Source organism: Amaranthus tricolor, chromosome 11 (genome assembly GCF_026212465.1).
Source record: "Amaranthus tricolor cultivar Red isolate AtriRed21 chromosome 11, ASM2621246v1, whole genome shotgun sequence".
NCBI lineage: Eukaryota > Viridiplantae > Streptophyta > Magnoliopsida > Caryophyllales > Amaranthaceae > Amaranthus > Amaranthus tricolor.
The window spans coordinates 20,169,363-20,230,310 of record NC_080057.1 but is presented as its reverse complement, the minus strand read 5'-3'; the positions used below and the strand labels follow the sequence as shown (position 1 = coordinate 20,230,310).

General features: G+C 33.2%; 4 protein-coding genes and 1 long non-coding RNA gene across 6 annotated transcripts in view; 1 reads left to right on the top strand and 4 right to left on the bottom strand.

Annotated features, from left to right (window-relative positions):
• Window positions 1–3,172: 3,172 nt before the first annotated feature.
• Window positions 3,173–9,353, bottom strand: LOC130827176 (uncharacterized). Its single transcript, XM_057692828.1, has 5 exons — window positions 9,030–9,353; window positions 6,839–7,754; window positions 5,774–5,869; window positions 4,223–4,359; window positions 3,173–3,701 (listed from the first exon to the last, which is right to left on the bottom strand). The coding sequence occupies exons 1-5, from the start codon at window positions 9,224–9,226 to the stop codon at window positions 3,536–3,538; spliced, it is 1,512 nt and encodes a 503-aa protein (XP_057548811.1). The 5' UTR covers window positions 9,227–9,353; the 3' UTR covers window positions 3,173–3,535.
• A 3,281-nt stretch (window positions 9,354–12,634) lies between these two features.
• On the bottom strand, window positions 12,635–17,814 carry LOC130827157 (sm-like protein LSM1B). Its single transcript, XM_057692804.1, has 5 exons — window positions 17,661–17,814; window positions 14,587–14,655; window positions 14,381–14,496; window positions 14,205–14,267; window positions 12,635–13,074 (listed from the first exon to the last, which is right to left on the bottom strand). The coding sequence occupies exons 1-5, from the start codon at window positions 17,719–17,721 to the stop codon at window positions 12,997–12,999; spliced, it is 387 nt and encodes a 128-aa protein (XP_057548787.1). The 5' UTR covers window positions 17,722–17,814; the 3' UTR covers window positions 12,635–12,996.
• A 2,874-nt stretch (window positions 17,815–20,688) lies between these two features.
• Window positions 20,689–26,269, bottom strand: LOC130827206 (protein NEGATIVE GRAVITROPIC RESPONSE OF ROOTS). Its single transcript, XM_057692859.1, has 6 exons — window positions 25,923–26,269; window positions 25,738–25,810; window positions 22,494–23,044; window positions 21,986–22,154; window positions 21,820–21,878; window positions 20,689–21,004 (listed from the first exon to the last, which is right to left on the bottom strand). Exons 1-5 carry the CDS (start codon window positions 25,926–25,928, stop codon window positions 21,859–21,861), a joined length of 819 nt encoding a protein of 272 aa, XP_057548842.1. The 5' UTR covers window positions 25,929–26,269; the 3' UTR covers window positions 20,689–21,004; window positions 21,820–21,858.
• An 11,277-nt stretch (window positions 26,270–37,546) lies between these two features.
• On the bottom strand, window positions 37,547–47,983 carry LOC130827327 (uncharacterized). The gene is made up of 3 exons (XR_009047193.1): window positions 47,766–47,983; window positions 46,294–46,494; window positions 37,547–44,286 (listed from the first exon to the last, which is right to left on the bottom strand). It is a non-coding gene; the product is annotated as an uncharacterized LOC130827327 (long non-coding RNA).
• Window positions 47,984–54,923: 6,940 nt separating this feature from the next.
• LOC130826768 (uncharacterized) overlaps window positions 54,924–60,948 on the top strand; it is an 11,961-nt gene continuing 5,936 nt past the window's right edge. Inside the window, exons 1-4 of one of the 2 annotated variants that reach the window (XM_057692343.1) lie at window positions 54,924–55,205; window positions 55,516–55,846; window positions 58,396–58,593; window positions 58,827–59,099. In XM_057692343.1, coding sequence (XP_057548326.1) covers window positions 55,532–55,846; window positions 58,396–58,593; window positions 58,827–59,099 — 786 coding nt within the window. In that variant the 5' untranslated portion in view covers window positions 54,924–55,205; window positions 55,516–55,531. Of the gene's footprint in view, window positions 55,206–55,498; window positions 55,847–58,395; window positions 58,594–58,826; window positions 59,100–60,948 lie in introns of both variants that reach the window. The other variant, XM_057692342.1, reaches the window with a different exon arrangement.

The following is a 60,948-nucleotide window of genomic DNA, read 5'->3' as shown; positions in this document are numbered from 1 at the left end:
AAAAAACACATGTAATAAATGCAAACAAAAGCACAATGAAAACATGATCAAACAAATACACAATGCAAAACATGATCAAGTTTTAGAGCATACCAGTGAACTGAAAATTACAATTAAGCAGTTGATCTGAAACAAATGAAGACCACTGTGTTGTATCCATAATAAATACACATATCCCATTGTATAAACCTTGCCTATTGCTAAGGCAAGATGACCGCCTTAGAGAGGAGAATGAGTGATTGTATTTAATATAACTAACAAAATTAGAATCAAAATTCAGATTTTGGCTATGATTGATTTAGTGCATTATATAAGCATCCTACATGCAAAAACACAATACAAAAAAGCACCCTACAAGGAATCCACGACATGTGTAACCCAAAGTGAAGATGACTAAGCAAAAGCACTAACCTACATGCAAAAACACAACTTAAAAAAAGCAACCTACATGCAATCCACCACGTGTGTGTAGCACCAAAGATGAAGTGCAAAGCACCCTACATGCAATCCACGACATGTGCATCCCCAAATGAAGATGACTAAGCAAAAATGTGTAATCCGCCACATGTGTGTAGCACCAAAGATGATGTGGAAGATGATTAAGTAAAAACACTATTCATTTCCAAAATGTGAATAGTGAAGAAGCCTTACACTCTTTTTTTATTTATAATGGACATTCGGATTCTCTCCATTACTTTTATCTATTACTCATGTTAGGATTTTGACGCCTATTTTAGAATAAAAAATAAAATGTCAAAATCCCCCTATTAAAGCTCCATCAAGCAATTATAGCCATTAGATTGAGTAATGGACCCTCCATTATATTTTTGGCCCGTTTGGTAGGTAGTAATAAACGGTGGTAATGAGAATGAAAAATTAGTGTAATTTCTGTTGAAAAATCTCTTGGTTGCCTTGATGGCCACGCTTGTTCAACTCCAATCATCTCATTTTCTTCATAAGATCCATTCAAATGCATTACCATTGGGAGAGGTGGTATTAGTTGGTAATGAAAATTTATTATGATACCCCAAATTGAGATTTGAAAAGAATTGATAGACTACCCATATCAACAAGTATATCTTTTTTTCATAGGAACCCATTTGCTAAGAACCCCACAGTTAAGCATGCTTGGTGGGGAAAAATCTTAGGATGGGTGTCCTCTTGGGTAGTTTTCCCGTGTGCGCACGAGTGAAGTCAAAGTGCGCTGAAAAGACTTGTGTTAGTTTGTGGGGCTAGGCTACAGTCTCCATGAGTAGTCACCAGTGGTCCGTTGGGCCGGGATGTTACAAATGGTATCAGAGCAACCCAGCGACTGTGGCTGAGTGTGTGTTCAGTGCACCTAGCGGGGGAAAAGATCCTGAAACTACTAGGGGTGAAAGTTTGGTTTTTGGTTTGGATTTGATACAAATCCAAATCAAATTGAATAAAATTCGATTTTCATATTTCCAGTCCAAATCCAAATCATAATATTTAAAATCTAAATTGCACCGAACCGAATTTTAAAATACCAATCCAAGTTGAACCGAATAAACCGAATTGCACCGATTTGTATATTTTGCACCGAAAATCAAAGTTACTTGTATTGTTTCAAACTGATTCTTTCTAAAGCTCCTAAATAGATATTAATAATTTTAGGGTTTTTTATTTGAACAAGTAAAAACCTTTAAACAAAAAATCTAAAAATAAGGGTAAAAATTCAAACAAATCAAATGGAAGATATAACATGCCTTTAACATTTTGATTTTTTTGGTTTTTTGGTTTTGTTGGACCCTAGACCGAGTCCAAACCGAACACCGAATTATAATTAAAATTCAGTGCAAACCAAATCAAATTTAAAATATAGTCAAACCAAATTACTTATTCGATTTGGTTTGGTTTGGTTTTTCACCAAATTACTTACAGCCCTAGAAACTACGGTCCAACGAGGACGTTGTATTCCTAAGTGGGGGTGGGTGTGATAACCCAAATTGAGATTTGAAAAGAATTGATAAACTACCCATATCAACAAGGTGCATCGTCTTTTCATAGGAGTCCATTTGCTAACAACTCCACAGTTAAGCGTGTTTTGTGGGGAACAATCTTAGAATGGGTGACCTCCTGGGAAGTTTTCCCGTGTGCGCATGAATGAGGTCAAAGTGCGCTGGAGAGACTTGTGTTGATTTGTAGAGCTAGTCAACAGTCTCCATGAGTAGTCACTGGTGGTCCTTTGGGCCGGGGTGTTATATTTGTAAAAATACTTTTTTGTGATCAAAGTTCATTATCATGGGAATGATATGGAACTTTTGATGAAAGTTTACACTATAAATTATTTCCATTACCATCATTTAGTAGCACTAACCAAACGGGCCGTTTAAGTAATGAAGATGATCTATTTGGCAATTTGATCAGACAAATGAGTTAAGTGGTTGCTTGCATTAATTATGTGTGGAAAAAATTTCGTTACCAATCGCTCTCTACACTTTCTCTATCATCTACACCAGTTTTTTACGTGAAAATTTTTGACATTAAAAATTTATCCCGTCAATGAGAAAATAAAAAAAAAACCTCACCACTTCTTAAATACTACTCCCTCCAATTCACTACTAATGTCTCACTTGCTTTTTGAACACTATTCATTTTTTACTCATAATTTGTATTTTATTATTAATCTATAAATTAAAACATAGTCAAGTAGACTCTCATTTAAATCATCTCAATGCAAAGATTATTTATATCAACTTTGCATAATTTTTAATTATACACAATTAAAGATATTAAGAATTAAATAAGTGCATTGGATAAAGTGTATAAAGCAAATGGGACATTAATAGTGAATTGGAGGGAGTAATATATGTAGAATCAAAAAAAATAAAAAATTTAAATTATATTAAACTGTAGCAAAATAAGTATATAGAGCATAAATTTTGTGACCATTAATATTTATATATTTTTTTCTATATTTTATATATGTGTAAATAAAAAAACTTATAAACTTCTTATTTGTTAGGCGAACATAGTTGTTTCTAACAACATGAGCAAAAGTAACGAGTTAAATTGAACTGAACTATACCATTTTTTTTTTTGAATAGCACATTGAATTATAACTAAATTAAAAAAACTTGGAGAACAGTCTATAGAATGTTTTACCAAACTGAGTACTACTGAGTGCCGAGTAATAAACAATAGTAAACAATAGAGAAACAGGTAAAAGTAACTTAAATAGAGAGAGCAGTAATAATAGACAATTAGACATGAATGACCAACAATTTTATATGCACCAAAAATACCAAAAGTGCTATAACTATCACTACAGATCGCTAATTTAATGCTCAGGTTGACATTCTAGTCAATTTTAAAGTGGAACCAATAACTACAATTATAACAGGATCAACCCAACAAGAAGACGTTTTTCTCCCATGCTCTTCATGACTTCGATGGCCTCTCTTGTGTAAGGAGTTTGTTAAACGAGCAGAAAAACAGCGGTTGACAGTAACTTCAAAAGGGGGCGATGATGGATTGTAACTATTCATAGTGAAAGCGGTACAGAGTTCAACATTTAAGCAGTTTTCTCTTCCTCTTGGTCAACATTAGATAGCTCATTGTTGTCTTGCAATGGATGTAGGTCAGAGGAGCTCCTTAAATCTTTTGAAGGGATTGGAGAGGGTTTAATGAGGGTTAGAGTATCGTCTCTATCAAAATCTTCATCTCCTGAGAAAGCATACCTGTTTGAAAATTTAACTTGTCGATAAGTGATGAACAATGGTTTTGTTTTATTTTTGCTTGGGTCTTAGGTAAGAGCATGAACTTCACCGAGATCCGAAAAGATTCAAGATTAGAGAAAGAACACAGTTGTCACTACAACTTGATGAACTCACGATATTTAAAATCGACAATTTGCTGCTTAATTGTACTCTAAATTTCATCTCAAGTACCTGGGCCGGGACCTCGACACCCCGACAGGAGACAACACTATGACTCATGACTCATGAGCCATGAAACTTCATTATGAACCAAAATCATTTAAATTTTTACACGAAGTTGAACACAAGTACCCGACACCGAGTGACATAGGTCACTCTTAAATGATATGGAACTTGAGTTCTACCTAGAAGTGAATTTCAGGGCATCAACATTTGTCAAAACATACTTGCTTATATATCAAAGGGCAAGGAGTAAAGCAATGAAGAACTGAAGGAGCCAAAAGAGACGGGAAGAAAAGAAGCAAGCATATGTAGAGTCTTACCTTGTTGAGTTTTGAGAAGGCGCCCATAGAATGCAGATCACAGACAGTAAAGAGAAGGAAAGAACCTGCCAGAACGCTGGAATAATCCAAGCATTCTGCCAATGCTCATTGTACGCGTCATTTGCCTTGTAATATAACTACATACAAAAGATAAAAAGGATAACTTGAATGTAATGAGCCCAAAAAAAAGAATAAACAGAAAAATAACAAGCTTGTTTGTTAATTATTTCATCTGGGTACGATCAGTTAAAAATAGGCAAGGTATCATATATGTCCATTAAATTCATCTGTTTGCTTCCTTTGACATCAGTTTGCGCGTTTGGTACATGGGACAGAGTAGCAAAAAGTTAGCTTCCTAGTTCTGCCAAAACTTAAAACCTCTAGTAATGTTATGTTCAATTAATCATACCATATTAAGTAGAGTAGTTTGATAGTAGTTTATGATGGGGTTAGTAAAAAATATAACACTGCATATGTAATCAACTCACGGAACGCACAGGGAGCAATGTGTGAAACACAATATCAGGGGAAACTCTACCCTTATTATTTCTTTTTCATAGTCTCTAAACAAACATTGAGGTCACATAGGGAAACAATTAAGCATTCATATTTGGAGAGAAAAAGGAGACGGTGTAGTGGATCACTTAACTAGAACAAGGTTGCAGCGGATCTAGCAATTTTGGGAAGTTGGCTTTAAAAAAATTTATTTAAAAAGGTCCATGGGTTTATACATATCAATTCTGAAAAAGTTTGTAAAAATGACAGTGTACAGTAATGGACCACCAACATAAAAAAACAAGAAATACCTAATCTTTGAAATAAGCACAGCTGTGTGTATCATATATTTGGCAAACTCAAAACTGTTGTATCCGTAAAAAAGAAACATAAAACTTTACCTATCAATTGAAAATGGAGATATAAGAAGTGCTATGAGAATGTTCTGAAGCTCGATACACAAAAAAAAATCTTGATTTTCTAAGTTGTACATAGACCATAGTTTGACTATGTAATTGGTGTTTGGTCGTTGGCTCCTGGTTATGATCGGTTTTCTGTTACAGCTTGCTGTTGGATGATATACTTTACCCCTTCCAAACAAGGGGAGGGAAAGAGGTCATACCATAGTGCGAAAATGCGGTAATGGTCACTGTTCACAACAGACACAATGATGTTGTAACGGAGACGATGTGGTTGCCACTTGCTATACCGCTGATATCAGCCTAAACCATGAAATATCGCTTGGAACGGCCTAAAATGCGATTTTTGTACGCCTTTAAAATGCGGGTAGTACCGGTTCGGTAAATTTAAAAACCTTTACAATACGACAGATATGGAATGATGGGGCCTTATTTTCGCACTATGGGTCATACTAATGTCTCAAGGATTCCAAGACATGCAACAATGCAAAACAAAACAGTAACAAACAACCTTGCATTTCAGGGAAGGACGTTTATTGAAATGTATGAAAGAATTATACTTCATGACTATTAGAATAAGGAAGATAAAGAAAAATTTTTGGCTGGTGGATTCATGAAAGTTGCAAGTACTCTGTACCTCATAGCATATCCAGCCCACTGACACAATAACAGCCACTACCAACGCATTAGTGAACTTCCGGTAGATATCCAATTTCGCCATCATCCGACGAGCCTGAAAGAAACAGAAAAAATAGACGTATCTTTTAGAGTATCTTCCATAAAAAAACTGAATAAGGAAAACAAGGTTGACTCTTATAAAGTCATACAACAAACTCCAATATGGTTTATATAAGTTACTGCAAGTCTTCATTTGGCAGAATATTAAGAAGACAAAAAACATGGTCCATGATAAATAGATGCTTCACTGAGCAATGCTCTCAACTGTTCAGTTAAAAGTATCAATGGTAAACATATACTTTCAAAGTTTCATTTATTGTGCGTCTCAAACTAAACATCCAAAGCAGAAACGTTTATCACTGAAAGAAACTCGTTCAGCTCCAAAAATTAGAAAGCTGAATCAGCAAAATGCAAGACCTATATATTTATCTGTCTAATCTGACAGCCATTTTAGGAATTGGGAAAGATTTTATGATTCCACTTCCATCTATTTTCACCTTCAAATCAAAAAAGTTGAAGGGAAGGGGAAGCTGAGTCTTCAACGTGCCTAGCTGGAATTGGATAATGCAGAGCAAAGACATATGGAGGCAGATTTAAGAAAGCATTCAGTTCATGATACGTGAAGTTATAATTGATGACAATGTGATTGGCATGCCCTTCTGGATTACTGTTGCTCATTAAAGGAAAAGATTTTATTATTTTAATTAAACTAAAGTCATTCTAATTTAAGAGATCGATAAGGCTTCAGGTATAATGAACAATTGGTACCAGTATATATGCTGCATAAATAAGATTAAAACAATCAGGTTTTTTCTTCCTTTAGGCAACAATGTTATCGAGTGAAAATGACCTCGGCTCAGGTCATGGACTATGTATCACCCATTCTATCAAAAATTAACACTACAGGCTGCCCTGAACTTTATTAGGAACATGTACCTGAAGTTTAAGAATTAATTACAAACTTTATTAGGAACAAGTATATGAAGTTTAAGAATGAACTACATACTTTATTGGGAACAAGTACCTGAAGTTTATTTAAAGTGGCAGACAATGAATTAAATATCCATAAAATGAAGAAAGCATCCAACAACGCCACAGGAAGAACCAAAAACAGTCTAGCTTTTCCTGAAAGATCACTGATGGTACCAACATTTTCCACCAACTCAAGGACCTCAGATGCAAGAAAGAAGGTTGCTCCAAGCATGATGACCTTAGATGTGATACCACCAAGTGTAGGTCTAACAACACCATAGCCCATCGAAACCGTAAGGATGATTAAACGTGAAACAGTACGCTTGATTGTGCCAAAGGTTACTGCCCATGCAGTAATACCAATTGGCCTCACTCCAGTTTTGTTGAATTCGACATAGTCAATATACCAAAAGGCCATCTCAAACATTCCCAATGTTATAACTAAAGTAATGCAGTTCTGCAAAGGAATGACTTCTTTCCAGAATCTTGCATATTGACTAAACCAAAAGATCCCAAGAACCACAAATGCAAGGGACATATACCCATAAAATTTCATGAGCGGGGCCATTCTACCTGGTAGATAACCAGTCGGATTTTTCCATATGGTTTTCCCCTCTACAACTACATCATTAAGATTTGGATCACAATGAATAAAATACAAATTGTACATCCCAGTTTTTGTGATCGGAATAGATCTAGATGAGAATGTTGCTTCTAATTCATCAACCTCAAATGGAACACCAAAAACTTGCGGCCAGTCAGGATTTTTAGTAGACTGCCGGTGAATAATTTCTCCTTGCTTGCAGACGCCGAGTTTTGCAAGGTCAGTAGTGCAGCACACAGCTCTTTGGCCTCCATATGCTGAACCACCAATTGTCTCTCTGTCATCTACCTCAAAAAGTATGGCATGCACCCTTGAGCTAAAGTTAGAAGACAACTTGGGCCTCCGAAGGGTAATCTTCTCAAACCTGAATCCAGAAAACCATTTATAGTTAAAAACCTATCCAATATCCACTGAATAATGGATATAAGAAAAACTATGTTTTACTTGGACAATCAACAAAAAGTGCAACCCCTACCATCAACAAAGACGCAACGGAAACCTAAAATATATAACAAGCAGGAGTACATCAATAAAACCATTACAAATTTGTTCCAGAGACCGAAAAAGCATATATTAGGTCATTCAAATACTATGACAACATCACATGGGCCCAATGCCAAGTGGCTCACATCCAAGTGGGGTAGGCGAGGGCAATTCAAATACTTAGAAATCCTTCAAATTCTACTACTGTTTTAAGTTAATTAATTGAGAACAAAACATGAATAGGAGCAGACAGCAGACGATGGGGTTGTTTTCTTCAATTGAACTGAACTGAAATACTTATTAGTGTTGAATAGTACTGAAACGAAGTGAAAAATGTGAGAGAATAAGTACTTAAGCACACTGAAATCATATAAAAATTCAGAATTAAGTACTTAGTAATAAAATGAACAAAACTTTTTGATGCTGAACAACAGAGAATGAAGTGGCAATCTCAGAGAATATGTAATTAAACCTTACAAGTACTAAACTCAATTCAAGTACTTATACTCCAATAGAACATGCCCTACGCAATCTCTTCCTATAGGATAACATTTAACTAGCAGAAATCTTTAGAGTTTTTCTTGTTCGTTGTGATATTGTATGTTGTTACTCCTCAGCATTTTGCACCAAAATCATTTCTGGTTCACTCAAAAGACTTCCAACCAAATAAAACTCATATCTAATGAATAAGTCCTGAATTTGCCGCCACATATCACACAATGCTTAACATGAAACTTATTTTACAGTAAGAAAAACTTAAAACGTCAAACTTCAAACTTCAATCATGTAGTCTATCTTAGGGTTTATGATCAAAAGTTACATCTCAACAACCAATCCTACATCAAAATAAACAATCTCCTCTATTTCACATCAATCAAATAATTAATTAATCAATCAATAACGATTTGTCTACTAAATGCATCCAAACACGATACAAAAACAGAAACAAATTAAATCAGGAAAAAACTTCGGACTCCAAAATCCAACAAAATTTAAGATTTGAACTAAACATTTACCAATCCAGATCTCACTCTTTTCACAGGTAAATATGACATCAATTTAAAAAATTCAACCAAATTTACCCCAAAAGCCGATAAATTCAACATAAATTCGCGGACAAATTTAACCAAAAAGAAGCGAAGTTAAAAATAATCACCGAATGATTGAATCTCCTGGAAAATCAGCAGAAGGAGCGTAGATTCCTTCACTGCCGCCATGAACAACAAAGGAATTTCCTTTGGTGACGAATTTCTGGTTTTGGTAATGGTGCACCGACGCATCAATGGCGAAAATGGAGGAGAGAAATAGCAGCATTACAATTGATGAAGATGGAATGAAGCTAGCAGTCTCCATTTTCGAGGAAAAGAGAAGATGAAAGTAGAAAGTTCTAATGGATCTACTGATAAGCAGAACAACAATGGAGCCGACTCCTACACTACTATAGTACTAGTACTCGTGTTAAATGTTCACTGTCTAAGGCACTAAGCTTTTCAATCATATATATTTTTTTCTTTATTCTTGAGACCATCTTACCGTGAAAAGTTGAACTCTCATGTACATGAAATTGTAAATTTATAGTAAGATAATCTCAATAAAAAATTAATGTATTTTTTACAATAATATGAAGGAAGTATTAATTTTTAATTATATTAATTTATCCTTATTGTTAATGCTCTTTCGGTCCTCAAATGTTAGAATATTTTATTTTAAGGTTAGAGAAGTTTGACTACGATTTTTCCAATAATGTGAGATCTTGTTAGATTCCTATAAATGTATACTTTATTATTAATTATTTTTTATATTTTTTTATAATGCGTAATTAAAAATATTAAAGCTTAAAAAATAGTTTGAAAATTATATAAAAAGTAAACGAAATAAAAAACCAGATAAAGTACTCCAAACTACACTAATTATGAAGTAGTACTTACTAAATGTGCCTTTCATTTTGCCCATTTTACTATATTTAGTTTGTCTCATTGATTTTACGACAATCCTATTTGAGACTTTAATTTATAAGTTCTGTTATATGTAGATTACTTTACCATTTTAACCCATCATATCCAATCTTTTAAGCACTTACATTGGGGGGCATAATGAAACGAAAAGAGTAATATTATAATATGGCTAAAAATATGGTTTTAAGGAAACAATGGAGTAACAGTCATAATAAATAATGATTCAAGTCTCAAGAGGTCAATGAATGATTCTCTTTATTATTTTTTTCCCAAGTAATTAGGCAAAATGCATGTATAAAACTTATGATAGCTCAGTGGAGATTCTACTGCCCAATGCAAGTAAAGAAATTACTAGTGCCTCAAGTGAAAATCAATATTCTCTCAGCGTCACATTAGAATTAAATTAAAGAAAAAATTGAGAGTCTTTTCAGAAAAAAGTGGATATTGATTATAAATAAAGAAAGAAGAAATTGTTTGGATGAAATTAAAAGAAAGTTAAAATCTATGGATGAGATTAAAAAATGGTAAGTTAAAATTAAAAATGATGCAAAATAAGTAAAACGTACATAAATAGCAGTTGATGCAAATTGAGTGAGACAGAGAAAGTAAAAATAAAACAAAAAGTACTAAAAATCAAGTATTTGTATATTTTATGAAAATGTAAGACAAATGTATAAACGACATGAAAAGATATGTTTAATGTGTGGATGAGAATTAAAGAAATACATAGATTATGGCAAAAAAAAAAAGCCAAATTTAATGAGTCAAACTAAAAAGAAAATTTAGATTAATTCTTTTAAACAATGGGGTGAAATTGCATGTATTCTAGTATTATTTTGACATTATTTTTTCGGATGTGCGTTTAATTGGTAAATTAAATTGCAAGTATAAAGATAAATAAATAATTCAATTTTTAATTTAAGGATATTATTTTTGAAAAAATTTATTTTTTTGATTTCAATCTCTCCGCCAAAAATAACAAATAACAATAGGTCTTTTGAGAGACCGCTTCTTTTAGAGACGATTCCCAAAGCCCAACCCAATTCATTAAAACACCTATTACGCGCTTGTGTTTCATAAAACACCTACTATATTTTTTAGTAGGTATTTTGTATGCTGAAGTAGACATATAAAACAGCTACAACACATAAAATAAACTCTTACACCAAATGACCTAAAAACCTACAGCACATAACATAAATAAATACAATAAATAACCTAAACAACTACAATACATAACAAAAATATCTACAGCACATAACAAAAAATCTAAAGCAAATAACATAAACACCTACAACACATAACCTAAACCCTTACAGCAAATAACATAAACACTTACAGCACATAACACTTACTTGACAACTTCAATATGTTTAAAATACCTACTTGACATACTATGAACCCCTGCTTGATATATCCTAAATTCCTATTTATATTATGTTTGGATAACAAATTAAGAGAGAAAAGAAAAGGGAAGGGGAAGGAAAGAAAGGGGAGGGGAAGAGAGGGAAAAAACTATATTGTTTTTATAGGAAGAAAAGGAAGGGTAAAGAACGAAATTTTATTTTCCTTCTAAATTTTTCCTCTTATGAAAAGATGTGAATGATACCCTTGAAATTCATTTCCTTCAAATCTTCTTTTTGCTACCTTAATAAGGGGATTTTCTATCCCTCCAAATCCTTTTATTTTTTCCTTTTTATTTCCCTCTATTCAAACAAAGCCATAAAGTATCCTAAAATCCTATCGAGTAAGTGTACAATTATATCATATTTTTCGATTTTTTGCATTTTTGAAAATCTGATAGGACGGCCCAAAAAAAAAGATCTCTTACAATAATTCGGGCAAAAATAATTTAATTTTTCATCATTATCAAATTAATAAATTTTCAACTCACTATCCGATACGGAAGTTTAACATTAACAAATTGTGAGAGGTGTAAACCAAGTACTTAGATTGATTTTTTTATTTTTTATTATTTATTTATTTATTTTATTTTATTTTTATGATCTTGCTAAATCTTGACTTTCGCCTAACCGAAAAGATTAATTATTGTCATCCTGGAACTGGGTGCAGTCAGAATTTTGCATAATAAAATCATGAATTTATCACAATTACGGTGCACTTGTCTTGTTCCATTTTGGTGATGTCATTATGAATATATCCACCTTTCAAATGTTTATTTGATAATGCAGTAATTTTAAGAAAAAAAATAAATAAATCATATTAGAGAAGTGAGTAAGATGAATATAAAGAAAAATGTAGTAATTTAATGAAAATTATTTAAATAGTTGAAGTGAAATTTCATATGTAACTTTTAGTCTTTGATTTTTCCGCATGGTAGATAAACGTTTTTCTTTATTCACGTGGTAACCCTAAGTTTTGTAACTTTTTCAATTGATACGCAAAATGTCAGGATTTTTATAAAATTTAGATTATTATTAATAATCATGAAGAGTGACGACTTTTTTTTTTCTAAAAACAGACATCACAAATTCACAATCATCCTTATATACATATTTTTCAAAAATTTAAAAGCTTGAGGTCAAAATGCTGATTAAAAAAAAAGGTTTGTTTACCATGTAGAAAAGTCGAAAATTGGATTCCCATGTTGAATTTTCAATAATTAAATTACATAACACAAAAAATTAGATGAGACGGTCTCATTATGAGTCCGTCAATTTAGGCCGATCCAGCTATTTTGAGCAAATCGCGAAACCAAAAGGCGAGCTAACTAGTGAATTGTGTTACACAACTCCTTCCTTGATGTTGTTCATAGGCTGAATCCCATGCATTGAAACCATTAAAGAGAAGTAACAAATTTCAGGCACTCATTCATGATCATTATACATTTATATCAAAGAAATTGACAAAATAAAGAAAATCAAGGAGTTAAAATGCCCATCTTATCCGCATAGTCTTATACATAATCTTACATATATTATCTGCAATTTCGCATTTGCGTACTAACTAGCATCATTGAAAGTAAGCATTGAAAGCTTCAAGCCAAACACGAGGAAAAGGCTACAATACTATTTCTTAATAATGCTCGATAATACTCACATACATTGCAAAATCTTGGTCTTCGGAAAATCCACAATCGTTAGCAGATGATGCAGCGTGGTGTTGACAAGGAAAAAACTCTTCGAACACCAGCAGCGTGTAAATGATTTAGTCCATGTCGAGGAATTCCATCCTCTTTCGTATCAGTCCTTTAAGATCGGAGGCTTCCCTCTCGGCTTTCTGTGCCTGCATAAGAAAAGGTTATAAATATAGAACTATTGGGCAGATTCTTCGACATGAAGAATGTTAAGTTTGGCCTTTGTGATGAATTGAAATGCCGCAAGCATTAAAACTAATCCAAGCACATACGAATCTGATGAAAGGAACTGATTGAACTAGGGTCTAGTGCAAAAACAAGGGTCCATCACGGTATCGTGATCATATCGTAAAGGTTCTTGAGTTCATTGCGGCTGAAATATAGGTCGTATTGGCTGTGAAATCATCCGCATTGACCGCGGAATTCATTTTGCGCCTGTTACCAAAACGGTGACTGAATCCGTATATTTGGACTGTGGAAATTAAGACTAAAACGGCAATACTGAGAAAATGTAGAAATTTTCTGTAAAACCCTTGACATGTCTTAATCATACTTCCTAGTTAATTACAAAAGAGACACTTGTGTAAAATTTTTCTTGAGCCGAGGGACTCTTTGACCGCATTCTCCTTTATGGGTATGAGTTGTCGTTTTTCTTCCTCCCCAGACCCTGATCATAATTTTCCTATGAGCGAGATACATTGGATATGATGATGATAATGATGACACTCGTGTCAGATTCATTTGTTAGGGTCAAGAGTGTGACAGGTGCTATGCAAAAGAATTACTCCCATTGTCTCTTCCAAGTGATAACAAAGCTACTACCCAAGATTTGTATACTTCGGTTTTTCTTTTCGTAGAAGACCCAGATTTTGCAACCCATAAAATTATTTAGACCATGTAGAAATCAAATGCACCGAAGTGACAAGATGGTCTAAAAATTGAAATAGCAATGCCAATCAGCCAAAAACAGTTATTTCGAACATGTGGAAAAAAAAGTGATGGGTAACCAGACCGTATATGAGATACTATGAAACTATCACGAAAGTCCAGTGTCAAATGATTCGCTAATCGACCTTGCGAATCGTGAATCGAAAAAAGCGAATTATGGTCGGTTTAGGCTATTTTTGAACCATTTTGTGCGCGCGAATCCAAAAGGCGAACTAACTAGCGAATTATGTTTCGCTGCACGAAACAAATGCACATATTCTTGATAGCACATAAACAAGAGCTTCTTGGGAAAGAAGATAAAGCGTTAAGGTACTTCAACAACAGAACACACCTTTCTTATTTCAGAGACTGATACACGTGACATATGGGGGGGAAGATCCTCTTTTTCTGAATCCTATCCATTCACGAAACATAAATCATTATTCATTACTTGACAAAAAAAAAAAAAGCATCGGGAACAATTAAGAAAAATCAGAAGGCATAAGAATGTCTAAATGCACATCATACCAGTTCACCAATCAGGACCACGTTCTCCCCACGGATTACATATAAACCCAAGGGGATGTCACAATAAAGGTCGCCGACGATGACTCTTTCACATGATCCTTCTAGAACAGCATTTGCTGAAAACAAATTGTAATCCTTCTTCAGCTAAACATCATAAATGAACCTTAAAATTATTCGGCAAAAAGGGAAATCAGGCAAAAAGGTACCGAATTGATCAAATGAACAAAGTGTCCCCAAGAGTTTCCTTCCATCACGCAATAAAACAAGAATTTTTCCTATATAAAATGTAAGAGAAGTTATAATAATCAAAATACACATGAAGTTGCTTAGCCAACATCTTTAAAAGTCATATTATTAGCTAGAATTTACTGCTCGTTTAGTAATCGGTACTAAATGGTGGGAATGGGAATGACATGATACATATCATGAAAATTTGCAATATAAATCATTCCCATTACCACCAATTAGTACAGTAAACCAAACGGACCGTTAACACCTACCTTTTCCCTCCCTATGTTACCAAATCCATGCAAGGAAATAGAAAATAGACAATGTGTGTATATGAACCTTAATGCAGGGTACAAAGTGAAGCAGAATCAATTCAATTATAATAAAAAGAGCGTTGTGTCCAGAAAAAATTGAACTGAGGCTGGATAGAATCGAGTGTATTACTTTCTTGCGTTATTCCCTTTATAAAACTAGAATATTATAAAATCATTGATATGTATGAACTATGAACTACCACGCAAGTATTTTTACATATGCATACATGATTCATGAATGGTCTGTAAATCAACTGGCAGGCAAACTAGTATTCCAAATTTGATCCAGAATTGTATACATCTAAGTCCACTGAGACAAATTGATTTAATTTCTCCATTTTCCATCTAGACACAAGTCACAACTGGAGTAAAAGACCCTCATTCTCGGAAGCTATCAACTTGCAAAACCATACGAACATAACATGGGATAGCTATGGATTGAGGCTATCCTAGAAATGTCGTCTCACTAAATGTTTAACTTTCAATTTCATTTGCAACATATTTGTAACTCGTAAGATATTTTAGTCATCCAAACAAAACATAACAATGGTAATAAGAGCAGATTTATCAGTTAGAATCAACAATTACAATATCAGACGTATCTAACTGAGTTCCAGGAGTTCTGTAATTCAATTAATATTTTGGTTTAAATTTCACACCAAGGCGTTTGAGCATTTAATACAAGACCTTCGCGCTGATGAAGATTTCCATCAACGTAACGGGTACAGGTTGTCTGGACACAGAATTAGATAGGAAGAGAAGGGAAGGGGAGGTAAGTTAAGGGGAGGGTAAGGACTAGTAAATCTCTTATTTGGTTAAGATAATAGATGAGGTGAAAGAAAAAGAGGCAAATGTGCACATTTTCAAGCTATGGAGTATTTTACTTTAGCCCCCACTAGTAACTATATGCTGATGTGGATAAACTGTTGTGTTCTAAGAAAATCATCAAAAAAAGGCTAACAACTTCATCACCAAATTGGAACCATGTGATCTTTGATTTTAATTTCCTTCAAATCTCTCCCATCTTGGGAAGATTTATGTTTTAAAAGAAGAAAGAAATCTCCCCTTGCTTTCCCCTCCCCTTCCATGATTTACTATCCAGATAAGGAAAAATGCATTCATTCCTTTTTTACCCAACAAATCCCTTCATCCAAAAAAGGCGTGAGATCAAAAGGCCTAAAATTAGTGGAAAAGAATTATTTCACTGTTTCACAAAATCCACCCTTGTGTGGGATACTAGGTTGCTGACTCTGACACTGACTTTGACAAAATCCATCCTAGGTGAGAACCCTTTAATGACATTAGGGCAATAATATGTTGTGTTGTTATCACTTCACAAATCTCTCAAAGTGTCTTCATAAATTGATCATCCAATATGACCAATTGACCATACCTAGGAATTTATAAATCTAATACAGACTATTGCACATTGTTTGGATATCAAAATAAGAGAGAAAGGGAGGGAAAAGGAAGGAAGGGAATGGAAGCAAAAAAAGAAAACCTTTTCTTTCTATATATATATCCAAGTTTTGTTGCGACTTGTATCTTCAAGAAAGAAGGGAATACCTCTACAATCAGCTATCAAAATAAGAAAACCCCCACACCCTTTCCCCTTCTTCTCTTCCTTTTCCTCTGAATCATCTTACCCAAAATGGGTAGGGCTAGGGGCACAAACTATTTGTGACCATTTTTGAATCTATTCGGTCAAAGTTCTTGGTTTGTGTATAAATGAACCAAGTTTGTGCTCAAAAAGATAGTTTCTTTAAACTTGAGCTCAACTCAAACTATGTATTGTTTAGATGGAAAGTTTGTTAACTCGTTAATTAAAAAATATAATCCATTAACCAAAGAGAAATATTACAATACAGACTTTAGTACTATTTATTAATACCTTTACTTACAAGACCCAAATTGTCATTTCATTGACAAAAGACGAGAATTTTTTGAGTATTCAGAACTCCATTACTATAACATGCTTAATCTAATCAAATTGAGTTTGGATCAAACTAAAACTACTTTTATCAAGCAAAGCTTGATTACATTAATCGAACCATACCTGAACCATGTACAGTTCATCCAGTAACTCGGCTTAAATTGGTTTGTCGACCCCAAATTAGGGCTAAATTGATAATTAAGTTTCATAAGCATAATAATATGGCAACAAAAAACTGGAAAACAGAACGAATTCACTTCACTTTTCAAATCTCGCGTAATAAATTTCGGATTTCCACCTTTAATTCTTTTGATTTCCAAACAAATCTCCAACTCAAATCAAACTCAACAATGATGAACCTTACAGTCAGAATATAATTACCCAATAACAGTTAAATCAACATTAAATTTAGCTAAAAACATGCCTAAAAATTGAAAAAAAAAATCACTTTTTTTTGACGAATCTCGAGTCATAATCTCTTTTATCTTCTACTTCCCAAAAAAGCTCCATCTCAAATTAAAATTAAAACATCACAAGAGAAGATTTTTCCACGAACAACATAAAAGGGAAAAATTACCAAGTCAGTATAAACTCAAATCAAACCCCTTAAACAATCAGACAATCATCGAAATTCAAAATACCCATTAACCCAATTTGGCAGACAGTGAATTGCATAGATTTGAATTGAAAAAACATGAATTTAAACCTAAAAACATTGAAAAGATAATGATGATAATTGGGAAATTCACAACTAAAAGGATAGATCTTTTGCAGCAAAAGAGTAAGGGAGATGGAGAAAACATACTATCAAGATAGCTGGCGAGAGAAGTTGAAAGGTAGAGATCTTCAGGGCCGCTCCACGACATTTGGAATTTTGGGGTTTTACTTGATTGAATGATATTAATCGGCCAAAAATTTCACCTTTCTTCTTTGATGGTGAATATAATTAGCATTGGTATTTTTTTTTTTTAGGAATGTGTATATTTTTTGAGTGCGTATATTTTTTGAATTTTTGTCAAAAAGTAATGTTTCAATTGTAAAGTAACTAGGTCTATCAAAAACTTATTTGACCATCTAACTTATCCCCGATCTACACAAATTTTTAATTGAAACAATCTTATGGTAACTTTATTAGGATGGCCTAATACATAATTGTAGTCTTTAAATGAATATTTATAATTTTAAAGTGATAAATTATAGTTTTAAAGTAATAACTTTTTATAGTTTTAAAATAATTAGTTATAAATTTAAAGTGACTAATTATAACATTAAAGTGATCACTTATATTTTTGAATTGAATACTTTTTATAGTCTTATACAGAACACTTAGAACCTTTAAGCGATCCTTACAATGTTAAAAGCCATTAATTACATAAATGAGTTGATTATATGGGTATGTTTTTTAGTGAGATGGTCTGATACAAGACTTATTGATTAATCTAACATGAAATTAGCGAGTTTGGGTTGAAATTTTCGACCCAATTAAGTAATTCAATTGATATATCCGATTAATGTCCTCAAAAAAAGAAATTTGAAGAAAAACGTGTTTTAAATGTGGTGCTCCAGCTAGGGGTGTTTATAACCAGATACCCGACATTTCGGATAACCAAAAAGCCGTGTATCCAATTAATCGGATAGTTATGCGTGCGACCCATATTCCGATCCAAATTATTCGGATACTCATTTATCGGGTACCCGGATAATTCAGGTCGTGGCACGGGTACCCAATTCTAATTTCTAATACATCAAAACCTTATAATTTGGACTTATACTTAATAAATTATAAAATCAACTCTCAAATAAATTATCTTATTCTTCAATATCTTGACTACAAGCGTTATAACATAATTTATTTAAGAAACAAATAAAAAACAGTAGGATTAATAAAAAATTTGGAAACTGACATAATAACTTACCAAAATTATTCAAATAAAACAGTAGGATTAATGCTTAATCAACTAAATTATTAAAACTACATACACACAAACTTTTTTATGATTGAAGCAACATTTATCGACAAAATATGTCAGCTATTTAATTTCCAGAAAGATTAGTTGGTAACAAAAGACATAAAAAAAAAAACAATGGAAGTATAGTTTGTTTACAAGAGCAGTAATATAATTATTTTAAATATATATTTATACTTAAGTGAAATCTTTATTATATGAAAATATTTTTACGATTGAAACTACCCATATAGGATTGGATTGTTGGATTATAAGATCGTAAAATCGTGTTATGATCCTACCACCTAAATTCTTTAGCTAAATAGGATCGCACGATTCTACCACATTAAGATTCTACCTACGATCTGGATCGGTCACTTATTTTTAGATCGTGAATCGTAGAATCGCATATCAGAATTGAGATTCTAATAACTATGGGTAGGATCATACGATCCTACCATTATGAAGATTCTACTAAAGATCTGAATCGCTCGTCTGTTTTTATAGGTTGTAGAGTCGTACAATTGTAGAATAGAATTGGGATTATGATAACGATGGTCTTATACTCCTTGTCTAGCCTTTTTGACTTTTGGCATAGAGACTAAGAAATTAAAATAAAGAAAGAACTAGAAATATAAGAAACAATATAAAGAATAAAAGTGATAAGATCATATACAAAATAAAGATGGGGCAAATTCATTATGACTAAAATGAAAATTGTGACAAATTAAATGAGACAGAGGAGTATAAAGTGTTAGTCTGTAACAAATCGTCACATAATCTCACCATGACCCACTCGTGTGGACATGGGACACCCGTGGGCTCGGGCCCACAAACCCACAAGTTAAGAGCGTTGACTTGCACATACACTTGGTAAGGTTCATTAATTTTCAAAACCATATGGTTGTAGGAAGATTAGCTCACCCAATATAAATGCAAGTTAATAACCCACTATTTTATCGATATGAGATCTTGTCTCATGTGAAGTATTTCCAACATAGAGTATTTAAGCTAGTAGAGTGTTTTAGAGAAGATACCAAAATCATGAATCAAATATCATCTACAAGAAGATACCAAAATCATGAATCAAATATCATCTACAAGATGCTCTTTGTCTGCTTTCTATCCTATTATTTTAAGAAAGCAAATTGCTAAGGTTATATGTGACTTTTGTTCATCAAGTAATCAAAACATAATTAAGAGTCTTAATCATATAGTTAGTGTTAAGTTAGTAGAGGATACTAGTATCGTTGTCTGGTTGGATGATTGGAAATCAAGTGAATACACTAGTATATTGTAATAAGTGTTAATGGGTGCTTGGATGAAGCAAAACTTGAGCACCAGACATCAATTCAGACCAAGGACAAGGTGTAAGAGCAATGGAGATCAAAGGGGACCATGGGTGTACGTGGAAGAAGCAAGAACAGGCCAGCTAAGGTTGGCCTGCAAACTTCTCGAGCGAACGGCTCGGTCGAGCCACGGTTAAGCCAACCCCCTGCTTCTTTCTGCTTCAGATTGCTGTCATGGCTTTTAAAGCCTTAGCTGCTGCCCGTTACTTACCCTCTTTTCTTTTATGTATACTCACTTGCATCCTTAGTTATTTGTGCAGTAAAGTCTCATTGTAATAGAGCAACCTTCTTGCTTAGTTTCTCCTAGATTAGCTCTTCTTTTTCTATATATAACCTTCATTATAAATTCTCTTAAGTTGTAACACTTTTCTTTCTATTTTGTCTTCTAATCGTACACACAATTTAAATAATCACACCAATCTTTAATACTATTCGTGTGAAATGTTAATATTGCAATTTCAAAGATATCGAGGGAGTATTTGTCAAGCAATCATTAGATGAAATTTACGCAAGCATCAATACACAAAAGAGTGGAAAAAGAGGTTTCCATTTGGAAAGGGAAAAAAACAGTTCAAATGCCTTGGCTAGACATTTTAAACTACAAAATGATACATAACAATTAACATGAGTTGATCTGAACATCACCAGATACAACCATGAAAAAAACCGGGCAAGTTTCCTCGTTTCACTAGAGAAAGTCGCTGCTCGTTTAATGTAATTTCGGGTTCTTTTTGAAAGCAACAATAATTTCTTCTTATTTTGAATTTGTCCTTTCAGGTATATGAACTCATTCGTCCGCGAATCCAACTTATTGAACCAAAACATGCATGTGCTTTACTATATATACTTTAAATCTGCCATGGAAAAATAGAGCAGCATATATTATATTAGAACTCATTGATTAAAAAAAATATGTCCTTTATTTCTTTTTGCTTGCAATGCTTTTAAGAATACACATGACAATGCACATTTTCAACTGCTAATATCTATTAGTGGTTCTGGGTCCATTTAAGGTGTCTGACCTCTTAGAGCCCCCGGAAAACAGGGACTTCATATATTAACAAACTCCTCATAATTTACCAGTTAAATATAGCTCAACTGGTAGCATGCTATTAATGTAAATTTTGATCCTTATTTTACCTTTTAGTCCATTTCATAATAAATACTACTTTTTGATTACTTTTGCAGTTATATTTGACATTTGAGTATTTTGTCATTTTTTATGATTTTTATGCATATGACATTAGAATTTTAGCTATTTTTCTGTTTGTTTATTATTTTGATGATCTAGTTATTTGGTTCGGTACTTTAAAATTATAGCATTTTAAATGGTTAACAAAGGGTCTTAATTTTCTAAACATAAAAAGTAAATAAAGCCTCTATACTCTTTGTTCCGCTCTTGATAATATCACTAGTTGTACAGTAAAATGACAACAATTTTCTAAAAAAAAAAAGGAAAGTAAAATTATAACAAAATTTGTTGAAACTATATAATAAGACGAATCTGACTGTATTTTTTTGGTAAAGCTAATTTAATTATAAAGGATAAAGCAACACTTATATATAGTGCAAAAGTCAAAGTGTTATAAGTATTAAAAAACGGAGGAAAGTATAAGTACAGATCTACTAAATACACTAATAGGATGAACCAGTAACAAGATTCCCATACCTTGGTAATAAAACTATCTGTATAGGAGTTGATAAGCTATCAAATCTCTAGAACAATATCTGCAACAAGTAAGAACTTGAATTGATCAATGGCGTACTAACCACAAAATAGTGACAAACAATTAGCAATATTTATTACCAAATAAGGAAAATCATGAAATACTTACATTCAGAATCTGTCTTGTCCCATTTACATGCCTCACTTGACCTTGGTTTGTCCTTTTCGTTGTCATTTTTCTTTTCTGCATTGAGTTTATCTTCAAGATACCTCTTCATCGATGTCGTGCGAGAAGAGGTTTTCTGGTATATCTTCTTATGAAGAATGGTTCGCAATAGCTGCGCATAGGAAATTCAGAAAACAGGAAGTCAATGTCTATGAACCAACTATTAAACACAACGAAACTATGTCGTTTGGTTTCTTATAAAATTCCCTTAGAACTACTTATTTGCATACTTGTTTGGTTGACAATTTTTTGGCAAGAAGAAATAGGAATTTTCTTTACCAAGGACGGTGTAGGAATAGCAAATTTTAGTGTTCAGAAAAACAAGAAAAAAATATTTCCCAAGAATTTGACAAAGGAAATATCATTGGTATGTCAACCAAACGACTTCTAACACCATGGAGCAGCAGATATTAAACAATTAGAATGAAAGTCCAAAGAACTGAGAAAGTACCTTCTCCATTCTGGACTCCTGCAAGGTATCCCTCAAACTAGGAGCAGATGAGAACCCATTAGCACAAACAAACATCTTTTTAAGAAGGAAAGAGACAGACTTTTTCCCAATCGCATTTTTTATCTTTTCTGCTCGGACTTCTTTACATTTACCGATGATAACACTAATGGTGCGTTCAATATCATCTTCCTTGCAATCTGGATCCATGCAAGTAACATTTGAAATCCTCCGGCTGACTTCCAAGCTGGAAGGGCAGTTGAGAAATCTGTCGAGGGGAAGATCAGTGTTTTCCTCTTGTTTAGCTGGTTTTCGTTTCAAGAGTTTTGTCAATTCCTTTTGTAAATGTCCAAACTCTTCTGGAGTGAATTCGGACAAGTCTGGGGATGAAGCAGAGCTTGGATTCTGATCTTGATCTTGTTCATCGGTGACAGTGTGAATCTCAGAACTAACAGCTTTGTCTCTGAGTTCTTTGTTACCAAATGTCCCGATTGTAAGTAGTCCATGAGGCCAGTCCTTGAATTCTTCTCTTTGGGAAGGTTGCTTTTGAAGATCTGATCAACAGATTACAAGGAAATAGAGAAAAGGAATCAATACCCAGTTTAACACTAAACCACATAAACTAAGGAAATGCAGCAAATTAAAATCGCAAAAGGAACAAATTCCAGATCATTTTATTAGTAGCAGGTTAGCCGTTAGCCCAAATCTTCCTGGCATATAAAACTAGTTAAAAAAGGATAGTTCAACAATATCACAGATAAAGTTTAGCTTTTAGTGATATTTAATGGCTCAAATTCATGAACTCTAACAGCATGCAAAATAAGGTCCTTGTAATGTACAAAAGTCCACCATTTAAAAAGAAGAGACAAATGTAGACAACGTAATTTACAGAATGATTCATGTTAAAAATATTTCTATTTTACTTTATCAAAAAAATATATTTCGATTCTGCAGCAGAAATAATGTGCATTATGTTGTAGGGGCACTTTCCATGTGAAATATTGGCTTGCAGTGTAAGAATATAATACATACAAAAACACGCTTTATAATTGTAAGGAGCAACAATGAAAGGTAAATGTGATCTTAACTAGATCATTGGCTTAGTTAATAAGCAAAACTATTCGTACAATGGTCTTGAAGGGCCTAATTTCCCAGTAAAATACAATTGTAGGTTGCAGCTTCCAACATCAAAAATATGCTTAGGACCAATAATCTCTAAACATAAAAAACACAAATCCAGTAACCATGTAGACAAAAGCTCCCTACACAACCAAACAAGAATGTCATTTGTCTGTCACCAGACAAGAAATTCCAGTTTTCAAGTCAGGGCATGACCTTGGAACTCAAGAAACTGTTGAAATTTCCACCATATATTAGAAGATTAAATAAAACAGAGTACGTTGCCTAATAAAGTAAAAAATCTTGTAAGCTAGAGAGCTACAGATTTTACAAATTTAATCAGAAAAAACCTCTTTGTTAAGTGTTATTACTAACAAGGGTAATGTTGCATACATTTAACCTCTCAAATTCCAGCCTAAGAGTATGATTGGATTGAAGACAAATATTTAAAGGGAGAAATAAAGTCAAACTAATAAAATAAAAGCAAATAGAGATGCATTTAAAGTAGTTGAGAGAATAGTGAAAAAGATAAAATAAGCATGAAATAAAAATAATGAAGGAAAAAGAAGATGATTTTCCTATTATGGAGCTAATACATTCCCCCATCCTCCCTAGGGTAAACATTTACCCCACAAAATTAGGAGCTCTCTTTATTTTTCATTACTTTGCAATTATTCTCCCATTTCTACAAAAATCAAATTTCACTAATTTTTCATTTTTCAACTTTGTTTCTTACTTCGACTTTTTTTACCCTCTTAAATATTTACATCCAATCCAAACATGCCCTAAGTGGGAGCCATTTAATGGGATTACGGAAATGTAATATATAACATCTCATGTTGATTTATTTTGGTCCATGTAATAGATCTCATACATCTGACTTAAGGCTTTGACATAATTGTTGTGTGCTGTTGTATATGAAGCACGGAACTCAAATGACTTGATTAACAAAAAAAAATACAGCCACACAGGTATAACCTTTCATTTGACATTTTGTATTTTGATTTGGGAGTCTTTATTCCCTCTCACATTATCTATTTTTGGGTATTTTATTAGTTCTATCAGACTTCCCCTCTCACATATTTTCTCAATATATAAAAATCAAATCAGCTTTTGAGATAAGGGTAGTCGTGTTGGTACTATAACTTATCAAAATTAAGAATGGGAGCTTGGATCTGTATCCCTTATTTCGATAGAGCCAAAAGTTATAGTTCTTTGGTATCGGATAACAATGGATAAAAGTAAAATGATTTATTAAATTTTGAGCACCATTTAATTATGTAAAGTTGCACAACATGTTTGATACCAATGGTCAATCGGAATCAACCATACCTTTTTTTGTTAATTTTGTCATTAAATAGGAGTATGATTGCGTACATCTGACGCTTTTAAAGCCCACCTTAGATTGGGAGCCTAATAGAATATTGTTGAAGTTGTTAAAAGTTTGGATCTAAAAGGATTCAAATATCTTATCTGTTAGATAAATGTTTTTGAGCTCATGAGACCATATTCTTTGAAAATCCAGATGGTTAAACACAATGAGCAGATTTGATCTGAATCAAACCAAAAACTGCGTATTCCTAGAAGATCGCACATTTAAATATGTATCAGGCTAGCTAAATAAAGCATCAGAAACAAGGGTGGTGACAAATGCAATATTATATCCAGCATCAGGAAATAACATGCTGCTGCCAATGGTAGAACTGCATATATAAACAACATGTGGTTTGAATACTTTCTTCTTCCCCTGATCTAAATCTTTTTTTTTTCTTTCTTTTTTTATAGATGTTCGACGACCGGAGCACAACACCATAAAGATACAACAGATCTATTGACCTCTAAGCTCTGTATCTCATCAAATGTGCAAGAACGAAAGACCTTACATCATGTTGCGACCACAGAAGGGCTATACAATCACTAAAACATAAACAAAAACAGAGAACAAATGAGGATCAAGGTTCAGAGCAACAAACCATGAGCCATGAAATCCTACTACTACAAGTGTATTTCTCAAGAAAGATGCATGAAATACATGACATGCATGCACGTATTTTAGAAAGAACCTACGTAGTTGCACATGCACTGCCATTTAGTAATCAATAAATGAAGGCAGTAAAGAAAAGCTTACGTTTAGAAGCAACTGAATTCGACTTCTCGTTCCCTAGTCTTCCATTAAACTTGTTTTGCATCCAGTTGAAGAACTGCAATTTTCAAAAACCAAACAGCGCTCTTATTTAACAAACAAATAATAGCATCAATAATCACTAAAACTTTTACCGCCACTAGATCATGCATCTGTTTCTCTTCCCTCACCTTCATTGTCACCAATATATTGTGTGATGAAGCTCTTCAAAGCCAAACAAAATCCCTAATAACGTGGATAAGAAAGGGAGAGCGCGTAATGAAGAGAGTTCCTAAAAGCCAATTAGCTTTGAGCAGTAACAAAAAAATGCAAATGGGCAATTTAATTTTGAAACTAATTACTGCTTAGGATCTCTCTATTGGCTGGAGCAAGTCCCTAAGCAGGGGGTGAGGGTTCTTATCTCAACTAGCTTTCTCACAATCGTTTTGAGTTTTCTCCTCTCCCTCTCCCTTTCACATGGATCTCAACCTTTTCCTCTATATTCTCTTAACCTTGTTTTCAACTATTATACTCCCATACCTCAACAACTAGCAAGCATATCTATGCTAGAAACATTCTTCAATAATATATTTTAATAGCAAAGTATATATTTTAATATTGCTCTGTGTGATTGGGTATTTGTGGCATGCATGCTTCCCTAGCAATACCAACATAGCCTTCGTGTCTATATGATGGTCCTTAGATTAATATAATGCTCTAATCCCCAAAAAAACCTTGCTTTTAGCAAAAAATGTTCAAATGCAATCCCCACAAAATTTACCATTTAAAGATAAAAATCATGCATGCCATCAGTGATTAAGCTTATGGTGAGAGGGATTTTCACTAGAGAAAATTTCAATTGTGATTGTAGAACTGTTTGTAACTTTTCAGTACTTGGTTTCAGAATTGCAGAATATGTAAAATGTTAACTAATACTTCGCTATTCAACCATTACCTTTTCCATATCGAAAATAAACTGTCCAAAAAATACTTTTCATATTCTAATTACAATGGAACAGATCAATAATCTACAGAAAATAGCAATTAATGAAATTAGTCCATTTGCTGAAAATTGTCCGGGATGTGATTCTCAATAGTGATAACTACATAACATTTATTTCAAAAAAAAAAAAAATCCGTTTTGATATGAATGCTCCAGGGAATGCATGAAGCTAGAGTAACAAGTAACAGTGATATAGAGTGCTAAAGATGTCAACATGCTGAGAATTTTGAGTTGGCCTAGGGGTTGAGTGCTTTCTATTTCACTCTTGTGAGAAAGAGGTTTCAAAGGAATTTGATTCTCACTATTTATATAAGGGATTAATTCTCCTTCTTACGTATAAGGATTCTATAACCTACTCCGAATCAAATTTCATATAAAAAAAAAAGATGTCAACATGATAGCCCATGCAACCATATTGGCTACACATGGGTTAAGTTCTACACAAACACGACATAGTGTAAAAACTAATATGATTGGTACACAAATTTGCTATATGAACAAGCAGTTTTGACTTTTAAAAGATACTTGATTATAATTAGATAACATTAAACAAAAGGACAATCCAATTGGTGACACAAAATTATGTTTGCTGAATATAGAAGTATTGAGTACTGATTCTTGTTTGATAATACAACTACTTAAACTTTTGAATAATCATAGCCCACATTCCACATAAACAAAGGAAAAAGGCATAACACTTTGCTGGAAAGATGAGCAATGCAGCTGATCCTTTAATGCCTTACTTCCAATTAGGGATGGTCATGGGTCCAGGACCCTGTAGGACCCGCCCCTTTTATAAGGGTCTGGGTCTTAATTTTTGAGACCCGTCGGATCCGGGTCCGGGTCTGGATCCAAAAAATTTTGACGGGTCCGGTCCGGGTCCAAAGGTGAAGACCCGGACCCTAAACTTTTAAAATTTAAATTTTATGTTTTTGAATTATGATATTATGAATGGATGGGAGTGGGCCATTTTCATTCTAAAATCTCAAAAATCCAGTACATTATCAAAAATTAACTTATACTTGTTTGATATTTCCTTTAGGATCTTGATGAAGTTGAAGAAGATTGATCAAAATTTAATTTTTATGGATTGTAATTTTTAATGTTATGAAATATACACTATGTTTCTCATTTAGTCTTTTATATTTGATTTTTAATCATGTATTTAGACAAGTGTTTTTACGTTTTAGTAATTATTTTGTATTTGAATTTCATAGACTCGAACAAGTATTTGTAATACGATAATAAGTTGCTTACAAAAATACAAAAAAACTCGAAAAAGGTTTAATTTTGACAAATCAAAGAGGCTTTGTATAAGACCCATTAAGGACCCTAGACCCTGTCAGACCCGTAGGGTCCGGGTCCGGGTCTGAAAATTTTGGACCCTTATGGTCCGGATCCGGGTCTGGATCCAAAAAAAATAGGGTCCGAGTCCGAGTCTGAGTCTGGCCAGACCCGCTCCAGACCCGCCCCATGACCATCCCTACTTCCAATAATATCCCAGGTTCAACCAAAAAAAGGTGAATTTACTTAAAAACAATATGGTGACAAAACTTTCCATTTAAATACAACATAATTTTTTTTAAGGAACATGGTATTAATTGATGAAGTTATGTAACTAGATATTAATAGGTATCAATTTAATTAAGTAAATAAAATACTCCAATTTACTCTATTTGAGTAACAATATATGTTCAAAGTGTATAGGAATACATGAATATGCAAGATAAAATGATTGCAAGTTTGCCACTGAGGAACAGATGAAATAATATCAGATTGTTAAAAATATTCTATGCGCATTTCTATTCTAGCCAGTAGCCATCTCTCTGGGTTTCCCCATATCCAAAATAAAAAATTAAAAAACTTTGAAACAGTGTCGCAAAATCGACTCTACTGTTCACGTGACTGTCAAAAACAAGGGGACCACTTGACACACGAGCACAAAGTATTGGCTGTATGTTACTCCCAGCAATTACATAAAATCAATCTAATCATGTGAATTTACATAAATCTGACATTAGTACATTAACCTTTTTCCTATTGGACAGGAGTTGACTTTTGTTACAAGACCTATTTTGGTTCTCCATTGATTAGCATAACCATTTTTCTGTTTTGGGTTACTCGTTAAAACCTATTACCTTCCGTAAAAGAGCGAACATATAACAGGATTTTGGTTGCAAATATACCATTCTATAAGCAAGCTCAAGAGCAAATTTCAATCACTGATTAATATCTATTACTCCCTTCGTCCCATACAATTTGCTATAATTTTTTTTATTATGGCTTACATTATTTTTAATTCACATCCACGTAGTTATATTTTTATTTCATCCAACATTCCTCTCATATCCTCACGAACCACATTTTTTTACCAATTTTAATATAGTTTTTTAGTTTACTCAAATTTTGTACTTGTTACTAGGAATAGCAACGGGTAAAATTACATAGGTTTTACACCGCATTTTTCCTTGTTGGAGCGAGTATGAATATGAATTTGATGGGTAATGGATGGATACGAGTACAAAAAATCCTACCCACCACGGGTTGTAGGTAGGTAGTGAGTATGAGATTTTACCCGCCCCATATCCACCCTCTTTCCCTTATATCCACTCGCTCCAACCCATACCCACCCACCCCGTCCCATACTGCCCGTTGCATTACTACAAAAATTTTACTTTATATCAATTTTGTATATTTTATAAGAAACTATTGACAAAGTAAGGATATTAAATTTCTAAGAATTTATAGAGTATATAACGTGAACTTGAAATAAATGCGAGGCGAGTATAAGCTAGGTGAGTATACAAATGATGAGAATTATCTAGTTGGTCATAGTGGGTAGGGTTAGATTTGAATGCATATATAGATGGACAAGTGTATGTATGAAAATTATATAGTGAATATGAAAATTTTAGTTGGATGTTGATATGGGTGTGGGAGAGGGATAAATCATCCCACCGTCCATTTTTCCATCCCTAATTGTAACAAATGCTATGAGAAAGTAGGAGTATATAAATTGTTATTTCATCTCATACTCCCCGGTCAATTTAAGTTTGCACGATAAGAAAAGTTCTAAAAAAAATGAAAAAACACATAAAGAAAATTATATTTACTTTTAAATATGGTGAAATAGTACAAAACATTCATTAATCCTTTTTTAAATTTCTAAAACAATTCAACTATAAATTTTTATTCTCTCTAAATAGCAAGTGAGCTACTTTACCGAATCTCAAGTCCCCCTCCCATGCAATGGCATTATTAAAGATTTAATTCCAAAGAAATTTCGAACATATTAGTTATACTAGTTTAGTTTGTAGAGTCATGAGGGGCTAGTACACCTATGACCTGAGATAGAATCCCCCTCTACAGATAGTCAGATATCAACTAATGTCTATCTCTCTAGCAACCATAAAACAGACACTACAAATACAAAGAAGCAAGTAAGCAACCAAAGCAGCAGACTGCCTGCGCGCTGTAGCCCATATTGGCATCATATAAGACACTCAAAACAATGACTTCTCATACTACAGAAGAGAGCCTTCTAAGCGTTCTCATTGATTGTCAATTAAGGACTTGGGATATCACCTTAAAAAAATGGGGCACCAAATACAACTATTCGGCTGGCTATTGCTAATTATTTGACATATTATAAAATAGTTTCTTATTATTTAGTTTAGTATTATAATGAACTATATTACAACTTATTAAATTATGTGTACTTCTTATGTATGTGAAGTTGCACATAATTAGTCAATTGAAAATCTCTTTGTTATTACTAGCAAGGGTAATGTTGTGTACATTTGACCTCTAGACACCACGTACATAGGAGCCACTTAACATATTGATGTAATAGAATGTTGTTGTATATAATTAAAATAAGGAATGTGTCAAGAAGATTCTAGGCAGTCATAAATATGAACAAAAAAAAGTAGATGATACTCCTAACTAGTTAACTCCAGGACTACTTAGAATAGAAGGGGAAGTAAGCCATAGACAAATCTTATTGTTATCTAACTTATTAGTCTTTGAGTGCTTAACTTTTGTTTGATAATTGAACACCATTTCATAACTCAATATTAAGAGCTCTTACAAATTACAAAAGTAAACAAAAACAAAATACACCAACTAAAAGTTTCTAACACCATAAAGCAAATCTAATTTCCTCCTAAGATGTCATAGCATATTTGATACATGTTTAAATTGGCATTTCACGAAATATGGTTCCATTACATATTATAAAACATCACGTTGTAAAATGCCGTTCTAATCTGACATATGATATCTTATAGGGCCAAAAAGACGATCTTTCAGTTTATCAGCTTTTATACTGCAGCCATTAGTCCATTACCACAATCCCTACCATGGATTCTTTTCTCATGCCTCATACAGAGCATATTTCCATAAAATCTAATCAAATTAAGCATCTAATAGAAAGCTACACCACGTTAAATAGAACCCATGGTTGGGACTCCATATTTCTTTAGAAGCCTCCCAAACTACAAACACCATATTAGCCATTTAGAAGACCTCTCTAGTATTTTACCTTCATTTTCATCATTAAATTCTAGTAAAAACCTCAGAACAATGTAGATATATGAACTCATTCACAACTGGTGGTAAATTGTTTTCTATACAAATTCATCTTATCAAGAAGTCAATAGTTACTCTGTTCAGAATTTGTTCAGCTCACTAGCTTGAAAGATTCACTTGTACTCATTCCAAGATTCAAGGGTCTGTTTGAAATTAAATCAAGGCTAGATTTTGAAGCGCTAATAACTCAATGCTCTATTTTCTTATGTAAAATCCTCCACAAAGGTATTATGATCCGGCTCAACTAAGCTCCTTTCTAATAGACACTTTTTCCCAGTTGCATGAACCAATCAGAGGACAAAAGGAAATGCGTCGACAGAGTACCCAAGATTGTATAAAACTCTGGTTCCACAATCCAACTATATAATCTAATTGGCAGACATAGACAAAGAACTCAGCTGGGACCAAACCCTACCCTAAGTATCCACGTGTTACGCTGTTAAGCCAATCAACTAGTTCAGGTAAAAAAAACACTGATTTAAGATTGCCACGTATGAAAACTATAGTTTAATTATCTTTATAATCACCATTAAGCTATGTGTAGGATGCTCTGTGGTTCACAGATTCTTTGAAAACAGAGTCTAATCACAGACTAATAGAACATAACCAATAAATAAAAATCCCATTTCAAAAATAATGGATTGTTGCTACCCAAAATTTTGAAAAGAAAAAGAAAAAACCATGGATAGTCACTGATATCGGGACCATATTATCTGGAAGGTCCCTTCAAAACTCCGATAACTCAATCTCGAGATGCAAGAGATAGAAGGTGAAAGAAAAAGGAGAACATATAATGAGAAAAGAAGTAATTTGCATTAACCAAGAAAGAAATTTGTAGATTTTTTTAGGCAAATGGGAAATCAAATGCATGTGAAAACTACCAGATGTACGAATGTATAATGTATAGAAATTTGAGGAGCCCACCATATAACTATAAACGGCAAATTATGAGCAAAACTTTCCTGAAAGGGAATCTCCACTAGCACAATGAGAGACCATGATGTGGAACTTTATCCTCATGAAAGTGGCTGTAATTATAAGCCTAAAACTTTGACTAGCCTTTCATTGGATCTTTCGCATTAAGAAAATTATATTTACTGCCACTAGCTTGATCATCCATTAAAATAAGTAGAGTCAATTTACGTGTCAAGCAGTACATCATGTAGACAAAAGCTTAGAATATGTTGTTGCTGCTTTCATTATGCAAAGATGTAGTCCTAAAAAGGAGTAAACTCAAGAGATAAGGAGGTCACCTTGTGGGGGGTCTTTGATGATCATGGCCCGGATTTGGTGGAAATGTAGTTCCTTAATTAGTATTGTTAAGAGCTGTAAAATTAGGAAACTCAGCATCAAAGATTTAGAGTTTTTTTTTTTATTTTTTTATTTTTTTTATTTTTTTAACCTATAGTACAAGGAAAGAAAAATATTTAACAATTTAAATTATTGAGAAATTTCATGTGGTAATCCTGAGTTTTTGACTTTTTGACAAATATTTTTAAATCCACGTGGTGACCTTGAATTTCCATGTTTTCCATGTGGTAGACAAAATGTTAATTTTTTGGTTAAATTAAGTATTCATTTCGACTAGATTTCGAAAAATATGGTTAATTATGGTGATTACGACGTTTATTTTCTTTAAAAATGTCATTGCGTTGTATAAAAATAGCGTAAAGTTAATAAAAAACCTCCTCTTTTGTCGACCACGTGGAAAAGTTTGATGCTCAAGATCACCACATGGATTATAAAAAATATTTGTCTACCACGTGAAAAAGCCGAAAGTTTAGGGTTACCACATTGAATTTTCCTAAATTATTTAATACTCCATTGTTTAATGGATTAGCTACATTAAGTTTTCTCCTTTATAAAGAAAAAATAAGAACTGACACAGCGAAAAAAAGCGTGAAGGATCGCCATTAACGAAGATCATTCAGTCCATTCCTACTATTGTCATAAGCTCTAACAAGTTTCAATTGTTCATGTTATTTTTTATTCCTAAAATTTAGGTCATCTTCGACTTGCCTCTTCCATTTCTAAGCTCTTCAAATTTTAACCTTTCACTCTTTTAACTAGTATATTTTGCATGTCCAACATAACGTAGACTAAAGTACAAAATAACATCCATATCACCGTATTGCAATTATATTGTATTGTAAGAGTTTTTGAGTTATCGTGACTGAAAATCAAAACTACGAAGCAATCAACATTGACTGAGAACGTTGTTTTGCAATTTTAGCACGATCAGAATCCAAACCACATCAATGCAAAAAGTTTCACTCATTTCGTCTTAAATATGAGCCTTCAATACCATTTCTCATATTTTCATTATGAGCTCTATCATTTAGGACATTTTTGCTTATCCATTTTAATACATGCATCTTAGCAACTCTAATGTTCCAACAATAATTTCTTAAAGCTTTACAATTTAACCCACATAATAGTGGTGGTCTAATAGCAATCCGATAGAATATTCCATTTAACCTTACTGACACACTTTTATCGCATAATATTTCAATTGCAACTTGAAACTCTCCATTTAACCATAAGCAATAAATCGTATGATTAACATCAGCCTAAATATTTCTTTGTGGAAAAAGGAGCCAAGGTAGGTTAAACATTCACTTGGAAAGAGCTTCTTTGTATCTAACTTCACAACACCTCTACAATGGTCATTTGTACCAGAACGACTTTCATTATGATTTGTCTTACCTCAACTTAGTTTTAACCTTTTCTAATCAAAAGCATGTATGCACATGTCTAACATGCTCGATCTGTAGTTTAGTACATCAATACAATGTCATCAACAAATAACATGCTTCATGCAATTTCTCCTTAAATAGGTTTATTATTTCATGTACGACTGCTAAAAATAAAAAAATGATCAAAGCATAAGCTTAATGTAGACTAATTTTGATAGGAAAATCTTATGTCATGAGCTGAACTTAAAGTTAGATAATTATAGTTAAGATCACCAAAATAATTATTTAATTGGAGATAAAGGGTGCTTGATAAAATAACTTATTGATCAATTCTCAACTTATTTTGACACAAATAGCATTTTTGAACAAAATGCTCCTAAATCGTGTTAAAAATTAGTTGGTCAGTCAGTTGATAAATCAACTTGTCAAATTAGTTATTCTAATCAGCTATAAACTGCTAGCTATTAGCTACAAGCCGTTTGTCATACACCCCTAAAACATTGTTTGCTTTCTAGAGCCTACCTTAGGGTACAAGTTACAATCTCCATGAGATGGAGAATCATTTGTTTTTGAAAAGCCCTTTTGATATAAAAAAGGTAACAACCAGATAAGACTAACTCAATCAAAAATCTTGAACTCAAATTACAAATAAATATTAGAAAAGCCTTGCTCAAACGAAGTTGGCTCTTGAATACAAACTTGCTGAATAATATCCAAATAGGTGAAAAAGTCGACCAAATACAAAATATTGCAAAAGTGAGGTAGCATTGTATTGACAGAATTGACTAGTTTGTTCTACCTTATTGATTGTTACTGGACTGAATTTATGAAAAAAAAGTCATTGAAGAATTCTAATACATGATTGATTGGATTTAAACTTTTCAAAACTATAATAACCTTATTAAATAGTGATGATAAACTGTTGAAAGTAATGGCCAAAGAGCTACAGCTAAAACTAAACTTATTGAAATTAAACAAGAAAACAAGTGAAGAGAATAGGATCTAAATACGAAAATAATGGGTAAAACTAAAAGAAATGAATCGATCTAAAACTTATTAAAATTAAAATAAATTGAACTTTATAATGTCAAACAATACAAATAGGTTGGGAGAATATCTACAAACAACAATGTAAAAGAAATTAATTATCCCAAAATATTAGGAGTACTATTGATCAACATATGAATCTAGAAACATTACAATCTCCTTTTCATAAAAAAATGAAATTAAGCATCCTGAAGATAGCAAACAAAGAAGACTGTGATCATGAATACAAGAATTAAATTCCCTCACTCCTCATAGTATTGTAATTTTTGACAAGAGTGCTTGATAGTTCATTGTTCTCTGTTTGGAATGGGTGTTTAGAGAATAACATATGAGACACAAGGCATGGAGGCAAAGTGGCTCTTGAGAAAAATGGTGGAATAAAAAATGAACTACACAACCAATTGACAAATTGTTCAAAGAATAACCTTTTCATGTTAAATATTGTCCTCTTTTATCTGAAGTTTGAAAGACAAGATCATGATAAACGATGTCCTATTTTTCCATAACCTATAATAGCCATAAGGTGATGCTGTGAAGAAGAGAATTTAATTTAAGTATCCTCCATGTCTAGTGAATTCAGATTAAGAAAGTTTAAAAGTTTTACATAATACTAAAACATAGAGAAAGCCCCAAGTTTAACTATTAAGTTTTAATGCAAGAGCCATATCACCAAGTGTTGAGGGTGATATTGATCACATTATGGCTCACTCTATGGCATGCACTTTTGAGGGAGAAGATGGTATGCAATGGGGCATGAGCATTTAAGGTTTGGGTCATTGTTTGAAGCAAGAAAAGGGTGCAAAGAGGCTGCCTTGAACAAGACAGCGGCAACAGTCAGTACTCTTTTGAGAGCTGCTTGTTCGAGTACTATAGTGGCTCATTCAAGCAGTCTTGTGCAGGGTCACTGACGTGTTTTCTGTTTTGGATGCGATTCATTGGACACGTGTTGCCCTTGTGGATATCTTTCTATGCTAATTTTCTGGGCTATCTAAGAGGCCAAGTGAAGCATCAGGTTAGGTGGTGGTTAATACACAGACAAAAATAGGGTTTAGGAGAGCTTTTTAGTGTCTTCGTGCATTAGTGAGTAAACTTCATTAAAGAGGAAACTTTGAGCTCTGGAGAGTGAATTCAAGCTTTAAGTGACATTTTATTATGTATTGTTGAATAGTTAATGAAATATAATCTTATTTGAGGGAGGTGTCCAAGACACCATTAAAACTTGTGTTCTTGATTGTTTGGTGTTTTTGCTTGGTTTGTTTGATTACTCTATTGTTGTGAACTGTTTTTCTCGCTTTTTCTTCCTTCTTATTCACTCTGGTAAGGCCCAAATCCTTTCATTTTATAAAGAAATCTTACGTCCATCTCCAACCTTGTGTAGAATCCCTTTTTAGTAGCCCAAATCCTTTCATTTCATTAAGAAATCCTACGGCCATCCCAATCTAGTATAGAATCCCTTTTAGTAGACAAAAGTAAAGAAGCTCCTATATAAGTTTAGACTCATTAAAACCTTGAACCAAGACTGACCCCAAATGTTTACCAATTGAAATATAATGTTGTATGCATAGCAAAACAATTGATTATACTACCTCCAACTTAGTCGTCTAAAATAACAAAGTCGATAAGCTCTACCCAAAAAGGTCATAAAAGCTTTAAAATTGGTATTAGGAATACAAAATAAGTAAGTTGAATCGAATTGAGTTATCCAATTACAACCCATGGGTAACAAAGCCAAGGACAAAAGTCCAAAAGGATTTGTAAAGAAAATTTTGATGAGCTAACTATTGGAGCTATGTCTACAAATTTTCTATCAGAATTTAATGGAGAACTTATACCCACGTCAAAAGAAAATAATTCTCAGCACAGTAACTAATTACCAGTTTTCAGCCTGATTTCTAAAATACAAGCTTGGTTTTAGATTTCTCATAATTTTTAGATGTATGCGAGTTTGTGAATTGCATTAGGCACAAGCTAATCCAAGTAAATGATCTTATGAGCCATAACTAAAAACTTAATCCTGACCACATATGCAGTTACTCCCATCACTGAAGATAAAGCCATCATTAAGAAAGATGCATGGTTTAAGATTCAAATCTCAATTTGTCACATGTATCATGTATGAGTGTGTATTGTGCTTAGGCCAACCCCTTGATCGGACAAAGAGGAGAAATGAAGGGGCAGGGCAGCAAAGCATATAATAAATTCTGCAGCGTCTTGCAAAAAATGTGGACAAAAATATGTCGATGTTTCTTACAGTTTACTATTCTTTTCCATACTGCAATTGTCCACTTAAGAAGACCTTTACTAAGAAATAGAGAACTCAACCCAAATCACAAGTACATTATTAGAAAGTATTACGTCACATTTTGAAGAATGCGAAGAAGGGACACAACATAACAAATAGTAAATAATGTGGTTATGTTTGTGAGTGTACCTTGCAGGCTTCACAATTAATCATGCATTACTTTCAATACATCTGCAATTTAAGAAAAAAGGAAGAATAAAGAAAATGTGTCTATAAATGACTTGAGTTCATATTTGTTCAAACAAATAGTATTCAAGTCATAAAATACAAGCATGCCAAAATGATTCATTTCTCTATGGTCTATGAGCCAAAACCAAACAGAAATTCACTCATAAAGTATGTTTCTCAAAGAACATCAGTCATTTGGGTACAGCCTAAAACTTAAGTTTATCAAACTAACGTAAGTCTTGTGCATCTGGAACTGCCACTATATGACATGTCATACATTGGATCAACTTTTGTCAGCCCTACTTTAAATCATACTATACATAGCCATTTACATTCTCATTTTAATCACTCTAGTCATACAATCCTTGCTATCTTGTTACATTTTTGGCTAAAAAATAATAATCTGAAGCAAACAGTGTATTATAGATAGCCTGAAAAAGTTTGAGCAGTCACCACACATTTGAATCAGCTTATAAGGGTTGTCTTCAAGTCTTAACTAGCCAACCACTAGTTAAAGTATATGCCATCATGAATACATCTTATTGAGAACACTTGGTGAATGGTGCCCATCAAAGGTAATTTAATAACATATATTTCCCTCATGACTCGTGTCCATATCTATATCTAAATCATTTGTTTTGATAATTATTCCAATTATTATCTTTTTTCTTTCTTCTGCAAGCAGGAGAATAATGATGATAAGTTTTGACTACATAACGATCTTCCTAAAATCTTGTTTGTGAAGTCTCAAACTCTTCAAGTCAACATGTAGGCTTTCAAAATAAATGATATATCCAAATGAAGTACACAAGATATTATATTAACACAAAAATTGTTGGGTATGGTCCAAATCCATAGCCCACAAAATGTTCACTTTAAGAACATTTTAGAATGATTTGTTCAGCTCATAAAATTAGTAGCTAGATTATTCTAGTAATAGATATTTGCATAGAAAATACTAGAACATTAGAAAGATTATACTAGAAAAAGATTTGTGTGGAAATTATTAGATTCATGCCACCTACTAACCTCAAGTATAAATAGGGGTGTTAGACATCTTATTTAATCGAACCATCCACACAAAAATATCCTTCTTGTATTATTATTCCACTTCACAAGCTATTATCTTATATCCTTGTATCAATCTCTTTGATTATAATATAGTGGAATTATTTTTCAAGTGCTCGGTTTGTGTCATTTTCTTAATAGCTCTTCTTGCCCTTTACACTTTGATTATTTCTCGATTAAATTAAGTTTTCGCTAGCGCTCTTACCCTAACAAGTGGTATCAGAGCCAAAGGTTTATAATGTCGAGCGTTACAAAGTTTGATATCGAGAAATTCAATAGCAAGATAAGCTTTAGTATCTAGAAAATCCAGATGCAAGCCGTTCTTGTTCAAAACTGATTAAAAAAGGCTCTTCATACAAAGCCTTCAACGATGACCGACGAGCAGTGGCAAGAGTTGGATGAAAAAGCCATGTCGGCTATCCAACTGACTCAGAAGGTGACTCAGTGTTACCTGTAACTTCTGAAAAGAAGGACCTTAATGAATGGATTTTTGATTCTGGTTGCACCTATCATATGTGTCCCCATAGGGACTGGTTTACCACATATGAATTTGTTGATTGTGGTATTGTCTTAATGGGAAACGATGTTTCCTGTAAGGTTATTGGCATAGGTTCAATCAAAATCAAGACTCATGATGGCGTTGTCAAGACTTTGACTAAGGTTCGTCATATTCCTGACTTAAAACGCAATCTGATTTCACTGGGTACTCTTGAGTCTCTTGAATATAGATTTTCATCTCAAGGTGGAGTTTTGAAGGTCACCAAAGGTGCCCTAGTTGTAATGAAGGCCACAAGAAGTGGTAGTTTATATCTCATCCTCATTTATTGATTCTGGTCATACTCATTTATGGCATAAATGCCTCGGTCATATGAGCGAAAAAGGAATGGACATCCTGTGCAAACGTGGACTTCACGGCTCACCTAGTACGGGTAAGCTAGAATTCTGTGAGCATTGTGTCTATGGGAAGCAAAAGAAAGTAAGTTTCTCTACTGCTACTCACTGAACAAAGGGTATTCTTGATTATGTCCACTCTGATTTATGGGGACCTTCTAGGGTCGCCTCTTATTCTGGAAAATGCTACTTTATGTCGATTATTGATGATTTCACTCGTAAAGTCTAGATTTATTTCTTAAGGCGTAAAAATGAGGCTTTTCCCACTTTTAAGAAGTGGAAAGCTCTCGTGGAGAACCAGACTAGGAGAAAAATCAAGAAGCTCAGGACTGATCGTGGCATGGAATTTTGTGATGGAGAATTTGAAGAATTCTGTGCAAAAGCTGGCATTGCAAGACACAAAATATTACCTCACAAGCCTCAACAAAATGGTGTTGCAGAACGTATGAACCGAACTCTTCTTGAAAGAGCTCCTTGTATGATCTCTAATGCTGGACTATGGAGTCATCAATATCTATGGACAGAAGCCGTATCTACAGCCGCATATATCGTCAACCGATCTCTACACTCTTCTATTGACTTCAAAATCCCAGAGGAAGTCTGGTCAGGTACAATCGTTGACTACTCCTTCCTTAAAGTATATGGTTGTATTGCCTATGCTCACATTAATGATGGCAAATTAGCTCCTAGTGCTGTTAAATGCATTTTATTGGTTACTCTTCTGAATCTAAAGGATATAGATTATGGTGTCTCGAGTCTAAGAAAGTAATTCTTACTCGAGATGTTACTTTTAATGAAAAATGCTACTATCAAATCCTCTGGTCTGGAGTCTTCTATTTCATCTCCTAAACATATAATCAAGATAGTGTTAGTGAGAAGGTGGAGTTAGAGACAAGAAGTCAGTCTCCCACGGTGGAAGATGATGCTTCATCAAGCCCTTGTTCCAGCCATGATGATCAAGATCACGATAATGATTCTCCAATTACCAATGGATCAAGCCAGCCACAAATCTCTCATCAACCAACAGATTACAATCTGGTCAGGGATCGTTCAAAAAGGCCTATCATAAGGTCATCAAAATATTCTGCAGATAAATATGTGCTTGCTTATGCACTCTTAGTTGGCGAAGAAACTACTGTTGGAGCTGATCCATCCTCCTATTCAGAAGCCATCTCTAGTCCTGATTCCTTTAAATGGCTAATAGCAATGAATGAGGAGATCAATAGTCTTCACAAGAATGGCACATGGGACCTGGTGGAGCTACCTAAAGGCCGAAAAGCAATTGCTTGCAAATGGGTCTACAAGCAAAAGGAAGGCATTCCAGGAGTTGAACCCGCATGATGGAAGGCACGCCTCGTTGTCAAAGGATGCCATCAAAAAGAAGGTATTGACTTTAGTGAAATTTTTTCTCCTGTTATTCGTCATACTTCTATTCGAGTTCTTCTTGCAATGGTTGCTATGTTTGACATGGAGTTAGAGCAACTCGATGTCAAAACTGTTTTTCTTCATGGTGACATTGAAGAAGAGATTTATATGAAGCAACCCGAAGGATTTGTTGTTCCTGGAAAGGAAAATCTTGTTTGTCGCTTGAAGAAATCATTATATGGTCTTAAGCAAGCTCCAAGGCAGTGGTACAAGCGCTTTGATTCATTTATGATCAAAAAAGGCTACACACGCAGCCAGTATGATCATTGTGTCTTTTTCGGCAATATGGTGGCACTTTATTTATTTGTTGTTGTACGTGGACAATATGCTCATTGCATCTTGTGACAAGTCTCTGATCAAGAACTTAAAATCGCAACTTAGCAAGGAGTTTGAGATGAAAGATCTTGGTACAGCAACGAAAATTCTTCGCATGGAGATACATCGGGATCGACAGACCGGTGCAATTAGCTGGAAGGCTCAATTGCAACCGATAGCTACTCTTTCTACTATTGAAGCAGAGTATGTTGCAGCAACTGAAGGTATAAAGGAGGCTATATGGTTGCGAGGTCTTGTTATGGATCTTGGTATACCACAAGGTGTCACTGTGGTATTCTCTGATAGTCAAAGTGTTATCTTTCTCACCAAGAATGATGTCTACCATTCCAAGACCAAGCATATCTCAGTTAAATATCACTACGTCAGAGATATTATTGCTGAAGGTGAAATTGCAGTTAAGAAGGTTCATACTTCGGAAAATCCTGCTGATATGCTCACAAAGCCAATTCCTGGAATCAAGTTCGATCATTGTTTGGACTTAGTAGGAGTTTGTTCCTACTAAAAGGTTTTTTTAAAAGGGCTTTAACCATAAGTGACCTATGTAATTTGGTTCAAGGTGGAGATTGTTGGGTATGGCCCAAATTCATAGCCAACAAAACCTTCACTTTAAGGACATTCTTGTTTAGCTCATAAAACTAGTAGCTAGATTATTCTAGTAATAGATATTTGCATAGAAAATACTAGAACATTAGAAAGATTATACTAGAAAAAAATTTGTGTGGAAATTACTAGATTCATACCACCTACTAACCTCAAATATAAATAGGAGTGTTAGACATCTTATTTAATCTAACCGTCCACACAAAAATTTCCTTCTTGTATTATTATTCCACTTCACAAGCTATTATCTTATATCCTTGTATCAATCTCTTTGATTATAATATAGTGAAATTATTTTTCAAGTGCTCAATTTGTGTCATTTTCGTAATAGCTCTTCTTGCCCTTTGCACTTTGATTATTTCTCAATTAAATTACGTTTCCGCTAGCGCTCTTACCCTAACAAAAATTATTAGTATCACCAACAAATTGGGCATTGTTTCTTAGTAGATCTTTGTCATGAATGGTTGAGGGGTAATATAAGAATTAAATTTCTTGAATTGCTTGACTACTATCTCATTGTAATCATTCTTAGCTAAGTATCAATCTTCGATATACATATACATTTGCATTACACATTTATACAATTAGTCATCTACATTTTACATATAAATTGATATATTTATACACACTTATCTTCTGCCTAGATTAATATCATCTCTATGGATACGAGAAATTCAGAATTTGGATTTTGATGGAGTTTATGAGTTCGACAACATTGAATTTGGTGGTGGGAATCATCCTGGAGTTCAACAGTGTCACGAAACCACTATAAGTAATATATTGAATAAGATGGAGGAGTTGATTGCAAGAGTTGACAAAGAAACTAAAAATTACTTTTTGAATATGGAAGAAATTTTCAGACAATTCAACACTAATTTTCAGACAATTCAACACTAATCTTGAACAGATTTGAAACAAGATTTTAGAGATGAAAAAATCAGATGATCTTTGGGAGACTATTATTAGAAAAATGAATAGAAGATATCAAGAGGTAAAACTTACCGACATGAAGATTGACGAGGTTGTTGAAAAAGACAAACACCAAAATGAATTTGCACAGGTTGAGGAAGAAGATTGTGGAGGAATTGGAGATTCTTAAAAATTAAATAAAACAAAGCCATTCCAAAATAATTCAAAGAATTTTAAAAAATTAAGATAGGTTGTATTTTTACTAAGGTTGTCCTAGAGTGTGGAGACTGGAGAGTACAAACTCCGACATGGTGTTTGTATGTTGCCCGAAAAATGGAAGACGGGGTATGAAAAAGAGAAACAACGGAAGAAGACGAAAAAAAGGAGGATGCAAGGAAGGAACCGACTAGGTGGTTGTAGGATGGCTCAGCCACTGTTTAGTGGACCTAATGTTGCAGAATCTGTGACGAATGAGTGTACGTGGTGTTCAAGACGTTATGGAGAAGTCGCAGAATGGGAGAAGATGTTGAGCAAGTGTACTGCGGATCCGGTGGTAGCCTGAGAACCCTTGCTGGAAGATTGGAGAAATGGAGGTTAATAGCAATGTGCTGAAGGCGGCAACAGTGGTGAATAGGGAATATGAAGGTTTCTGGTTGTCATGTGAAAGTTGGTTTAAGCCACCCAACATTAGGGCTGAGGCTACAAAAGTAAATAAACCTCTTGTCCACATCATTGTTGACATCATCAGTCTGATGTTGACTTTCCAATTTCTATACCAAGCCCCAATACATCCATTTCAAATTTGCTCTATTCCTTTAGCCTTCAAACTTTTAGAGTCAAATATTCAAGTCATTTTTCTTTTGCAAGCCCACATTTTTCAATTTTTCCTTACTAAAACCTTCGACCAAGTTGACAATTTCAACCATCATCTTAACTCAATTTATGTTGTACCCACCTTTAGCAAAGGTGGATTTTTTTTGGAGCCGATATGTCATGAATGGTTGTGAGGGGTAATATAGTAATTAAATAATAAATAATAGTAGTACTTTGTAATTAGTTAGTTGAGAGAATAATATGTAGGGAGAAATGGAATAAACAAAAAGGGAAGGGAGAGAGAAGGGCATTCATTTTGGTAATACATTTGAGATGAGTTTATGACTCATTTAGGAAGACCTCAAACTTCTCGAATTACTTGACAACTATCTCATTGTAATCACTCTTAGGTTATAATCAATCTTTGAAATGCATATTCATTTACATTACACATTTATACAATCAGTCATCTACATTTTACATACAAATAATCATACGCATTTCTCTTCTGCCTAGATTAATATCATCTCTCTGGATATGTCAATTCATAACAATCTCATTATGTATGCAAGAGACAAAATGCTATTTTATCATATAGAAGAAAGAGACTATCAAGTATACCAAAGAAAGGTGATGTCTTCTACGGAGCAGGTTGATTAGAGTTAGAACCTTGGAGTCAATTCCTTTTAGAGTTGGAGCCACACATGCTGATGCAAAAATTATAGTCCAGATTTAGAGTCATAATTTGTTAAGATAAAAGTTCCTCGTTACAAAAAGTGGAAGATTAGACCAACCTAGCTCTAGCACATAGCAAGGTGTCTTTGAACCTAATATAAAAGCACGATGCTTATTTGTTGATTTAACAATCTATGAGGATTTGGCCTTTCCAATATTAGTGTATCAAACAACTCATGCCAATCAGCAACATTGTTCTTTTCAAGAATCATTACCACGACACACTTGAATAAAGAATGACAAAGTGGCAAGAGCACAGAATCCCGATTCTAATCTACGATTCTTCGACTCTATGATCCAAAAATATGCAAGTACGATCTTAATAATGGTATGATCGTACCAAGATCAAGAATATGAGTAATAAGATCATAACACGATTCTACGATCCAATGATCCGATCTTACAAGGTTAGTCTCATTTATAAAAAAAATTCTCATATTCTAGCTTTTACTTACATATAAATACAAGTTAGTAATATATCGCCAACGATTATGAAAATTCATGTACTTACTGATTACCAGTTCATAAATGATTATTATAAGTATTCCTTTTGATCAATTAAAAGATAAAGTCAAATAAATTTGTATTTCCAACTAAAAACTTTAATATGAACTAAAATGAACAAAAATGACAGATAACCAATCATCCTATATCATATCAAAGCATATTTGTAGGATCTTATGATCCTACGATCCGATTCAGTCGATTTTGATCCTACCCGCTTATCGATCCTATGTAGGATCCCGATTCTAACAACCTTGAAAAGAAATAAAAGCTATATTAAGGACATACTCCATGACAATGATCAATTTAATAAAAATCCCAGTTCCCACACAAACAAGTACACACACAGAAGAAAAGAAGAAGTAAGGCCAAATTAACAACTTGCCCTACCCAATATTTGACGGTTTTTACCTATATGGCATAACTATGGAAGTAGAATGAGCTCAGAGCTCAAAATCACTCTAGGAATTTCATAGAAGAAACAGTATGGTCCTTCGGTGTGGATATAACCCAAGATATGTAAGGATACTAATGCAGATGTACGAAAGTTTAACATGCTCAGAAGACATAACTCTAGCACCAGTAATAGAACACATATCCTATGGCTTTTGTAATCATCAAACATAATTTGAAGATGAACTTATGCTTGTCACATAATCATGATGCATGGAACAAATAATTACTTCAAAAAGTTTAAACTATTTCAACTAGTTTCTTTTCACTTCTTGGGAACATGAAACAAAATCTCACTCATACTATGCTATAGGAAAAACAACCTTAATTTCGAACACTATAGAACATTCAATGTTATTATTTGCACCAGCAACATCACCATAAACATTATTCTAGCATTATAAGAAAAACTTATTCAAGAAGGGATGAAACAAAGTCAAATATACCAACAAAAGATTCACTTGTGATAATACATGTAATATTTCCTATTGGCCTTACTCTTAATACATGGCAAGTGCAATGTCTCCCAACATATAAGAAAAGATTAGCTTAAACAACTTTAGAAAACGTCAAAGTGTCATCCTTTGATATCATTAATAAAAAGACACAATGTAATCCAGTGCCGAAAGGTTACTAATCAGTGATCTCACGGTCTATTACAAACACAAATGTCACAAACGAATCCTACAATCCACTAACTTGAACTATCCTTCACAATTTCTTGAAAATATATTTTTAAGGCTATGCACATAACTGTTCAGTTTTTGAAACTGATTCAGAACATTACATTTGTAACTTGAGATGACAAGTGATTGTCGGTTAATGACTATGTCACAAGGACTGAAAGGAACATTAAATACAAAGAAAATCATACAACAAACATCAAAAGTCAAATAGGAATGCATGTGAAAAGAAGATTATTGCTGACAATCTTATGTGTTGATTTATTTTGGTTCATCCAGAAATAAAAATAACATCATTGTTAAAAAGTAATGACCAAGAAGGTTTGGCTAATCTCATACCTTGTCAAATATTTGACACGTCCAATGAAAAAGTTTTACAAGAATGTTCAGCATAGAAGCTCCTCGCACTATCCTCATTAAACTAAATTTCCATCTCAATTGTGTTGCAATATCCAGAATTCATAAATTTATTCTTGATTTCTTCACTGCAGTTGTCGAAACCCCATCTGGCTTTCTAATGGTTTCTCCTTTCACCCTTCTCTATAGAATGAAAATCAGCATACATAACATGTGATAATTAAATCGAATAAAATGAACAATCATATACAAACATCTATAGTATTCAAGGGGCATGATCTCGTAGCAGAATAATCAACAAATTTTGTAGTATAATCAATTTGACTCAAGAATTACAATGAAATACACCAGAACTCAAACTACAGATTTATAAACTTTCCACTTTTCAGATTTATGTCCACATCAGCTTAATAAAACCAAAATTGCCAACTGCTACTTACTAAAATCCATTTTGTCATTTGTAGTCTTCATGAACTCACAGAAATTCAGCTTAAAACACTTGTCTTTCTTATTTTGCATTTGTTCATGTTCTTCCTCATCTCATCTTCCTCCTCTAATTGTGTGCCAATATTCACAACACACATATATCTAACTTACTAAGCATGGGATATATTAATCTTGGAACTCACGTATTAATTAAGTGACTCCTTTACAATAAAAAGGAATAAGAACTAAAACCAAATATAATCAACTAGCTATCCATCAATGAGACACAGCTTATCATGCAATTAATCCTCAACTTATGTATAACCTTCTCAGCATTGTAACCTAAAACCTTCAACTAAAATTCAACTAGTCTAAAACAAAAAGTTTAAGTTGAATTGTTACTTTGCCTCCTCACATGTTCAACTCCCTTGGTAGGCTGAATTCATATACAAATTATTTTCAGCAATAGTGAATAAATCTACATAAATAAGTTTTTTCTGCATTCAATTCAATCAATGGACTACTTGTGATGAAATCCAATATAGTCGAATTACAATGCCTAATACACTTATACATGGAATTTAACACACAAACCAATATTCAGAACTCGCAAAGTAGTATATATTAAGTATTAACATCAAACTCCATAACCAGCCAATTTTTTGGCCCTAAATTGACCAACATGTAATCACACAAACGCTAAGCCCTGAGTTCAATGATTATGAAAAGAATAGTGAAGAGAATGCAGATAACAAAAGGAGTATAAAACAACACAATAATCAAACATCAAACTAAACCAAAAACAAATAAGACAATTTCTGACATCGCAGAATATTCAGATAATCAAAGGCATCAATTATAAGTGTTGCTTACTTGCTTCCTCTAAACAGCGATTCAATGATCGAACAATTCAACTACTGTACATCAAATTCATAAGCCAAATTGAAGGAACATAAAGATAGATTCATCGATAACATAGCATAATTCAATCGAACAAAAGAAAAAAGAGGAACCAATAACGTCGTTACCTGTTAACGTCAATGGCGGCTAAAAGGATGAGGATGGCGAGATATAGGTAACAATGTGAAGCCATGGCCGGAAATAAACGAAGGAAAGGAGAATTTGGAAGAAAACCAGAGAGAAAAGTGTAAATTGTGGAAGATTAACGATTAGTCACTTAGGATGATAAAGTGATGACGCGGAGAGATTGCGAGAGCGGGAAACGGAGATGGCAAGACCCATGCTAATTCTTATAGGAGTGCAATTACAATCTAGAGCAACAATTAAAAAATTCACAAAAAAACCTCCATTATCCCACTCATAATAATAATAATAATAATTATTATTATTATTATTATTATTATTATTATTTAATCTTACTTTTTATTATTTTTCCAAATAAATATTGCAATATTAGTGTCTGTATAGTTGACCATTAATATTGCAATATTAGTGTTTGTTTAGAAATTGATTTTGGGTAAAATTGATCGCATTTCTCTAATATTCTTTTTGAAGGAAGGATGGAAATAGAGTGTATGTCATTTTTTCTCGCCCAGACCTTGTTTACAAATGGGATATTGGGTTGATAAGGATGATGATGATGTTTAGAAATTGACTTTATAGAATTATGGGTTTTATTTAGATTTTAGGAAAATTCCACGTGGTAATCCTGAGATATTGGGTTTTCCACGTGGTAATCCTGAGATATTGGGTTTTCCACGTGGTAACCAAAGTTTTTCAAAAATCTACGTAGTAACCCTGAGATTTTATTCAATTCAACTTTCGTGACCCTTTTACCCAAAAAAACGTTTGAAAATATTAGTTGAGTCAGGATAACGTTTTCTGTACCCCTGATTAACCCTTTTATCAAATTTAATTGCATTAGAAACTTATATTTCCGCCAAAAAAAAACCCTAACTTGCCCATTGTGATTGAAATTAATTTTTGGGTTTATCTTTTGGCGAAAATATATGTTTCTGATGCAATGGAATCTAGTAAAAGGGTTAAATAGACGTACAGAAAACATTATCCTTACTAAACTAATATTTTCAAAGATTTTTTTGATAAAAAGGTCACAGATGATGAATTGAGTAAACCTCATGGTTATCACGTGGATTTTTAAAAAACTTAGATTACTACGTGAAAAACCCAATACCTCAGAATTACCTCGTGAAATTTCCCTAGATTTTTTTACTACATGACTCTAGGGTTTTTGATATTGTTTTGGATTATTTTGCATTTTCAATGTTATAATGTTAGTTTGATTTTGATTTCTATAGAGCGAGTAAGCGTGATTTTGTGGAAAAAAGCAGAAAAAAGAGAAGGAAAAAATCGAATATAAATCGATTTATGTAATTTTGACATGTGTACAAATAAATAATTATTAATTTAAATTAAATTCTATATTTTTTTCTATAGCCAGAAGAGGCATTCTTCCTCCAAAAGAAGAATTGTTCATCTAATTTCTAATCCTCTTCAAAAGAAGACCCTCATTCCACTTTCATAACCAAAAGGATCTTGTTTTGTGCTAAACTCACTCATGAGGAAGCATTTCTTCATTGATGTTATTGCTCTATTGAGGTGTATTTATAAACAAACTAAATTTTTAGGATGAGCGGGTACATGGATTTAGATCCAAATTCTGATATTAGGGTCTAAAACCTCATATTACTTTATTATATTTGTAAAATATACTCCAATACAATGAAAGTTATTACTAACCTTCTGCTTGAAAAGAGTCATCCTTCTGACATTTTTGAAAGTAAACTAATTATCATTCTAATTAATCTTCATAGTAGATGGTCTCTAAGACATCGTTTTCAATTACCATCATAGCTTGTTCATTTAGCCTTTTTTATAACATGGTAGATTGCTAGTGGACTTTGTTGAGATTAATAGTGTGACTTGAGTGCACAATTAATGTGAGCATTTATGTGTGACTCATGGGATGGAATTCTATGGATGACTTAAATGGGTGTATTAAGTTCTAACTTAATGTTTGTGATTTATGATGGAGTTTAAGAGCTTGATTAATTCATGAAGTTATATGACTTAACTATGGGACTTAATGAAGAAGTGTAAATGTTTAATTGAAGATGCTCTACTATGCTTAGTCGAGCAAAACTTCAGAAAGCACACTGAAGATCGCTCGACCGAGCGATCTCCTGGGTGGGTCGAGCGAACAAACATAATGTATCCTAAAGCTACCTATAGCTCGCTCGACCAGGTCGCTCGATCGAGCGAGCCTCTGTTTCGATCGAGCGAACTGTAGCAGGAGTGGCACTCTCGTTACATAATTAACATTAATAATTATACTTAAGATAAATAATGCGGAAGTGTAAAACGCCGAACTGCTAAAAACCATTTGAAATAAAAAAATGTTCAAAACATAAGTAAAAATATATCTTACAACTGAGAAAATATAAAATAAGGTTTACTTAAATACGATAAAAAAACATAAGTACAATATAGTCATCAAGTAAAATCATTGAAGCTAAGTCCTCGATAGAATAATTAAAGTTGCGGCCTGGATCGAAACCTGAGCTAATTTTTCCTGCAAAATACTGTCATCCATAATACGGATGACAGCCGATTAAATCGGTCAGCGATAAAGCCGAGTAAAATTTTCTCAACAAGCTTATGATGCGATAGTTAAATCATGCTTACAAAATAATCATCAAGCACAATATAGAAGGTTATTACTCATTATTGACCTTTACTAAGCCATTAAGTTACATTCTTAATACTTGCAGAAGTTCATTACTGCTACTAAATACTTGGTAACCTTAATGCTTATTTAATCAAGTTCAATTAAGCCTCATAGCTTTACCATCATAGCACATCACAAGATCACAACAATAATGACAACTGATATATGTAAGGGTCTGGTTAGGTGAGGACCGTAGTCCTAATTCCTAACTGTGGTGGGAGTCGTCACTCCTCTCAATACTGTTATGCTCGAGACTTCACAGGATGGGTTTTTCTCGGACCCCCTGTCTGACACCGCATTTTACGTGCCGGCTAACACGGACGCCGGGATTTTACATGTCGGTCCATGGTTCGACGTTACCTTACTATCAGAGTCATACAATCAATATCATGCAATATCAAACAAGACTCTAAACCGAAATAGTTTACCTTCTTATAAGTCAAACTTCCACTAGTCAAAAATTTGACAATTCTACCCTTTTAATAGAAACAAATTACTAGTATCTAATAAATTAATATTAATTAAATAACAAATTTTCGTAGCTATACTAAGAATTCTGAGGCTAAACTAAGTCATTATTGTGTCATAAATAATCATAACAGTCAAGGGTAATATTTCTAAGTACTTAATAACATATTTTATCAAATAACTAGTAAAATAGTAAAACGGATCTATCATCACTATAAAAATAGCATAATCCGACAAATTATTAAGGGTCCAAAATCTATATGAAATGAGTTTTAGAGAAAAACAATGCTAAGCATTTTAACAAATTTGTTTGACTATTTTACCAATAAATCGATTAAAAATTTATCAAAACACCAAGATGATATGGAATCATTTTAAACACATAAGTTTATTTAACTAGTAAAATTCATATATATTTATATTATCATATTAATCAAAAATTTCCATATATATGACTCTTTTTTCGAGTGTCCCAAAAGTATTATTGTTTTGACAAAAATATCACTAAACTGGATATGACTTTAATATTACCATATAAAGTTTAAATGACTAAAATAAGATCATGTTGATCATACTTTTATATTATCGAGTAACCATAAATAAATATCACATAACGAGAGAGTTAAGAAAATGTGTACCATTTTCCTCCGAAGGTGGTGCTAAACCAAGTAAGAGAATAATAATAGGATAATAAGAACTTAAGGAAATAAGCTCCAAAAGAGAAAGTCTTCAAGGTTCCAAGCTTCAAAGAAGTAGATCTTCAATTACCCAAAAGAAAATGATATCCAAGCTCCAAAAGATAATACTTGACTTTTTAAAAGTTGATGATTATTAGCTTAAGAAGTGATAAGATCAAGCTCCATCTTCATTTGATTCTTCAACAAATAAAAAGGGTATAAAGTTAGTAAGATGTTAATGAAGTGAAGATATAAGAAAGAATGGTAGAAAGATTTGATGATGGGGGTGCAAGTGATCTCATGGCTAAGGAGGGGTATTTATAATGGGTTTTGGGCAACTTTTTAGTTCATAAGATTGTATGAAAAAGAAGGTTAACTTGTGTAAGTGATTTAGAGTGTGTAAGTGAATGTGTAAGAGTTGGAGTGTGTAAGTGGATGTGTAAGAATTTGGAGTGTAGAAGAAGGATAACTTGTGTAAGGAAATGGTGATAGCTTGTGTAAGTGATGAACATTATGGATTGATGTAGAAAGGATTTTGATTCATCAAATTTTTGTTCTAGTTTATGCTAGTGAAATGTTTTAGATTAATGGGAAAGTATGATTAAGGTTTGATTATGAAAATATGATAGTTTACTTAGAAAATTTTAGTTAAAACTATACTTAAAGTTAATAAGAAAAATATAGTTAATTTTTAGGTATAAAATAATTAAATCAAAGTTGTAAAGTTAAAATGATAAGTAGTAAAGTTAGTTTAAGAAAACGAAATTTAAACGTAACGTTTTAATAAAACCGTAAATATAATATTAAAATTTTACTTTTCGTAGTATAAAATAATAAAATAATATTTTAGTGCTTATAAAGAAATTTAAGAATATATATATATTTTTAAGTTTAATATTTGGAAGAAATTACAAAAATCGGAATAAGGTTTAGGAATTAAAGGTGATTTGAATTAGATAACCAAAGGATTAGGAATTCGAAAAGAAATTTCGGAATAATTAATCGGAAGATTAAGATTAAGAAATTTGAGCCTGTTACAACTCTTTCCCCCTTTAGATAGTTTCGTCCCGAAACTAGGACTTACCAAAAAGGTTAGGATAACGCTCTCTCATGTCGATCTCTTTTTCCCAAGTCGCCTCTTCAACCCCGTGGTTTGACCACAAAACCTTGACCAATGGAATCCTCGAATTTCTCAACTCTTTTACTCGGGTATCTAAGATCCTGATTGGTCGTTCCTTATACACCAAAGACTCCTCAATCAAAAGTGGCTCGTGAGCTAGAACATGAGACGGATCGTGAACATACTTCCTCAACTGTGAAACATGGAACACATTATGAACTTTTGCTAAACTTGGAGGTAAAGCCAACTCATAAGAAACTTCCCCGACTCTCCTTAGGATCTCAAAAGGTCCAATAAATTTTGGACTCAACTTTCCTCGAACTCCAAAACGCTGGACACCCTTGTAGGTGAAACCTTTAGGAAAACCTTGTCGCCAACCTCAAATTGCAACATCTTTCGACGATTATCAGCATAACTCTTTTGTCGGCTATGTGCTGCTCTCATGTTCTGTTGAACAATCTTCAGAGCATCAATGGATTCCTGAATCACATTTGGACCTTCGGGAATGGTCCTATCCATCAAATCCCAACACAAAGGTACTCGACACTTCCTTCCATAAAGAGCTTCATACGGTGCCATCCTAATACTAGATTGGAAACTGTTGTTGTAGGCGAACTCCACCATCGGCAATTTATCTTCCCAAGAACCCTTAAAGTCCAACACACAACATCTCAAAAGATCCTCTAAAGTCTGAATAGTTCTCTCAGTCTGACCATCAGTCGCAGGATGAAAAGCAGTACTCAAGCACAACTTACTCCCAAAAGCTTCCTGCAACTTTTCCCAAAACCTCGATAAAAACTTCGGATCCCTATCCGAAACAATAGTCCTCGGAACACCATGAAGTCTGACAATCTCTCGGACATAGGTATCTGCTAATTGCTTGGCCCCCCAAGTATTCTTCATTGGCACAAATCTAGCGACCTTGGTCAATCTATCAACAATGACCCAAATAACATCATTCCCTCGTTGGGTCCTTGGCAGCCCTACCACAAAGTCCATAGAATTCGAGTTTGTAACATGGCAGCCCTAGTTACAGTATCTTTAATGCCTATTTACATTATCTTTTAATGGTAAAACTTATATGAGTTTGTAACATGGCGGTTTATCTTAATAATGCTATGAGTTTTGCTTGGATAACACAAAATGTGAAATTGAATAAGGAATAATGGGTGCTCAATAAATGAATGTTTTGTTGAAGATGGTAACTAGGTAATGTAACCCTTCTAGATAATGCTATTTTCATAGGCTTTTCTCTTTTTTCTTTGATTTTTTATTAAGAATGCAGAGAGTTAAAGTTGTTTTTTTTTATTGGAATGTGTTGTAGCATTAGTAGATAAACTTTAACTCTATCGAGTAATTTGTAAGGAAAGAATGATCATTTGCCATTAGAAAATGAATATTTGAAATAAATAAGTTTTTTTAGTATAAAATGTTATTTGGCTCTAAAGTAATTTCCAAAATAAGCGTTTTTATATTTGAGATTAAGGTTACGATTTCGTTTACTGTTACTAACAACAAACAAAAGAAAAATATGTTAAAAGTCAAAAAAATTTACTACAATTATATTTGTTGTTAGTAATAGCAAAAGGAAGACAAAATTTGAAGACTAACATCTAAAAGGTTAATTTAAATTTAATAAAATAAATTGGAAAAGTTACCAGTGTAAGAATGACTCGGTTGCCTTTCTCATTAATGTTAATGTCAATATATACAAGATTGTCACTATACTTTAGGAAACTAAATATTTCCTCATATTCTACATAATCACAAAGATTATACAAAAATATGCAAGAAATCAAAGAGATATTATTCTAAGATATTCTAAGATATTTAATATTCTAATAACCAGGAATAAGACAACCTTTTGCTTATATCCCTATAATAATACCAATTTTTGATCAATCATGAATACTACAAACTTAAGGGGGTGTTTCTCTAGAATATCACTGACATATTAAAAATAAAACTATAGTATATTATATAACAAAAAAATTGCAAATTAGTTAATAATTAATAAACTAAAATTTGTATTGTTTTTGAAAGAAAACCCCTAAATTGATATTACTCATGGTTAATCAAAAATTAGTATTATTATAAAAAAATTAATAAAAAATTATGTCATTGACGATAAATTTTTCAAATAAATTTGAATTCACATCTTTGAGTCGGTCCAAAATTCATTGCCTAGAATGCCAGAACTAGTTAGGAAAAAAGGTCGAAAGAGCTTGGAAGTACCCGCGTATTTCTTAGATGCGCAAATCAATGATCGACATTCCACACTTTAACCGTTTAGAACTCTCTACAACAAGTAACCAAAACCCGTCAACATTAACATTAAGCATTAACCTCCTTTTCTCACTTCCATCCAAACACGAAAACCCCCCCTTAACTTTACCCATTTCGCAATTTTCTTGGAGAGAGAAACAGTTTAATCTTAACCTAAAACGCATATTCTTTACCTCAAATCCCTAGTTAATCGTAATTTTTATGCCAGGTTTGTTATCAATTTTCAATTCTCCCTTTTCATTTTGCTTATGCACTTCCTTTTCCTTTTTCCGTCTTCATTCAGCTCTGAGTTTCAATTTGAAGTTTTTCGCTACTTTATTTTTATGAAATTTAAATCAGTTTCGGGCTCTTAGGGTTTTTATTTCTTTGAATTATTATGTTCAGGTTGACCTTTTTGAATTTAATTCATGTTTTTGTGATTGCAATCAATTTGATCAATTACGTTTTTAATTTGCACGATTTTGATTATATTGACTGTAATTGTTGATTACTATGAAAAAGTTTGATAAAATTTGCAGAGATTATTCAAATTTGATGGCTACCGTAACAATGGCATCGGCTGCTGGTGCAGCTGCACTGTTGTATTATACGTTAAACAAAAAATTGGAATCAGGTGACGCTGATGATGAAACAGAAATTGTTGAGGATGACGATGAGGAGGTTATCAATGAAAATAATCCTCCTTTGGGGATCGAGAGGGTTTCTACTAGATTAATTCGTGCACCGGCTACGTGGTTGGAGACGATTTCGACGTTGTCCGAGACACTTAGGTTTACCTATTCTGAGACTTTGGGGAAATGGCCTATTGGAGATTTGGCTTTTGGCATTAGTTTTCTTCTGAAGAGGCAGGTGTGCCTTTTCTCCCCCTTTTTTTTAATCAGTTGTGGATTAATAATACAGCTCAGTGTTTGAGCTTTCTTGTATCATTTAGATATTGATTCATTTTGTGGATCATAATGTCTTTGTTTAATAGATATAATCTAGCCCCCTGTCACAAAATGCTCTTGCAGAAGCGAGGAAACGTAGCAAACTTGAAGGGACGGATAGAGTAATGTTATCTGAAATCGAAGTAGTTTGTTGATAGTTAATACTGTCAGTAGATTCATATTAAGCAGAAATCTATTTTGAGGAATTTGCAATTTAAAAAAAAAAAAAAAGCTCTTATATTTTCAAGGTTGATTAAGCGTGTTTATATGAGGTATTTCATTCTTATGCCCAATGGTGGTTTGTGGATCAGCATTGATTTCTTTTGGTTGAGAGGGAGGCGCTTCATTTTTTGAGCTTATAACAATTTCAAAGCTAATTTTCTTTTGCAAAATGTTGGTAAATGGCTGGGAGAAATATTGTGATTAAAGCTCTCTAAAACAGCTTGAGTCTTGACCTGATGATTTAAATTGATATTAATTTGATTGCTTCTACAAATATCCTTATTCATGTTCCTTTTTAGTGTTTCTTTATATGGCTCTGGGACGACGAGGACTGTCAAGTTTTTGTCTTTATGATGATAATTGCCAAATTTCTTTTTGTCAGCCTGATGATAATCGTCAAATTTCTTTTTGTCTTTCTGATGTTAACCACCAGAGGGTTTCATAAAATAAAAAATTGTGGTCAGAGTCAAGAGAGTTTGTTAGAATATCAATCTGATGCATTGTAGCATCATGTTTCTAATGTTATACGTGATTTTCACAGTCCAAGCAATACTCCCTCCGTCCTACCCAATTTGCATTAATTTTCATTTTGGATTATCCCACTCGTTTTGCACAATTTTCTTATTTAAAAATGGACCCCACCATATTCTTGTGATATGAACCACACATTTAAACTCTCTTTTAATATCATCTACACAATTCATTCTCTTTATTAATTTAATTTTCACATTCATTACACCAAATGAGGAAAATCACAATGCCCCATACTCTCCTTTAAAATGACTCCCTTTCTCTTTGATTCAATCTCACTAGGAGTCTGGGACATAAGGAGTACTTATTGACTTTCTACTTCATGTCTCTTTTAGTTCTCCCTCATGAGCCATGAATTTGAATAATCCAATTTTTTTTGTGATTATTGTTAGGTGACTCATGCTCTTAGATTATTGACTAATAATGTTTGTCACTTCATTTACTCCCTTCTCGACCGGTTGGTTGCAAAGTAGCTGTGAGGTGCTCCTTCCGTACCTTAATGAAGTTCCCATAAGGAATGTTCACGGGAATTAAGAAAAATAAAATCTTTTAGATAGTAGATGCATTTATTTATTGAATAATAAATTTAATGGAGGAAAAGTGAAAATTATAAACAATATAAAAATATAAAAAGAAGGTTAGTGGAAAAAATATAGAACCGCAACTAATAAAAAAAATATTTTTATAAAGTTAGTAGAAAACATTTGGGGACCATAAGGAATATAAAAATGTTAAAACGAAGTTAGTGGAAGATATGTAGGGACCAAAAGCATTTTTAAAATATTAAAATTAGGATGTACAAGATTATTTTTGTCCAAAAATTATTGATATAAATAGAAAGATTCATTGTGGGAGCAACAAATGGAACAACCTAAAATTGCAAATGAGAACTTCTTTAAGGAACGGAGGGAGTAGTTGTTAGCTTCATAGTGTAAAAATAAGGTTGAATTGCATTGGCCTCGTTATAAAGACTTTTAAAATAAACGAACTGATATTTTTAGCGTTGTAAAGGTGTAAAAAAAAAAGCATTTTGAGTATCAAGGGATATCTTATGGTTTTGACCAATATTTAGGCGCTACGATAGCAACATCACTCCCGTTAGGCCGTTACCGCATCACCATTCTTTTATCGCAATCGCGATCATTACTGCATTTTTACACTAACTTAGTAGTCTGGGTAGCTATGGGTAACATAGTTGTCTAGGTAGTTGTGGGTAACAGTAGTTGTGTATCTTGTATAGCTCTTGCTATTTAATAAAATGGGGCCGAATTAATATCAAAGCAATGAATTGCAAGTCAAAATGAAAGATGCTCGCAGACGAAGGGAATCTTGGTTGAAAAAAACCAATTTTTGTTTAGTTGACAAAATTGTGAACTTTTTTATTTTATTTTTTTTAAAAATGGGATATTAATTTTCTTAAACACTACTCTGTTTTCTACTGCTACTTCAAATGCTACAATTATCAACGTTTTGTAAACAACTGCTAGACCGTTGAATGCTACTTAAAACGCTACAACAAACACCCTTGATCTGGAATATTGATGTTGTTTAGGTTTGTTGCTTAGCAATGTCTTTATTTGGTGTGTAACATTATAAGTGGTCATCAGTTCTCTATTAGTTGCACTGAAGTTAGAATTTATTGTTGTGCTCTTAAAGCCCTTTATGATTCACTTATTGGGGTCTTGCTTGGCCCATTATGACAAAATTACTTCATTGCAGGGTAACTTGTGTGTTCATGATATATTTGGAGGAAATGACAGTGTACAACTAAAGGGACTTGAAATAGCTGCAGAGCTTAAATATCTTTTGAGTTTGCTTACACTTTGTTGGCACTTCTCAAAAAAGCCTTTTGTGCTGTTTTTGGAGGAGACTGGCTATACTGATGAAGATGTTCTTATTCAAGAACCTAAAGCAGGGGTAACTTCTCATGCTTACTTTTTATTTTCAAATTTTGATATTTGATTTTTGGGTGTTCCAATCTGCTTCGTTTACCACGCGTTTCTTTCCAATTGTTTTGACTTCTCTTGAAGGGAATATATTTTAATATGAATATGTTTCTAACTATGCAATGCCATTTGATTTAGAAGTTTGTAGTCTTCCCCTGGTGTAAGTTCCGAGTGGAACTAATCAGTTTTTTCGATTATCTGCAGATATTGAAACCTGCATTTACAGTTCTTGTAGATCATAAGACAAAGTCTTTTCTATTATTGATTCGGGGAACACATAGTATCAAGGATACTTTGACAGCTGTCACTGGAGCAGTTGTACCATTTCACCATTCCGTTGTCCATGAAGGAGGCGTCAGTGATTTAGTTTTAGGATATGCACACTGTGGAATGGTTGCAGCTGCTCGGTGGATTGCTAAATTAGCATCTCCTTTTATCATCAAAGCTCTTGAGAAGTTTCCTGATTACAAATTAAAGGTGAGCTCTTGCTTTTGTTGTTGCTGGTAATGGGTAATATGCATTCCATTATGATTTTTGGTGGAAGTGCGATTGTGGTTGGATTGGAATGGCTTTATGCCTCAGAAAGTATAAAAAATTAGTTTATTTTTCCATGTCTATATGACATGTTTTTATCTGATTGGGTGACTTGCAATTGTGGGTCAGTCCATTTATGAGGATTATTACTTTACATATGACTTGAGTGAAGGTTTCCTTGTTTCGTATCTAGACATTCCTGATAATGAATTATAATTTTTGCATCGACATCTTAATTGTATCTAGACATTCCTGATAATTAATTATAATTTTTGCATCCACATCTTAATTTTGAATAGCCTGTCTCAAAGCTAGGCTTTTGAAAAATCTTTTGAGCTAAGTGAGATAACATCATTGTATGCTTTTTGCCCTTCTGGCATTTTGCACTTTGATTTGTTTTGGAGAAAGTGTTTTAATAATCTCCTTAAGAACGCTTAAACAGAGTTGCGCCTTTTTTGAAGAGAGAGAAAGGAAAAAAAGGAAAGATTTGCTCTTGGTTTCAAAGAGACAAAGTGAAAAGAAAATAATAAGTTTATTTTTTTGAGTTTGAACTTAACGGGATTTCTTGCCCATAGCATCTACCACCATTAGGTACCTTCCTTTTTGCTCTTTTTTCCTTTTTCTCTTCTATCTTTTTCTTTCTTGTGTATTATATTTTTTCTTTGCTTCTAGATTTTTCCTTTTTTTTCTTTTCTTTCTCTTTGATTTTTATCTTCTTTTTGGATTTTACTTCTTTCAATTTTCTGTTTCTTCTATTTTTGATACTATTTTATGCTTACTTTTTCGCTTAAATTTTTCTCCTTTGAATTTCTTTGAATTTTCCTTTTCTTGTATTCTTCTCGATTCTCATGTTTTCTTTCCTTCTAGATTCTTCATCTTTTTTCCCGTTTCGTTTTCAATAAAAATGTGATTACATTCCAACAAAATTAGAAAATTGGGTTTAGGTATTCTTTTGTGCTATTCTGCGCAATATTAGCGGCTTAGCACAAGGATGACTTATGTCTTAGATCTTTTATGAAATTTTAATTTGGATATTATATTGTTTAAGTATTAAGTAAGCTTTAGAATTCTTTTACAAGCTTCCGAGGAAAATGCATGCCTCATCTACGAAAAGCTCGCACTTTCGCTTTGCTCTAAGGAACCGGCATTGAGGTGCACCTTGCGCCTTTTAAGAACTAAGGTCTGCATGCCTGCAACCTCATGAAGTGCTAATTTGAACAGTAAATTTTGATGTTTTAATCCTAAACACAACTTTTATGTTATTTGACATTAGGATGAACACGTCTAGTTTTCTTTAGACAATTTTTGTTACGCGAACTTTTCATTTTACTTAAGTACCCTTGTCCGATCCCCGATACTCAGTCATGGTTACGACACTTGGAGGCTTTACATGGGATCAAATATTGCATTTTCTCGTAATTTTGCCGTGTTGGACACTCAAACACGTATCCATGTTGGATTTAAGTTGCTTTGTTGTTAATGCTTGCTTTCTTCATTTGAGATGTTTGTGTTTTGTACTACCCGCCTGTCTTTCTTACTTTATGCAAAAGCATATGAAAAAATGTTCATAATATGCGTTGACTTCCAATCTTCCAATTTTTGCTGTGTCGCCGCACCCTCCTCTTCATTTTTTATTGTTGCTTTTCTTTGAAATTCTCTGCTGTGTCATGAGATCTATTATTTGTGTTTTCTATTTCAGCAACTCTTGTATGAGACCATCTCACCGTGAGACGGACCCATACAAGTAGCCAAAGTTAAACTTACACAGTAGTTCCATTAAATTTAAGAAATT

Coding starts and splice junctions, on each gene's coding strand:
- LOC130827157 (XM_057692804.1), bottom strand. CDS start 17,721: ATGTCGTGGAGCGGCCCTGAAGATCTCTACCTTTCAACTTCTCTCGCC. Junction 14,268..14,380: donor TGGTCCTGATTGGTGAACTG/GTATGATGTGCA, acceptor GTGAATGGATAG/GATTCAGAAAAAGAGGATCT. Junction 13,075..14,204: donor CAGTCTCTGAAATAAGAAAG/GTGTGTTCTGTT, acceptor TTTCTTATGCAG/GCACAGAAAGCCGAGAGGGA.
- LOC130827206 (XM_057692859.1), bottom strand. Junction 23,045..25,737: donor GAATTCAGTTGCTTCTAAAC/GTAAGCTTTTCT, acceptor TCTGTTGATCAG/ATCTTCAAAAGCAACCTTCC. Junction 21,879..21,985: donor GGACAAGACAGATTCTGAAT/GTAAGTATTTCA, acceptor TACTTGTTGCAG/ATATTGTTCTAGAGATTTGA.
- LOC130827176 (XM_057692828.1), bottom strand. CDS start 9,226: ATGGAGACTGCTAGCTTCATTCCATCTTCATCAATTGTAATGCTGCTA. Junction 5,870..6,838: donor CCACTTTAAATAAACTTCAG/GTACTTGTTCCC, acceptor TGTTTCTTTCAG/GCTCGTCGGATGATGGCGAA. Junction 3,702..4,222: donor CCTTCTCAAAACTCAACAAG/GTAAGACTCTAC, acceptor ATTTTCAAACAG/GTATGCTTTCTCAGGAGATG.